Below are 71773 nucleotides of genomic sequence, written 5' to 3'. Positions count from 1 at the left end.
AAAGCTCAGCGGTTAGAGAGAAGAGGTTCATGACAGAACTAGGCAGCCTTTGCATTTGTTCTGCACATGCTTCTCTCGTTTCTCCTCCTCCAGCTGTGCACTTTGTTTTTCATGAAGCTCAGCCATATAGCTGCTTGTCGCGGGCATGAGCAGGAAGGTGAAAGCTGGGGGAGGACACCAATGAAAGGGGGTCACAAGACCAAAGTGAAAGCTGTAGGATGGTGACCAGTAGCCAATCTAAGACTCGAGTCCCACAGCAAAGCGACACAGAGGGCAAGAAAAGAGAGAGACAGAGAGCTGGAGCTCTGCTTACATGTGTCCAGTCACAGGCAGTGCATTGTGGGGAGGAGACAGGGGCACAATTGATTGAAGGTGGTGGACCATAAATGAAGGTATTGATTTCAGGGTCAGAGCCACAGGATGAGGTCTTGAAATAAATTGAAATAAACATATCAATACATCAAGTATATTACACTATGAGTGCACACATACACTCTCACAGATATATTATGAACCTTGTTTAGCCTAATAGACGGTTGATTCATGCACATGTAATGGTTTTGATCCAAAACTGGATAATACATTCAAAATAAGATGCCATGATTATTTTGTGAGGGATAGTATACTTTTAGTTAAGCTAGAAATTGTTGACAATAATATAATCTTTGAGCAATCTGGAAAAATGAATTTGAATGTATTTCTTTACACTCAAGTGAATACCTGCTAATGGATTTACATATATTTTTTGCTATGAGTGCAGTCTTTAAAACGTGATTTCACAATAAAATGTTAAAAAATAAAAAATAAAAATAATAGACAACAGGTGTGGCTGACATAAGTGGGAATTTCAAATCTCAGGGGGAAAAAAATCATCTCATCTGCATAATAAAAGAATAAAGCGAGCACTATAAAGTGAACACTCAGGAAAGGTTAAAGTACTTCCAATTTATAGGTCATAAGGAGACGCTTTAGCTGAGGAAAAAAAGAGAAAAAAAATTGGCTAGGAGACCAACAGAATCTTAGCGTAAAGACATGGCAGCCAATTAAGAGAAAGGTCAAACCATAAAAGAGGAAGAAGCACAGGAAAGGTTCTGCACACAACATGTCCTTTTCAGCTATCTCTGGATCCACAGTCTACCTGCTGCTCGCAAAATGTCTTTATGTCTTTCATAATAACAATTTGTTTTATGAACCATGTTTCAGACAGAAAAAAAGTTTATCACCAGCTGCAGGGTATTCAAATGATCCGTCATGTTTAAGCATTACTGTATGTAATGAAAAGCTTAAATCAACACGCTTTACACAAAAGATGTGAAACCCTGAGGATGTTCTAAGATGCTAAACCAAACTAACATTACTGATGATAATCTCCTCTCTTTAAATGTCTGCAGTCTTACAGACATAAGAAATATAAAGCCAATATAACCTTTCAGTTTCTGACAAATTACTTATAGATTTCTCTCTTTTGTTTGAATAAAATCATAATTTTACAGATACTAAGAATCCTTCCTAAGGTGAGAATCTTTACCATAGTCACATGACTTATTGATATGCACAAAAATGAAAAAGACAAAATATAAGTTAACGGTTCTCATCATGCATTATGATGATTTCAGACTGGCTTGTTTTAAACTGAATGTTAACTCTTTGGTATTTTTTGGTAAATAAACCACTGTTATAGAACTTACATGGTAAATTATAATGATAAAAATGGAAAAAGACGTGCAGTAACTGACAATAATCATTTTTTTCACAAGATGAAAAATAAGTAGACTTTTTGGCACCTTGAAAGCAACTTAAACAACACAGTTTATGGAAAATTGGAATGGGCGATATAGCCTTCAAATGATATTGCAATATTTTAAGAGAATTTGCAATAAAAATATTTGTGACAAAAAAGAAAAATTGAATGTTTTATTGATGCTTGCAGGCGGAAGAATCCGTAGCTCTGAGTAAATAAAGGGCATTTTCCATCCGTCTTTTCAAATGAGCTGCAGTCACTGATGACACACTTCCTAATCTGAAGTGTGAATCTACTGATCCAAGGTGCCAGCAGCAGCAGCATTATAGTGCAATAGTAGTGACACAGCATATGTCAAATGTAAGGACAAAAGTAGCCTACGTAGTGTTTCTCTGAAGTAAAAGTATTAATTTAACAATAACTAAAGTAACTTAACTAAAGAAGTCCTGTTGCTTTTGCTTCCAAGCGCCTTAGATTACTATAACCTGGATGACTGAGAACCTATACAATCAAGCATAACATTCAACCACTAAAACTGATTTTTCTGATCAAGAATACAAGTAAATAACTGTCATTTCAAATTACAATAGTACAGGTGTGCTTTACTATTTTTTCGTTCATTTTTTGCAAAACAGTAAATTTGAAAATTCATCTTTAATACAGTAAATACAAGGTTGTTAAAATCGTAGCATAGCAACAACAGTGGCTGCAGTGACTCAAGACATGCTTGAAAAACTATGGGACAAGTGTAGACATATGCCACGTGTCCAGAGGGGGACACACTGAGCACTCGTGAACATTGTAAGTTTTTATTGTAAAACATTGTATTCATTTCAGTTTTATTTTTTTATATGGCCAAATCAGCCATTTATTTTTAAATGTGATGCAAACTCCAATGCCCATTTTTTTTAAAATAGTATAGTAATTTTAAATCTGATGATTCTTTTTGACAAACCCTGTGTTTTTTAGCATCAGTAATATAACTCTGATTAAACAGTTTGTGCATGCAGGTGGATTAACCATTACAGAAACAAGGATTGTGGTAATTATTACTTATTTAGGTTTATTTAGCTCAGCTGTGGCATAAACCTTACATTGGGTGATGGTCCAGTACATTTGTTTTTAAGTGTGAGCTAAAGAGCTTTACCTTTGATGTAAACTATAGCTGCAGATTTCTGGAACTGTGATTGGAGGACTTGTTACTGTTAAGTCATTTCATGTAAACACATTGTGAATACGTGTAGCATTTTTCTGTTACGCTTAGTAGCTAGGTGCCAACTTCACCCATCTGCTATTTGATGCTAAGTATTGCAGTTTGCACTTTAAGGAACTGCCTTCTGCAGCTAAAGCAGTGCTCATGAAAGCAGTAAGAACAAATCACATAACTTTTCCAAAAGCCAAATTAAAGAGCTGGATTTCTGAAATAATCATTAGCAGCTGTTTAACATAAGTTCAGAAATTTTTAAAAACAAGAAAATCTGCAAGATAAAATGATCAGTTTGCTCCCATCCAATTTAAGATTTTATCCCCCTGAAAAAAGCCAGTAAACTCCTACTGTTCATTATTTTCTAATGTTTGTCAGTTATTACTGAACGAGCTTGAATTAAACAGGCGCTGTTATAATTGTAACTGTCGCTGTTAACTGCTCTTTTTTTTCATTAAACTGTCTCACTAGTTTCGAAGCTGCTAGAAAACAATTGTTGCATTAAACCAAAGCAGAAGCACGCACGCACAAATACACATTGTGAAAATGATTTAGGATGCTGACTTGTTGGTCAGGTTAAATGCCCCCCTCCCCACTGTATGTTTCCCATGAAGGATATTGAAAATGGCTCGTGGAAATAAAAAGGTTTGAGGAATTCTATTATTTCTCACTCTCCCTTTCCTTCTCACGGTGATTAATGTGTGTCATGTGTGCCTGCATGAATTTCTGCCCCCACATTTCAGTGCACAGCCCTCCTCCTACAGTGGCTTCAGGCCAGCCTCTCAGCAACACCATCACAGGTCGCTCCACAAGACCTGCCATGCAGGAAGTGAGATCATCACTACTGTGAAACTGTCTCATTTGCTTCAAATGCTTCAGGTTCCTCCTCCCTACTCCCCTGGACAAAGCCTTCACCTTAGGACCAGTCAACCATGTGGCCTCAGCTCCCTGACTCAGTCGCTAAATATAGTTTCTGCTTTTGTTCAAATGGTGGCAGGTTGGGGTGGAGGAGTTGTCAGGTGCAACAGCTCTAAAAAAGGAAAGAGTGTACCTGGGAAATACTATGTGATGTGCTCAGAAGAATATTTTTCTCAGTCCTAGATTACATTTGCCAAGGTAATGAGACAGAACAAAAGCTGTGTAATATCAAGCTGTTCTAATGCATTCCTCGTGTACTTAACACTGCTTTTTCCAGATGTTCCTGCCCAGAGGCTGCATGAAAACTCACAGTGATTATAGTTTTCTTCTCTGAGTAACGTTGGCAATTTTGCTGTTTGTGAAGTTGCATTAAAATGACAACACCCTCCTTTATAAAATATAAGGACACTTATACTAACATGGCTAGAATACCGCAAACTGTAACTTAAAAATAACATTTTTAATGCATCTGGACAGACAAATACTTGCTTTACTAAACAGAGAGTGGATAGAGTGATAAAATTATTATCATTAAAATGATTATTTACAATGTTTGCTCGTTTCTCCAGAGATTTTCTTTATGTTTTTAGTCTGGTGAGGAAGAATAGTTCATCAAATTATTTTTATTTTATTTTTTTAATGGCTAAAGTTTGAATGACACCAATATAAACACTTGCCCTTGTTTCACGTTCCCTTCCTTGTGTGCAGCACATGGGCATGGGAGCATGGCATGAGGAATGACATGTGTAATGGGAAGTGGCGTGACAATTAGGAAGCTTATGTGGTACTGAAGGTGGGCTGGGTGTGGAAATGCAGTCTGCTGTACTACAGACTGCTATGACAGGTAACTAACAACATTTGGAACAAATTGCTTAAAATAGCAAATGAATAAACTCCATCACTAACGGCTCAGTCTAAAGTAGAAAATCTCAAAAAGGTTGTTTATCTAGATTAAAATGTTACATAAAAGTTGCTTCTGTTTAAAAAAATCTGAACTTCAGTCAAATGTAAACTTACAACTTGCTAGCTTTGCCCTGGCTTCATTTTAATTTGTAGTTTTACTAAATTTCTCCTATGCAGGTAGTTCTTGGCACTTGCATGGTTTTCATGTTTGCATGGAGACATCTGAACTTTACCACTCTACATTTTAGCAGCCCAGTGCCCGGTTATTATTAAAACCTTTTTCTAATTTTGTTTTTCAATACTGGTTGGCAAACAGTCTGTAGGTGTATTACCACCACCGTCCTATCAGACGATGGCAGACAAGTAAGAATATGTATTTATTTCAAGGCAAAAAAAATAGCTGAATAAGAATGTAAGTAGTTTCTTCTTTGTCTGAACAGACAATAGAGTTAAACTGTTACTGAGATTAAGACTCTTCTAATAAAGGTATGTGAGTCTACACCTTTAGGCTTTACACCTTTAGTTTTATTTACTGTGACTGATGGGTTTCTTGGTATTTGTTTCCAAACAGTTCTGTTTCAGCTCATCCAAACTCGAACAGGGTCAGAAGCATTACCAATGTTTCTGTTTTAGGGGACTAGGAGATTCATGGATAATGTTGATCAAGGTTAACAATTTTCCCCCTCTATTCCTTGCAGAAATTATTTGTGCGATAAACTTAAGAATGTGTCAACATGGAGTTTTTGTCAAAGCCAGATTATTCACATCTGCTGTGGAAAAATCACTGGTTCCAACAGGATCACTTGAGCAACGCTTCCAAGGAATCATCCCTTAAAATTAAGCCTTTTTTTTTTACAAAGGGAATAAGATGTACATGAGATAGTATATGAGAAGGTCAGGAAGTCAGATGGAGGACTGGCACAGAATCCAGTCAATTTTTAGAGTAAAAGATCTGTCTGCAGACCAAACTTATGAAACACACTACAGCAGATGAGGTTTTTGCTTTGGTAATGTTACTGGTTCTGTGATTTATTTTTACATAATCTCTTCATGATTCCATTAAAATTCAAATTCTGCGGTACAAATTTGGTCTCGTAGGTTCAACATCTAGAGCTCTTGAGAAAACAACCAACGTGTCTGTTCTGGTATTACTGCTTTGAACAGATTAGATGGTTATTTAAAAATGAGTGTTGACTCATTTAATTAATTTCATTTATTCAGTTTGATTAATTCTGCTTCGGATCTAATATTTCCATGCTATTCCAATTGTGAAGAACCAAATTATTCACTGAAATAAGTGATTATTCAGAGAAAAAACTTCATTTTACAACAAACATTCTACCAGAATGGCCCAAGACTCACCTCCAAGTGAAACCAAGTGAAAAACTGGACATTAGCCATTCATCAGGAAAATCTGTCCTTTTGCTCAGAGAGATGCCTACAATAAATCTGAATGACTACAAAATTTGCAGCCTTGCAAAAGTTGGAATTAGTTTTAACACAGTTTCTCTCTTCTTGATTGTTCACTGGAACATTTCATATGTGTTAATCTTTATTTGCCTTTCTATGTTAAAAGATTGAAAAATAAATTCCAGATTTCCTTTGTAATGAAGCAAACTGTGGGAACAATTATGAGCTTCTGACCTGTGGAGCGCAGGCATCACCTTCATTTATTAGCCATGACTAAATCTATAATGTAGGTATAAGCAAATCTATTAAGGCTTTAGAATTAATGAATAAAAGTTGAAAATCAATTCTGATTCGATTTGACAAATAGCCAGTGCAGTGTAGTGAGGCTGGGGGTGATGTGGTTTTGCTTGCTATAGTAGCTGAGTTTTGAATGAGTTGGAGGCATGAGATAGACTTGTGACTGGGACCCAATTACAATAGTTCAAACATGATCAGATGAAAGCAAATAACATTTACCAAACTCCAGGCAATGTCTCAGTAAATCCTGAATAAAATAAAGAATGATGACGAGATCCTCTCTAGCGTCACATCCTTTTACAGTATCTTTTAGTGCCTTTACAGATACTAATTTAATTTATTAAAGGAGATAGATGTACTTTTGCATTAAGTACTCTCCAAGTTTATTTTATCAAGTAAACTTTTGGTTCACTTAATGTGCAAATATCTGTTTTTGAACAAGGTAAACTACTTGACATCACGTACAGCGGCTTGGACAGATAACATCTGCTTCCTTGCAAATCTGTTTGCCTTAGAAACCAATACCACACAGCTGTGGCCCATCTAAACCTGCTCCTTTCTTTCAAAAAGTTCTGCTGCATCCACAGATAATCCTTCCTTTGGGAACATGGTGTGATAAAGATGTACAAAATAGACTTAATTTTAGTATTTGTCATGACCAAAACCAGCGATTAAGCCCATAAACTCAGCAGAAAAGTGGTTACAGAGGTCCCAAAAGGTTGATTCTGTTCATCTAGATGTAGCGTTTTAAGTGGGAGAAACGCTTCGTCACTCATCCAAGTGACTTCTTCAGTCTCAGCTGGCAGGCAGGTTTCCCCAACCTTATAAAAGGTTCATTCGCACAGTAACTGAACCTAGCCCACTGAATGAACAATGGGCTGTGAGGTCAGTTCTTTGATCATTAATATGGAAACTGGTTACAGAAGTCAGGACAGAAAACTGTTTTTCAGTATATTTCTATAGGACCAGAAGTCTTTCTACAACCTTAACAATCACCAAACAAAGTGCTATTCTTTTTCTGCTTCAATAAGTAAGGATCGATTGCATGTGTACCTCCTTCAGTCTCAGTTAAGTTTCACTTGACTTTGCTATTTAGTCATCGATAACTTAGACCCACATCTTACCATCTATAATTACTTAAACAGTCACAGTACTACTCTAAACCATCATCTGCATACAACGTATTTTTTGCTACATGCTGTCCTGCATCATTTCACTGAATTTCTGTCCACAGTCAGCTCCACTAAAATGGTCTGAAAGTATAGTCATATGCATATATCTACATTATAAGTATAACTGAAGTATATCTGTCAACACCGAGATTAGAAAATATGAGAAAATTTCTAGTGCCTTACCCTGTGGCCATCCCACCACTCTACCAGTGGTACACTCAATAAATCTGAAAATCAGCACCAGGCAGCCAGTTTCTTTTAAAAAGAGATTGAATTAACTAGTTCCAGAGCTGGTCCTGACCCTCCTGGGGGCCTAAGCAATATTCTGCTAAGGGGCCCTCCTACCTGACCTGTGAGCCATGTAAACCATTTGCCGCTGCCTCACAGTTACACATGATAGCCCAGTCGTCTCACTGTAATCCTCACTCCTGTAAAACCGTCTCCTCTATGGGTGAGTCTCAGAATAATACAGCCATAATATCAATCCGTGTTTTGAATCTGTGGGAATCAGAAGAAACTGAAAAGTAAAGAAAGAAAAAAATATTAAAAATAAAATGAATCATGCATAATTTAGTCGAAAGAAACAGCAGATTACAGTTAATAAAGTCTCTGGACTGGTCTCCATATAGCTGCTGGGGAGCTAGCTGGAGAGCATGAACAAGTTTTCTAGCTTCAGTTTGAAAATACTTCTAATAATTGTATTAATTCCTAATAATTTGTGATTAATTCATAACTAAAGTCTCTAAACAATAAATACCTGGAAGTGGCTGCAAGCAAAATGACACACTGAGTGTTGCACGCCGCTTACCCACTAAGTAAGCTAGGCAAAGAGTGCAAGAATAGCACATTAAGCTAACATTTGATGACATCAAACTAGAAGGAAATACGTTTACCAGACTGCTGTTCCTGTGAGCCAACCTCGTTGTATTTTACCTGTTTTGTGACCAGAAGGGTAATTCTTCTTCCTCCTTACACCAAAGTTCATCTCACAGTGGCTCCCCTGAGTAGAAACTGTAACTAATGAGTAGCCACCATTTTAGCTACTAGCAAAAACCTGATTTACTTATGTATGGCACAGACGTGTATGAATCATTCATGTTATATTATTATTCTTAATATCAGAAAAAAAAGAAATATTATTAAAGTTATATTAGAATTAATCAAAAAGAACTAATAACCCAATTATTGCTGTGCTGTTTCTTCCCATTGTTGTTGTTTTGTTTTTTTAAAAAGAGGTGCTTTAAATATCTTAGTTTATTTCATTTAAATTAATAACTTTATGGAAATCTGGTGAAATGAAACAGTAAAGTCTTTTTACAGCCTCTGTGGAGCACAAACCCATTATGAAGAGAAAAGTAGTAGTAGTGGAGTTGGTAACAAGCAAGCATACTAGACCAGTTTAGCCTCCCCTACTCGTCGCTGCTTGAGGCAAGTGGCTTGAGGCTACATTGGCTGCTACTCGCATAAAGTCATGTTGCAGGAAGTCTAGAAGGAATCCGGTGCTGCAGTTCAGCGATGGCCTGCTCTTTTAACATAAACTGTGATTGCAGTGGAAATCTAGCACATGAAAGATGTCTCAGATGTTATACATTTCAAAAGCCTCCACTGACTTTGCTGCAGCCATATTTCAACAAGCAACAAAGAAAATGAATATGTGGATAAAACATGGAAAATAAATGATTAAAACATTACCTGATAGGTGAGCTTGCTGTTAATGGTCAAAGGTTAAAAAATGGCATTTTTTAAAAGTAATATTCTACTGCCACTTAAAGCAGTTTTAATCTATCCATGTTAAAACTGTACAATATGGGGTCCATGCTGTTCTTTAGACAGCAGAGCAGAATGGGAGGTTACGGTACAAAGGCCTCACTCTAGGGGTCTAGGGTTTTGGCAGCAGTATGTGTTTACATTGTAATTAGGACTTAATTGTCCTAATTAGAATCCCCAAACCCTGATTACTCAGAGCCTTGCAACCTGCTGGGCCAAACGACCTGACTCCGCTTCAGTCGTCAACCTAGACACCCTGCATAATGCCTGCTCCTAGTGTAATATTCATATAATTTTGCAAAAAGGCTCTGATGACTGTGAAGGGACTACTCAAGACTGCCCGGGGAGTTTTGAGAAAAATAGATTTCCTGGAAGTGTGTTTCTTGCCTCAGGGTGGGAATATGTTAGCATAGGAAACCGTATGCACAGGCATATACACAAAAGGAAAGCCTCTGTCACAAACTGCATCCTACAGGACTCTCCTATCGATTTTTATTGAGCAGATTTTATTAAACTAGTTTTCATTCCATCACATCATCATGGCCCTTTATTGCCCTCCAAGCCATACCCTCCGTGGTTTGTTTTTCTTTCCCCTTTTCTGATTTTCTCCAGTTTTCTGCAGAAATCAATGCCAGGGCATGTGTGTGTGCAGAGCCGGGTGAGGAGGTGGGGGCAACAAGTGGAACATAAAAACACCTGTCTCCCTCACCCTTTCTACCTGCCCTCGTGGGGCTGATGGGCAGAAGGCACCATCAGCAGTCCATCTGAGTCCTGTAACTAGGACTGCCAAGCCCAGCTCCCACAGAGCACACCGGGCTGACACGCCAAAAGGTGTGCGGGGAAGCTGGGCAGCCTGGCTGGCTGCTGCTGCTGTGCTGGAAGAAAGCATGGAGCATGTCAAACCACAGCCAGTCTCTCCGGGGGTTCTGCACGGCTGGACAGGCCTGACGTTTTCAGACACAGGGGGATGCATCGATCCACAGCCAAGTCATGAGAGGCTATCCAGCGTCAATGATAGGGAGAAAGAAAGGAGCATAGCCCAGTGTGCTTGCTGCCTTTAAAGGTGTCAGTTTTTAAATTCCATACATGCTTCATACTTTTATTTTCTAAAGAACTCAGAGGTTGAAGATGCTGGTTGTATCTTTAAAGTTCAGCTAAATTATAAATGTATTTTGGCTAAAAATCAATATCCTGTGTTTGGTCCAACCTTGCAACAGAGAAGAAATTCCACCTTTTTTTGTATTACATGCATAAAACCGAATGTTTAGTCCCACTTATGGCAATGCAAAACATACATCCACATGGTGACTCGCTAAAATACCCTTCATTGCATACCTGCAAATATATTTTTTACTCAGGTGTGAAAAATGAACCCAGTTTGCAATGTCATATTCCATGCCGAGGTGTGTGAGACCAGCATTTGGGCCGCTTCTCAGTGTGTGAGCTGCGCTTAGCCCATGCCACTCACTCACATCATTTAATGAACCCAGTCCTCTCACTAATGAGGCTAGTAAAGGACTCAAGGGTCAAGTTTTCTGTCTCTCTCTCTCTCTCTCACACACACACACACACATGCATACACACACACACACAGACACGCACACAGTTCCCATTTACACTCTCTTTTGAAGCTTTATTAAAAATGTGGGGATACAAAATTTAAAGGCTCTTAGTTAATTAGTAAGGACAGGTCAGAGTGTGTTCATTTGACTCAAGTTCATTAACCTTCAATGACACCTGAATGATGAGGAGCCACTTTTATGATATTGTTGAAGGAAATCATAGACGACTCCATCTGCTTTTTTTATAATCCCATCAAGTATAAAAATGGATTGTTACATGTTTTGATGTTCGAGGCTGCTATAAAAAATATCCCCGTCATTTTAACAAACCTCTGTTGTTATTATCAATTACTCTTGTTGCTATTATGCTTCGTGATCTGCCTGGAAACATGAAAAAATTTGGCTCGTTGTTAGCGTTTTTGTCCAAATATCTAATGCTGTGCAGCCTCAAAGCAATAAGTATGAAAGTGGATTTAGACAGCCAATCAGCGTTACAAGAACTTTGTCTTGGCAGAAGTCTTGTAACTTTGAAGAAGATTATTTTGAATATAATGCAAATAAACATAGCTGTTCTGCAGTCTGAGGCAGACACTGGTGATGAATCTCGTATCTGTACATCTAAAGGCATCCTTCACTGAGAGGCGCACACAATCACAAGAAAATAATGCCTACATGCCCGCACGCACACACACACATAAGCACATGCACATGCACGTACACACACACACACACAAAATCAGATTCTCCATCTCTGCAGGTGCTGTCATGGGCCCACTCTTCAGCCTCCCATCTTTCCTCCCAGCTCGCCTCTCCTTCCTTTGTTCCCAGACTGCACACCGTCATGTCCAGGTCTTGCCTCTGGGGAGTTCAGCCTGGCAGGAGGCTTGTTTTTAGAGCTTTGCTCTTTTTTTTTTTTTTTACTTCTCTCCTTTCTCCTTCTTGGGTTTTTCGTTTGTACTGGTGCTGGCTATTACCGGCGCATTCTCCTCCTGCCAGCAGCGTGCTGCTGTCTGTCGAAACACCCCCCCCCCCTCCCCCACACACACACCCCACCATCACTTCTACCACCACCTCCACCCCCACTCCTCTGTTTCTCTCTTCCTCCTCTTTAGGAGTGAGCGGAGGAAGGAGGCGGAGGGGAGGGCCAGGTTACAGATGTGTATTAATGAAGCAGTGAAGGGCAGGGGGTGACTCATAGAGAGGGAGAGAGCGAGGGAGTGAAAGAGGAGCAAGAGGCGATTTGCATGCAGAGACGAGATTCACTGCTTCTACAATGCCTCTCTCTCTCTCTCTCTCTCTCTCTCTCCTCTGTCTCTGTCTGCTTCTCTCTCCCTCCAAATCCTCCTCCCATCATCCTGCATTCTCTTACTGTTTTAGCTCTCTCACCCTCTCTCTCCACTACTTCCTTGCCTCTCCTTTGCTCTCCGGCTTGCTGCCACTGCTGATTTGAATAATTCAGCACAAGCCGGTATTCTCCAGGGCCCCATTGTCTGCGCGCGGCAGGAGAATGAGAAGGAGAGAGATAGGAGAAGAGGGAGAGAAGAGATAGGTGGGATTGCAGGGCAGTGTGTGTGTGTGTGTGTGTGTGTGTGTGTGTGTGTGTGTGTGTGTGTGTGTGTGTGTAAATGGAGAGGGTGGAGGGAAGGGTGGGGGGAGGGAGGTCCACGCTGCCTTCTTTCACCTAGCTGTGGCGTAAATCAGCACTAATGAGGTAGAGGAGGAATACCGAGGCCTCGTAACACACTACAGAAGCTTCTATTTTTTTCCATGCAAACGCACTAACGCACACAGGTAGACACACATTTAGCAGTCTACATGCATACAATCCCCCCATAACCTTCATTGCTCTGCTGTGTTGTGGTTATTGACTTGTTGCTAACCCTCACTCCAGCGCTATCGAAAGGAGGAGGAACACAAGCAGAGAGACAGAAATGTTGTCATAAGAACACACAGGAGAAAAAATGGCATTCGTTCTTTGCGTTTGTGAGTTGGCTTCAAATATAAAACACTTAAAAGTGAAACAGACCTTTTTAGTAATTGTTGTCATAAGAAAGAAACTTTCTGCCCTTTTGTTTTCAGCTGGAATGCAAAGTGTGAACAACTTGGTCCAAAGCAAATCCTGCATGTGCACAGCAGCTCTGTAGTGCAGATCTGCTCTCCCTCTCTGGAGGTTTTCTGATGTAACATATTTGTCGTGATGCTGTGACCATTTTAGTTTTTACAGCTGCTTGAGCGAGGGCAATTTAGCTTCGTTTAGTGCAAAGAGGAGGTCTGTCTGCTTATCACATACCATAATTTGACTTTTCCACCCTTCTCAGAAATAGATAATCAGCTTCTGATTGAATCCTGAAAAAGTGGAGGCTGAAACCAAATGAGCACACCAGGCACAACAGATGCTCTCACATTCTGTCTCTTTTAGCTCCCTTTAACTTTGCTTTTAAAACCTTGATCTCCACTGCACATCTCATCTCCTGCCAGCCCTCCGTCTTACCATCCACCCACAGATTCTGATATTGGGGAGTGGGCCCAGAAACTGTCCCATCCATGAGAACTTTCCCAGACAACAGGCACCACACACTGGACTGAGATCAGCTGAATGCGACAAAGCTCCGGAGATTGTAGTCTACGCTGCTGCATCTTTACACCCAACTGGTGATTTGTTCCCATAAGAAAATATGTCAGTAATAGCTCCACCTTCATGAATATGGACCAATGTGGAAGCTTTGTACTGTCTACACAGTGACTTCAGTCAAGTACCTCTCTCTTAGGAGATGACATACTAGTCCGTCAGATGTAGGGTTTTTAGTTTCTCAGAAAAGAAGAAGAAGAAGAAGAAGAAAAGAAAAACATATAATGTCTAGACATCAAAGGAATGACGCAAATGTTATGAAAGGGCTTTCTTTTGTAAGTCTTGTGAACTCGCTGTCAGGCATGGGTAAAATGTGCATTTTAAAATGTTTGGAAGGGTAGACTCAAACCGAGTATTGCACATTATTTCTATCACATCTTCAGCTCTATATTTGGCTCCTGTGGGTGAGGAACTCAATAAAAAACAATGAGCATGGGGGAGGAACTGATTCCCTGGGTACATTTTATAACTGTAATAATATAATCTGGGGAACATTTATTGGGTTATTTATCTGAAATAACAAGCTAAAAACATGTCAGATAGGCTCAATTAGGCAGCGAATCACGAAAGCAACGTAATGCTGGTGCACTCTTTTTCTCTTATCTCAGTTTCTGCTTATTCGCTGCCCCCACCCCCACCCCCCCCCAGCTCAGCTATTAAAAAGGCTCAACCAATAGCTGTTTGTTAGCCATCAGGAAAAGAGGAAGATTTTTACCTCACACCGTCACGGTTGAATGAATTTAGCCACATGAGTGCAATGGTCAAATAATCAGCTTCGGGAGGATGCTTAACCAGTCCAACTTTATCCCTGGAATAGTTTTAGTCAATGAAGGGAGGAAGGGGAGACTTTCACAGTTTGCACCCGCTCACTTTCGCTGCGGCCCCCCATCACTAGTCTCGCCAAAAGCAATGGCTGGAGGAGGGTGGAATTCCTCAAGACTTACTGCCAATTGGGAAGGTTTGAAGACAGAAAAAATATTTAAAAAAACAGCTGTATCAAATGTAAATTATGTTGCCTTACCTGTTGTGAGGATTATGTGTGGCTATTATTACTACGTGAAGAGAATTACAAATGTAGTCATCATCAAGAAAGAAAGCAAAAAAGAAACAAGGAAAGTAGGAACGTATTCAACATCTGTTTTGCAGCTGGGAGTATTTCTAAGGGACACCGGGAGAAAAAGGAATTAAACACAAGAAAGGGGGAGGTGGGGGGATCTCTGGGAAAGCTGGAAGAGAAGACAAACACGGGATCCAACATGGCTGGACTGGATTAAAATGGCTGGAGTAAAGAACACCTTTCTATTTACCCAGTTTGAACTTGCATGTCATACAGCTCTGATGTCTCTGCCATGATTAACTGGAATCTAGTGGAGAATTAGACTTCACATGCTGACCTTCTCTGGAAAAATGAGGTCATTTGCACCTTGAGCAAAGTTTAACATAATAAGTACCACGTTTACGGCAAATCGGGGGGTTCGTGTCATATGCAGCTGGTGACAAATGCCAAACTACCCGCTTGATAGCCGCTTCCTAACAGCTATAAAATGGCAAAGAGCACAGACCACAAACGCCAACAGAGTGTAGCAAAGCCCCAAGCCCGGCCGAGCTGCATCACCCCTCTACAGGGCCTGACAGTAATCAGGAGAAGAAGTGAGTGCTGAGGAAGTGTCAACAGAAACAAACCCTGTGCTTCGTTTGAGCCAGACTGAGCTGATAGCTCATTGCCAGTGGCATAATTTAGATGAATGGTGGGTGCAATCCATCAGAATCAGAGTATAGCTAGAGTTAGTATGAGCGCGAGGAGGAAGAGGAGGGGTGCGACCCTTTCCTGCGCTCGCCTGCCAGTAACGGTATCCCATTACCCTACACCTGTTAACAACACCAATCCCCTTGTATAAACAGTAAAGTGATCCACTCATTGAAGGCAGAGGGACAGAAAGAGACAGACGGTGGGATTGAGGTAGGAAGAGAATGCGGAGAATGGGACAGGAAAAAGAGGAAAGAGCAGATGAAGCAGTGGGGATAAAGAAATGTTTTCTTGTTTGATTTTAAAGAGGCTAGCACCTCTGGACATGATGGATGAACCCAGGGTCTGGAGAGACAAGTCATGGACAGATGGCTCAGATGCAAACTCCAACAGCACTGCAGCAGCCTTTACAGTAAAGCAACAGGGACATCTAGTGGCACAGAGCGTAACTTCCCCAACGCTCTCAACATCCATTTGGAACGTGCACTGATTTTATCAAAGCAGCTTTAGCTTGAAACATCTTTGAAAAGCATCTGTCTGTTTTCATTGATATGTGAGAGGTGCAATTAAAAAGTTAGAGGCAACAAATCAAAATTAAAATCTTCATTTATAAACATAACCCTTGAAATTGTTTAAAATGTGTACACAACATTAAGTAGGCTGCATATCTGAGTATTTTGTCTACATTTTATTGTTGATTAAAGGAGTAGATGTCAGTTTTGTCATAGCAAAGGACGATATATTAAAAAAACAGGTTTATTTATGAATGAAAACAGCTGCTGTGTTCATTTCTTTCTTAAGTTTTTACATTCGGTTACGGCACAAGTCAACCACATTCCTCATCTACCTTTGCCACAGAGACGATCCCTCAGCAAAGAGACATTTAATGAGATACAGAGAAGAATTGTTAAAGCCACCAAGTTGCCACAGTCTTCCTCTGAAAGGCAACTTTTATGTGCGTTTATTTTATTGTTCCTGAATGGATGGCTCATGTGAAAAAAACCCTGAAAAAGTAACTTTTAGGTAAAAGCTATTGACTCAAGCGGTCGGCTAATTGCCCATTTTCAGGCAATGAAAATAATGGGCAAAAAAATAAAGAGCCATCCAAATTTTGACTAAATTACCCTCCTATAGCTTGGGAAGGTATTTATAGTCAGAATAATAATAATAGTCAGAAAAACACAGCGCTGTGACCTGGCAGATTAGAAGGTAACCATTAGCGGTTTGATAGCTTCAGGGCAGTCGAGTATCGACCCGCGTGTAGCTGCATGCTTTTGTCATTCTTGTTCACTGTCAGCTCTCTCTCTTTTCTTTTCTTTTTTTCCTTTTCTGGAGAAGGAAATAGAGCTCTTTTCATGGCAGATGGCTGTTTTTCAGCTAGTTCTTCTCGGCTACAGTTTTACACCACTGACACAGATGAGGCGAGCTGCAAACAGCACATCAGGGCTTCAGGACTGAGGTGTGGACAGGCTCGCTTTCAGTGTTTTGGGAAATGTAGGTGTCTGTGGCATTGTCTGTCACACTCCTCCTTTTATGCAAAATCTATTCCCTGTTTGGCTTGTGATACTTTTATTTTGGAATACTTATCAGCAGCCTTATTCAGATTCCTTCACAGGGCAAATGTCCAGTTCAAAATAATAATGCAGCAGCTGCACTGACATGCCCAAACATGCCAAAATTTATAAAAATGCATTTCAAGGAATCTGTTGAAGAGTCGATTATATCTTTGGGTCTTTGGGGAGTTTTATAAAGAAATGGCCAAAGTGGGCTAAGACTAAGTCATTATTCGGCCTGTGAACTTCTACATCATCATGTGTCGTAAAACTTTCAGCAGAGTGTGTGCTTGGACAAAAGCTTAAATTTGAATTGTGTGCATCTTTGGGGTAACTTCTTAACAACAAACCCAGCGCAATTGTCTGGAGTCAAACTGTGACTTGTTCTTTAAATAGAAGCTCCAAAAAATCAGAGACAGGGAGAATTAAGGAGTGGGAAACCAGCGGGAGAGCAGGCGTTCAATCACTCCCCACGCAGAAGATATAAAAAAGTCTTCAGTAAGAATTCGAATAAGTATAAATGTAACACACATTTCCAAAATGACCATCAGCTCTTTGCAGAGGGCCCAAATTTTGCATCTAAGACAAAAATGAAAAGCTGAAGAAAGTTGATAGAGAAGATGAAATGTGAGTGTAGAGCTCGCCGCCGTGTGCAACATTGTGCTTAAAGGTGATTCCTCTTTGGCTTCAGCGTCGAGTCCTGCTGCCTACTGCCTTCACACCTGGCTTTTTTGTATGCACAAACAGGATATAATGCGTAAATAAGGGTCTCGTGAGCTTTAGAGGCCAGCCAAGATTTTTTTTTCCTCAGGCTTACCAGCTGCTGTTTTTAGGTTTATATTTAGCGTAAAGATAAAAGAGTGGTGTTAGTCTTCACTATTTCGTCACCATCAGATACCTGATAGTGGTTTCTTCCTGGTAAAAATGAGTTTGTGCTTACTCATTGGGGTTGTCGGATGGTTGGGGTTTTCTTTAAAATACTGAAGCGTGTTCACAGTACAAAGCACCTTGGACTATTTTTTTCTTGTAGTTTGAATTGAAAACTTGAATTGATTTAAGTCCAATTTTATCTATTTTGCAAACAAACAAAAAACAGTCAAATTGTGCTTTTCAACATGTCAAATTACAAAACTGGTGGACTAAAAGCTTAACAGTTTGCACAGGTAGTGAAAGTGGGGTGCTTTTAAGCTAAATATCACATTCATTTATAAAGCTATTAGAATTATTGTTATTATTTTTTATTTTATGGTGCAGTGAATGTGTAATAGCCTATTAGAGTTGATTACAAAGCAGCGGATACTGTGGGAACCTGTAACCTGCAAGGAAAATCATTCAGGAATATTTTAGCTTTAAAATGAAATATTTCCTATTCCAGCGCTAATGACAGTCCAGCTACCCCACCATCACCCCCTCCCCACTATCAATTCATCTTATCAGTCCACAGTATCACTTATCAGTGAGTTTGTGTAAATGGCAGCGTGTGGGAGAACAAGTGCTGCAGCTCAACTAACAGCATTCCTCCTCAAAAGAGTTTCTCCTGTCCTTCCTTCCTTCCTTCGTCCCCTCCCTCTCTCCTTTCACTCTCATATTGTGTCTCTAACGAGTCACGTCCTTCTAGCAATTATTATGAAATTAAAGCTATTTTCCACGGCCGATGTTTGCCCCGGTAATAACCACACCGAGATAGGCTTCATTCATTTAGCGTTTTAGTTCAGCTCAATTCCTGTCGCATTAGCAAGAGGAGCAAAATCAGAGTGTCACTCAGATATTCTGCTTAATGGTTTGGCGATGGCCTGGCCCCTTTTCTTTTTTTTTCCCTCCTTTTTCTTTCACGATCCCCCTAACCCTATCTCTCTGCCAATTACGCTGTTTAATCTATATGTAGATAATGGTGTCCAGGACCTCCCTGTTGAAATGTCAGGTGTGAAGAGGTTATTAGCTAACTTTTAATTACTGTCCATCATTCACCAGGCAGCAGGACAGATTGGTCTTCTCCAGCTGTCCGCTTATCTGGTCTCCGAGTTGGGTGGAGGTGTGGAAAAGAAAGACGTTTAGGAAGCACCAGGTCTTCCACTTAATATCACCATTTTTTTTTTTTACATTATTAACTAGACTTAGTGTTTGGAAGGAAGACACAGAAGCGAGGAGACCAAGTAGATCATGTGTCATAGGGTTTAATAGAAGCTGTCCATGAGGTGAGTTGCTCAATGGAAGGTGACTGTGATGCTGTGATGGCACTGTATAATGTGCAAACATTTTGCAGAAAATGTGCAATCATTTTAGCATCAAAACAAAACAATCTCTGCTTTCCAAAAATCTGAAAATAGTTGGCGCTGGTTATCAGAAATGCCAGTCTACCGACACTTTGAACAACCTGCATTCTAGTTTAAAGTGAAGCTTAATAAACGTTCCAGCACAAAAATATTTTATGAACTCCCCCCAGTTCACGTGTCAAAACCTATGTTGTGCGCTGAAAGACCAACAACCCCAGAGCCACAATTTAGTACCCCTGTCTTCAGCACTTGTACTTGCTCTGCTGTATTGCTCCAGCAGGGAAGCAACAGGATGACTAGTACAGACAGATGCCAAGGAGAGTGGCCTTGGAATTGTCTGTGGAACTGTTGCCGGATATGGTGGAAGAATTGGACTCAGCGTTTCCCAGCAAGACACAACCGCTGAAAAGACTGATTTCTGATGGTTGGTGCAAGACCATTTGATTCAAGACTGTTGCACCTGTACATATAATGTATAAGTTGGACTTCTAGCCTGGTTTCAGTTTTAGTTCTCGTTGTTTCTTTAATGCCCTGGGTTTGCTTTACTGCTACGAGCACTCCTTTTTTTTAGCTGCTCTCTACCCGATGGAAAAGGAACTCCCTCTTCCTTCTGCTTGTTCCTCTTCTTTACATGTGTAACTTGTCTGCTTCTTATCCAGACTGAACTGAATAGGAAGTCTCCATTAACTTCCACATACATTTTTGCAAATGTATGTGGAAACAGGACACAGGTTGTAAAGGTTCTACAACACGACAACAGCGCACATACAGCAGGCCTGGAAATCACTTTTCCCCTTAAAAAATAGAAAACCTGAAGAATATTGTAACTAGATTCACGTCTTCATTCAGGAAGCAGCGACACGTAAAAATACACACTTGCAGCGAGAGCGTTCTCTTTTCAGTCCTTCAACTGTCTTTCAGTGGTTTTACTATTTTAAGCTCTACAGGGCAGAGCACTGCTGATTACAGTGCCACAAAGAGAAATACTTCCCGGGCTTAGGTTTTCTTCTTCTTCTTCCTCGCCATCTTTTACAGCCTACACACACATTCCGCTGGAAGTAGCGGAGCTGTTATTTTAGCAGGCATCCTCCATATGATGGAGGCTCTGGTTACAGAGGGCTGCTTCTGGATCGCACACATAATTACGCACGCACACATGAGCAGTGTGCTAAGACATTCCTTATTTTATTCAAACAAAGAAGAAAACGGAAATGGATAATTGGTAAAAACTTGCAGAAATTCTGACACAATTAGATAATTGTGGAAATTACTGATTGCTTACATCAACACACAAGCTCTCGGTCTCTGCCTCTCTCTGTCTTTGGGACATAAATGTCTCTGTGGTATCCAAGCCTGTATAAACTTGAGCATTAGTGTGTTTTCAAAACTAACCATGCGCTAGAGGACATCATTAAGCCGATTAAGGCTTTTCATGCAAACATACCTGGCTTTGAACTGAGGTTTGTGTGATATTTAAAACTTTAAGTGGAGCCTCACTTTTCTGCGCGGGGTTTTGTGTGTGTTAAGACTCTGCTTTCAGAGCTCTGCGGTGAATTACCGCTGACCCATGAAGACCCCGGGCCCCCCAACTTCTTGCCTGTGGAAACCCCCCTGTCATCTGGATCACATTGGGCTCAAATGGGGGGCAGAGCAGAACCCAGTGTGTCTGACCCATGCAGATCAGGAGGATGCTGGAATGAAGGTCCACTGCGGTGTGTGTTTCGCTCTTTCTGTCTCTGGCGCAGACACACAAACCTGTATGGATCTAATGCACACATTACAAGAGAGTTTTAAAGCAATACACTCATATCCTACTAACATTACTAACCACTTTTGTTTCACCTTTGAGTTGTAACACACTTTGTGTATTTGTAAAATCAACATTGCTGAAAATGTGGTTTAAAAGGAATCATAAATGCAGTGTTTGAAGCAGGCCTGATGTAAATGTGAAGGAGTATCAACAGAATAATTTGAAACATTGCGCCATCACAAATATGTGTCCGCTTGACTTAAATATAAGAAGAAACCTGTGCTAGAATTTACATCGTTTTTATCTCCCAACATGATGAGTTGCTGCCCCCTGCTGGAAGTTTGCATCCATGAAAACAATGCAGTTATTTTAGACAGTTTGTATGTATGAATTCACAGGAGGAACATGGTGATCTGACTGATCAGCCAGACACATGCATAATATTTAAGTTAGTTTAGTAATACAACCACTTCCCACTTTGATGCCAGCTCTTCTCTGCCATTAATGATGATTTAAAGATCCATGACATTTCTTTGAGAGATAAAGTACTACAGGTATGTAAGCATTTCAAGATAACCAGAGCTTCATCATTTGACCTTAACCAGATCCTTTTTTTTATACCTGAGCAGCTGTCAGAAACAAATACAAAAGATAAATGTTGAATGATGTCATCCCTGTTATCAGGTTAAAAAAAGGTTCTTGAATTCTTTAAGGTTGTTGGAGGCACTGACACAATGAGTGTGTTGCAGTGTTTATGGGTCGTAAACACATATCGTTACACTAACACTCCTTCAGCTCCCAACAAAATGAACTAGTAGCTATTTACTTTATGCAAAATATGAAGCAATCTGGTCATTTTTTCTATACTCATTGCTAATATTATTTATGTACGTATTTACAGAATATACATGCACATATACATATATTATGGATATATATTTATTGCTGATTGTGAATTAATAATAAATAATGTTACAAATCACTAGCAATATTATTTTCATTATTTTTGATGCAATATTGTCTACTTTATGGTTTATACATAGTATTTTATATTGAATTGGAGCTTATAAGATGCAATACCAATTGTGTTCTGATGGCCATTGTCTTCACATTTTAAAGCAATGTGTAACCTTGAGTGTCATTGCTGATCTGCGCTTAAAACTAACTCCACGCCGTCTGTGACCGAAACAGGACAGGAAACACGGGCCCACAGACTTATGACGAAACGCTATGTTGCAAAACATTTTATTAACTGGATACAAAGTTTTAGAAACAAAAGTTACAACTTTACAAAAATATTCAGAAATTGTTCATGAAACAGTAAACGATACAATCACTATCAAATTATTGTTTTTAAACTTTATTAACACATTTTCTTAGACCTCCTGCTGTTCTTATGGACATTTTGCTTGTATTGCTTTTTTGTTCTTTTCAAAACATGATTTATGTCAGTGTAAACATTAATTAACACATAATACACATAATACATAAACTGAGAGGTTCAAGGATTAGATTTAGGCTGCAAGAGTATTTGGAGGTTTTCGCAGTGCTCACTGCCAGTTTGCAACTTGTTTGCATTTCCACACAAATACACCTCTTGTACACACTCGCTCTTCTCTCTCCCTCTCACACACATTCAAGCACGTTGTTGAATTTCATTCTGTTAGTAAGTGACGCATCCCCTCGATGCTGGGGCGCTTCAACAATTCTGAGCAGAGAGTTATTGATTCTAGTTAATTTTTGTTAGGTTATGTGTTCATTAGTAGGTTAGTTTGTTAGTTTGTGGAGAGCTGTTCAACACTCTTCTTTTGGGTTAGTGAATTGTTTTGATGACTGTTGATGACTGTTGTTCATAGTAGGTCTGTCCAGTGGTATTGCTGGGCATGCTTTGATTTACTCAAAGTTTAGCAAAGAACAGCAAACAAAGACATTAGTAAGATGGACATTTACAGGATCAGGACTGTTAGTATCAGCACCAATCAGGAGTTAGCACTGAGGTGTGCTCAGCTTCTGTCTGACATCACCGCCCGAGCTGACAACAAGCCAGGCACTCACCTGCAGGTTGACCAGACAGAGCACGTAAAAATGTAAAGGCTGACCTCTCTGAATCTGATCACAATCGTTTTTGCGATGATTGCTCGTAAGTGTGTGGTCAACCCAGTTTGATGTCAGCAGCTGTTCCCGCTTGTCTTTTCACCTTGAGCTTAATCGCTTTCTTTCCCTTTCCAAGTCCCGAAACCCTTCTTGACATGCTCAGTGCAACATTTTTCCCGACTTTAACGATTTATTTAAACTTCTAAAAGAAGGGATGCAAAATCATGCAAAGGAAGTATATGCGCTGCAGAAAGCAGAGGGTTAGTCAAGTTAGGGTTAGAAATGCCAGCCAACAGCATTCTCAATACAGGTTAGTAATCCTCCAACTGTTAGCACATATATTAGTACTGTTAGAGATTAGTGAGATACTGTTAGTACAACCCAGATGTGGGTAAAAATCTATTTACGCATAATTATTAGCATTTGCTGAAATTGGCTTCAGTGTGAAATGATAGGACTGCAGGCATCGGGACAACTTAATTAATGCCAGCGGGCATCGTTTAGAAAACTACAGACCATTAATTTCCAATGACATCCTTGTGATCTAAATCAGCATAATAACTGCTACTTCAGTGAGGTTGTAACAAATGCTAAGAACCATTTGTAAATGTTGTTTTATCCCTTATCTGGTACATCCAGTGGCTAAAAGAATATAGGCCTGTTATTGAGTGTGCAGCTGTGAAAACAAAAACCACAGTAAAGCAGCTTTTAGCTTCAGGCCCGTTACAAATACATTTCATCTGACTGATAAGAGACACATGCAGACATACGTATAGGGTACATGCAAAGAAACACGTGCACTCATGTAGACACCCCCGTAACACGCACACACACACACACACACAAGTGTGATCAACTTTAGAGGTTTCCACACAAACAAAAACATACTGTGTGAATGGCACATTGGGAACTTGTCATTTTCACACAATTTAGCAGCTTTTTTTTTTTTTTTTTTCCAAATATCAGAGCTTTGCACAAATCTGTCAGAGTAAACTCCAGCTATGAAAAGACACAAAATAGAGTCTTGGTGAAACACTGCTCGCTTTGACTGAAGTATCTTATATAGGAAGAAACCATCAGAGGGTTAGAAAGAGTAGAGGTCACCGCACGCGTCACTGTTTTTGAACAGCAAAATAAAGTCAGAGAACGGGCCAGGACGCGCTTATTACTTACAAAAGAAAAAAAAACTGTATCAAATTATTCTGTACAACACCCATGAAATATCTCCCTGCTAAATCTGAGCACACTGATGTTGACCACGAAGCAACAAGTGAACTACTGTTTTCACTGATTTGCAAAAGCAGAAGTCATCTCTCAGTAGGGAAACACTGGAACACGGACTCGCTCTTCTGAAGGTGCAGGGCAGGGAAAATGGCACCATGTGGTCATCGCTGCAAGACAAGTCACAATAAAGGGAATTAGGATGGTATAGTGTAGTATAAAATAATATAGATATAGCGAATGATGGCATGATTACAAAGATATAGTTTTGTACTGGTTTGAAAAATATTGACAAATATTACCTTTTCTACAAAAATCTTGAATAAAATCACCCGAGGGGCAGATTATGCTAATATGATTTGGTCACATGATCCAATTTGTGGTTTATCTCACCTCTTAACCATAATCATGAGAAAAGTACCATATAGCAAGCATAATAATAATAATAATAATAATAATAAATGTCAGTGATTAAGCACATAACTGATCTCCCACGTTCTATCTGGTCTTCATTTATCTGTCCTCTGTGCCAGCATAGAGGCTTAACACAAACACACAGAGACACACACTCACACAAAAGCATGACTGAGTCCATAAAAAACTGGCTCTGTATTTTATATTCATCGGCACTTATATAAGAAGTCACTGTGTACAACATAAAAGTGAATGTGGAGGAATAAAAGTCAGTGGTATAAATCTGTGGCTAGATCCTGTACCAGTCCATACGCAGCACAGTAGAGGGCAATGGAGCGAAGCCACCGGGAGTACAATGAAGTCCTGTCGAGCCCCCCCAACAATCTGCTTTTTCCATCGATGTAACTGGAGAAGAGCACACAACACAAAGCAGCAGAAAAAAGTGGGACACAATCCAACTGTCCTCACAAGATCCCCCAGGTACTGGTTGTTCTTTCATCTTTTTTTTTTTTGTTTCTTTTTACTGCTTTATATTTAGTCTCAGACACGGTGGACTGAAAAACACCCACTGTAAAAACATATGAGTCACTTAGGATAGGAGTCAGTAATATCAGTTATCTAAATGACTGAGTAATGCTATTAAATTTCCGTGTGACCTCCCTAGAGATGATAATGACGACAATCCAGTCTGTACACATAACCTGTCCTGTTGTTGGTTCCCTTCTGGATTCTCCCAGCATCCTGTGTGTCTCTGTCTGCAGCGCTGTGGATGAATCCACAGGGAGTACCTAAAAGGCAAAATACTGAGTCAAATGGACTTGTCTATATACTATATACTATGTATATACTTCATATTAGATGTGAATCTAATATTAGAAGATCTAAGTTAAGGCTGGGACTATTTGACATTGCTCTTGGCAAATCAGTGCAAAAATAATGACTACAGCTTGTTCTCTGCAGATTAAAGACATATAGGGTAGGTTGCATCCTGCTGTATTGAGAGATGTATTGAGATTAAAAATAACTACAAGATTTTTTTTCATATTCTATGGTAAACGAGTATACACCCTACAACCTACAAGACATATTCTCTATAATCTAGGCCCTCAACTGGAGGGATTAAAGGAGTCAGTGTTTGCCTAAAAACATAGATCTTATTAAAGGATTGGGAGGGATAGAGGGGGGTAAAAGTTGAATGCAACGGAAGAGCAGAATAATTGGAAATAAATTATCTATTTTTTTTTCCTACCAGTGATCTCCGGGATCCACGTCCACCTGTCACCAAACGATAAGAAAAGATCGCTCCTTCTTCGCCTTTTTTCTGCTTTCTTCGTCTTCCTCTACCAGGCTGACCGCAAGCCGATCAGACGGGAAAACAGGCGTCGTGTGTGTGCGCAGTGATTACGCCCGCACTGAAAGGCTGGTTGGATCGAGTGGCAGCACGCTACTAACACGAACCGCGGCTGTGCGTCCTCTCTATATGGCTGCCGAGCGGAGAGAAGCAGATGTGGGAGTGCCAACAACAGCTGCGCACTGACGGGAGTCCAGTCCACGGAAAACAGGACAAAGTGGAGTCGGAAGCCTCGGGACAAAGAACATGAGCGGAGGGTATTAATGAGAACAGTAACTTCTTTCACTCAGCGCGCAGACCTGAATTAATCGCTGGTCTCGGTCTCCAGCTGCTGCCACAGGTTTATGGTCTTTTGTATGCGCCCCCTTCATCCACCATCTGTGTTTCCCGGGCAACGGGAGGACTGCCTGCAGACACCACCAGCAAGGCCTGCATGCAACCACCTCAAATCAAGGCACACTACAGTGCTGTGATTCTGCTTACTGTAACATAACCAGTGGTTGATGTTTCTTCATTGTTAGGTGCTTTCTACACGTACACACGCATAATCTCACACCTCTTCTTTCGCCTGCTTTTCATTCACTCATCCAAACTGGTGTTTGAACAATATTTCTTATCTTCTCGGTGCTGTGATTCAACACATTCAATTTCAAATAACGGGTACTGACTGAAAATGCCAAGTTTACCAGTAAATCTCAGCAAATAATAAAAGCTCTTAAAAAAACTGGACAATTGCCAACTAAATACTTTTTCAGACACCTAGCTATTATCTTGATTTTAGTTCATGAGCAAAAGAGCTCACATTACTCAGATTTAAGTGAGAAATTGCCACAAACGTAGTTTTATTTAGCCTTAATTTTCAGGTATTATTAATTAAAGGGCTTAATTATTTCAGAGCAAATCAACGGGAAAACTGGAAACAAGTTGTAAAAAATCTCAAACTGGAACAACATTAGGCTGTGTGTTATCAATCATGAGCATAAAAGAGAATCCGATACAAGCTGTTAACCTCCGATAATTCTCAGAAAAAGAAATGAAAAGTTTCCATAAAAGAAGAAGAACAAAACCGGTGAAGTGATAAACGGATGAAACAAATAGTGTCTATCAAAGAGAAAAGCTTTAGAAAGAGGAACATATGTGGACGGGGACAAAGATCCTGACCCAAAGAATGTGGTTCTGCCAGGGGTTGGATCTCCTGGGCTGCCGGTGGAAGCGGGACACTGGATTTTACTCTTGATTTTACTGCCAACTAAATAAAATGCTGCTTTTCTGGATCAGGACCTGGAACATTCTTGACTGGCTGAGTTAATCAGCTGATCTCAGTTCAACTGAGCTGCATTCCACTTACTGAGGAGGAAGATTAGTCTGAGAGACCTGACAAGAAGCAAGAATGAGTTGCTTTCAAAACCACAGCAGTCACTTAAACATTTAAATAAACTTAAAATTACATTATCTTTAAATTTAGATTTCATGTTTTGTGTGTGTTTGTGTGTGTGTGTGTGGGGGGGGGGGGGGGTGATGATCCTGTCTTCTGTTCTGTATGTCTCAGTTTTCCAGGTCATGGTAGGCTAAGGAGCTTGGGGGGGAAAAAACTCACTGGACTTCTTTACGTTTCGTGAAAATGTTTCATCTCTCATCCAAGAGGCTTCTTCTAAATACCCGGGACTTCATCATTTACCTGAAGAAGCTCTTGGATGAGAGGAAACATCTTTATGAAACTTAAAGTCCAGTTGTTTTCTGTGCCTTTAGTTCCCTGATTGCTTTAGTTGGTGAAAGGTTTATTAATCTCCATTTTGCATTCCCATTCTCGTTTATCTTCTATCTCTTTGTCAAATTCATGTCTCAGTCCTGGTCTCAGTGCTGGTTATTTCCTGTCTTATTTTGATAGTCTCTCGTCGTGTGCTTTCGCTTTGATTCTACACCCACACACTTATTATCTGTTATTAGTTTGAGCTGTCCTCTTACCTGTTGCTTGCACCCTTGTTATCCTTTGTGAGTATATGTTGTCTCAGTCCTCTCTGAGCTGTGTCCTGGGTGCCTGCTTATCTTTGTGCTTTTGTTGGAGTGTAGCAATAAAGCTGTTTTTTCAGTTTTATGCCTTTTGTTCCCAGTCCTGCACTTTGGGTTCAATTACTGAGGCCACACAGCAAATCTTGATTTTTTTTTAAAAAGTCATTTACATGATAATCATAACGTTGATGATTCATTAAAACTGGGATGTTTAACGTTTGTTTGTTTGTTTTCACAGTGTAGGTTATTTGAATTGTGATCACACTTTAAACCCACTGCATAGCTGTCAGTATAAAGCTGCCTAGTACGTCACTAAGAAAGGGTATTTACATTTCATTAATTCGACCTTGGTATCCACTTGATAAAACCCCCATCCAGCTGGAGGCGCCAGCTTGCGCGCTCACAGATGTTTGGCCTTCCTGAGTCGCCGTACCACTGCATGTACCTCGCTGCCCCAGCCGTGCGCGCGCGCTGGCGCGATTAGTATCATGGAAAGGAACAAACTGTGAAGCATCGCTGAATGTGACGTTATCCATGCATCAGCCAGCTCCGTCGGCTCTCTCGGGTCTGTGCCGAGTCACCGACTGTCTTTACCTGAGTAATGCCCGAGCGGCCGGTGATCCCCGCCAGGTGACTGGCTGCGGGATAACCTGCATCATCAACGTCACTGAGAAAAAGGGCAGCGTCTCGCCCCCTCCAGGGGTGGAGTACTTCCACATCCCGGTCTCTGATACCCCGGTCTCTCGACTCAGCGATCACTTTGACGAGGTGGCGGATAAAATCCAGGTTACAGCGGAGAGCAGCGGCCGCACGCTGGTGCACTGCAACGCCGGGGTGAGCCGCTCCGCAGCCCTGTGCATGGTTTACCTAATGAAGCACCGCGGCGTGAGCCTCCTAGAGGCCCACGGCTGGGTCAGGACCTGTCGCCCTGTCGTGAGACCCAATAACGGGTTCTGGAAACAGCTCATCCAGTATGAGGGCGAGCTTCGTGGTTGCAACTCTGTCCGCATGGTGTCCTCATCCATGGGAGAGATACCTGACATTTATGAAGAGGAGGCCAGGAATATGATGCCACTGTGAGGGAAGCACGCTTCTTTGTGTGTGGTGGGAAAGTGGGACAGAATTTCACAATGATCTGCAGTGTGCTGGCCTTAACTGTAAAATCCTGTGCAGCCTTGAAAGGAAGCATAAACAGTGAATGCGTTCCCTCCAGGCCCTCATAATAATGGGCAGTTTTGCAGAGTAACAGTGAGCTACTGTATAATTTATGCCTGCCGTGGTTTTCCCATGGTGCATTTGGCCACCTCTTGCTTGATTATGTGAGATTTTTGGTGAGCTCAGGAACCGCTTGCAGATATAAACCCTCCATCATCCTGCAAAATGCTCAAACATCCAGTGAGAGTGAGATTCACCACAACACGTTTGTCATGAATGGGAGCTCTAAAGATAGGCTTGTAGTAGGCTTCTACTCAATGTGACTAAATGCTGCTCCACTGTTTCAGATCGATGTGTACTTTTTATACCACAACATTTATCTGAAAAATTACAGGATGTCATATTAAAGGATTCAAAGCTTATAAAATACAACAGAATAAATGAGTGATTGCTATTCTCATTGAGTTATTCCACATAAAATGAACCAAATCTCTCAATTAAGGCAAATAGTATCATCTGAACTATTAACACTGATCGAAGAAAAATGGCAGCCATGAAATTCTCTTGAGTCATAAGGAATCATTGCTGGAAGATGATCCTAGTATCAAAATCGTGGCTCAAAGAGTTGGCAGTTCGTCTTGTAACCGGAAGGTTGCCGGTTCCAGTCCCGGCTCGGACAGTCTCGGTCGTTGTGTCCTTGGGCAAGACACTTTACCTACTGGTGTTGGCCAGAGGGGCCGATGGCGCGATATGGCAGCCTCGCTTCTGTCAGTCTGCCCCAGGGCAGCTGTGGCTACAACTGTAGCTGCCTCCACCAGTGAGTGAATGAATAGTGGAATTGTACAGCGCTTTGAGGGCCCCGAAAAGTGCTATATAAATCCATTATTATTATAATGTAAAGTTTACACATTGTACTTTTGGGGGGGGGGGGGGGGCGTGATGAGTCATCAGAAAAACATCCAGGTTATCGGTTTTTGTTCCTGTTATTCTGCGTCACTGATTTGAAAATAGTTAGATCTGAGCTTAAATACGTTTTTCAACCCTGAAAGTTTAATGTGGCCATCTCATGTATGTAAAGGTTATGAGGGCTCAAAAGTGCTGGGAGACTCATGTCAGATATCAGATTATGTACTTTGAGATCCTGTAACTCCGAATGTTCACAATAACAATAATAATAATAATAATCTAGAAAGTTTATGCATGAAAAACAAAGTCAGCTGACTCTGAGGGCTCAGGTGGAAGCTCTGATTCAACACTCACTTTGCTTTTAAAAATGTTCAGAAACTCCAATAAACTCTTTGTATACTTTTTATGTGGATCAATTGTACATTTAGATAAAAGTTAAAGTCCTGCATTCACAGCGTTGCTAACTGAACTATTTAACATTAATGCTTTGATACTTTTTACTCTCAAAGTCAAAACAAGAGCTGTGACACTGAAGGCTGTTAACAAGTCCGACTCAACTGAGACAAGACAGTAGAAAAAGCATTTCTTTTCCAATAAGCATACAACTGAGCTGGCTCACCTCTCACCCTAATGAGCAAGAAAGCTTCTTTTTATTGTTCTTTGTGTTTTTATTTTTTAAATGGACAGTCACTCCTTACAACAGAGAAATAAAGTCTACATGGCCATGATGTTTTCTAGCCAATTACGGTGCTTCATTAAACAAACAAAAAAAAAAAGATAATTTCACTTAATTTTTTAATAAAAATATACTTTTTCATACCATAATATGGGATTCCTTAAGTCAAAAGAAAACAGCTCTATTTCTTACACAATTAGCTTTACGTGCCCGCCACCTGCAACGAACAGCGAGGAAACTGAGGAAAACGGGTACAATATCTGAGCGACGCCACGGATCACAGTAAAACTCATTCACAACTTGGCACAAGTCTGTCATTTCTTTTAAACATAAACACACATCTGTTACAGAGTAAATGTGAAATCTTTATATTTAAGTGGTCATCCCCGAGACACACATGTAGTGGTACAACGTAAAAATATTCTTCTAAACCACAGACATGATGGATAGATTTCAGATCTTTAAACACCACTTTGAAAAAGACTGGTCGTCTCGACATACTGTCTGAAATAAGAGATTAGCATGCGCACCCAGTAAACCTAAGACAAGTCTCAATTTTTAAAAAGGAGTAGTCGGCCATCATACGGTTGCTCCCTTTATGCCACGAGTTTGCATCACAGCATTGACAGTACGTTCATCTCTGCATCCAACACAAACCTACAGCCAGCTTAGTGTTAATAAATATAGATTCCAGCCTTAAGCAGCGCATCGCTAATCGTGCACTTATGTAGTCTTGAACAAATGGAAAAAAGTTCACGCGAACGCCCGCTTAGAAAGTCTTACAAACAAAAACGAAAAAAAAGATGGTTTTAATTTTTTTTTTTTTTTTTTTTTTTTTTTTTAATTAACCATCAAAGTGTCTTTTTTAACTTTCAAATGTCAGATTCTGTTCTGCAATCAGTTTATCGTAAACATTGTAATATTGTACCGGTGCATCAATGAGCTGCTGCCCACATAGGGTGATTTAGCGTAGGTAGAACAGTTTAATAAGGAGCAACCTCTAATAACAAGTCTGGTAATGAAGTTATATTTGGGAAACTGCTATAAAACACTGTTTACACAATCACCACACACTAACTTTGTAGTCCTCATTGATTCTACATTCCACCTTAAAAGCAAAGATGTGCTTTCCGATATTTGTGCCAGGCTGTGGCTGTATTTAGCATGCAGATACAGTATGAGAGGAGTGACTTTTCCTTCTTCCATGGGTATATTTAAGCCATTACCTCCTTCTGGATTACGGTTGTTACAACATTCACATGGCCTACACTGCAGAGTCTGACCTCCAATATGACACTTTTACATCTTAATGAAATCTTGATGTATTTTTTAAACAACCGCAAATAAAAAGCACATTACAGTATTTTACAACGATTCAGATGGCTTATTTAGGAGTAAGGCTGGAATTTGCTACTTCAACATCCTGAGCAAGGACCTTTGTCAGGCCAAACTACAAGTGAAATAATGACACAAGTGCAAAAACGGCATGCCTATTTTACCTTCATTGCACTTCCCCCATTCCCTCAATAAGGCAAATCGTGTCACCTGCATAGTCATGCAATAAACATCTAAAAAGGTCCAAAATAGAAGAATGTTCATTTAACCCAAGGTGTAACCCAGAGTACTTCAGTAGTATCTGCACTCCTTCATTTCAAACAGCCAACAGCTGGCTTGAGATCAAATCTGAAAGAAAAGAAAGAATCGAAAAGTTACAACATTTCTTGAAAAGAGCCGCAGAGAAATGTATTTCTTTATACAAGCCACTCACCTGCTGTTGCAACTTTTGGTATTCTGTGGACTTAGGTCGACGTGCGGCTCTGGATTGCTTTCCTTCCAAAACAAAGGCGATTATCTGGTGGTGAAAAAAAAGATCAGGCAAGACTGGTTTGGACTGCTGTAAGAAGTCTGATTTTCAAAATAAGGATAGTTAAGCTAGCCAATGTTAGAACTGAGTGTGCTACACATTAATGGACAACTAGGTTAAAAAAAAAAAAAAAAAAAAAAAAAGCTTTAGCTAATGTAAAAGTGGTTTTCAGCATTAAACCAGAACAGCTGGGAAATGTGTTTCTTTCCTTAAGCTCAGTGGAGAAATTTACACAACTCTCAACATAATTGTTGTGTGTGTTCTACACAGGAAATGACCTGCGCCTCAAAAGGCAACCACAGGTGCCAAATATATTTTAGGCTCAAAGTTCAAGGTTCAAGGTGCAGTTTATGTTAGTTTAAACACCAGAGTCAAACTTTAAAGTTAAATTAAAAAAAAAAAAATCTTTTTCTATGTGTGTATTTGGGTACAAGACTTGGGACATCAAGCCGGTCTAACAGCAAAAGTACCTTGCGCTTGTTGTGGTAAGTGATGTAGAGCACTGCCACCAGCACAGCTGCAGAAACGAGGTAGGCAAAGAAATGGCTGCTTTCCCCGTTTTCCATCATTTTGGATGGGTCGTATGGAACTTTCACCTCTTTTCTTTTAGTCTGCTCCACACCATCCTTTCCTTGCTCTTCGCCATTAGCATGGTTTGGTGTTCCCTCATTGTCATCTATCCCATCTTCACCAAGCCCTTCATCATCATCCTCGTCTACATCACCTCCTTGGAATTTCTCCATGGTTCTCAATTCATCTTTAAGTTTCTCTGTGGATGTGCTTTCGATTGGCTTTTTTTTAGAATCGTTTTCTGTAGGAGCTTGGGCTTGTGGATTTACTTCTTCTTTGTCTTTGGTTTCAGGCTCCGCTTGGTTGGCTTGCCCATCTGTCTTATTGGGCAGCGTGTTTTTCCCTGGGGTTTCCTGACCAGAATCCTGTTTTCCATCGTGCTTATCATTTCCATCCTCCTGTTGTTTTTCAGTTTGAATCTGTGTATCTGTTTCAATTCCTGCGCTTTCCGGATTTTTCTCGACTGCCTTGGCCTGTTCAGCTGATGCACTCACACCCTTCGTAGGTGAGCTTAGTGACTCTTCAGGTTTTGATACGTTAGCCGCCTTTCCGGTGTGGTTACCAGACACGCTTGACTGAGATTGATCTGTTCCATTTGTATCTTTTACTGGTGGGCTTTTTGCATCTGGGGAGACTTCACCCTGTGCTGAATACAAAAACAAGAGCCTCAGTATTAATGGAATGTTAAATGTGGGATTTTGAATTAACTATTTATTACATCACATGCACATCTGCTTGTTTATCCTCACTACTTATTTCTTCCAGTGCAAACCTCTGAAATATTATTTAATCTATTTTTCTCTTCTCTCCCGATATCTTCGTAACATTTTTCTTGTCAGCTTCCTCCAAGTGATTACATTAAATGGGATTACTCAATTACATAATTGAATCATGTCTGCCATGAAAAAGATTGGCAGCAAAACATTCCAGAAATCAAAGGACAATATAGCAGACGTGGATAATACTAGACTGTGACAGTGACCACTGACACTTTGAGTACATTTGCTTACATATGTGACATACTGCGTAGACCTACTACTATAGGACTAATACACCAGTTATCAAGGCTGGATTACCCACTATGCAAAGCAAAAGGTCAGTGGGCTACAATATGTCAGCTGACCTCATTAATTTGTTAGGTTGACTACAAAATCATACAAAAACACAAAGATATAAGCAACACGCACTAGGAATCCAGTATTTTTTATCATCCTGATTTTCAACTGGGCCAATAATCAGCAGAGTGAACACTATATGCCATTAGTATTTGGTCACATGACTTGTGTGGATCAGTGGTGCAGACCATGATTAACAGATAAATAATGCTGAGATTTTTTTTTTTTTACTAAAAGAATGTAGATCTGTACAATAAATTATAATTCATGAGTAATTTTCTTAACATTATGCTACGGAAAAAATGATCCAACAGTGTCCACAGTTTTATCCAGCAGGTTTGGAAATGTGTGTAGTAGAGACCAACTGATTTATTGGTGGGTCAATATTATCAGCCGATACTGGCACTCCACCTATCCTGTTATAAAGGTTGATTAAAGAAAGTAAAGAAGAAAAAGGTAGAAACACCCTTTAATCGTGTTAGGAGTCTTAATGTTGCATTGTTTGCCAACTAAAGGGCAGTCTACAACTTCCCTGTTGGCAACAGGTACCACAAAATCAACAAGCAATGTCAGGCAGAGCTTAGGCGAGTAAACAAATAAGTGCATAACAAATGTCAGGGAAATCTCTTTAAGTTTCATGTGTCTGAAAAATAAACTATATATAGGCCAATATATCCGAATATTGTCGGGGTTTTTAAATCATAACCAAATATTGGTATGGATATATCGCCTGTGTCAGTTGGCCTCCAGTTGGGAGGAATTACGCCAGATTACGGTGAAAACCTTGTATGTGAATCCATATTTTGCTATATTCACTGTAAAGACAGGGAATATTATGCACAGATGTGTATAGTAGAGTACAGCACAAGTACACATTCCCCTGCAAGAGATCACAATAAGTTAATTATATCGCAAAAGTGAAGCGGTGAAGGAAAAGGAGACTGGATGAGCGCAATCCCTCCCAAGGTCTTAAGAAGCAGAAGGATATCCTATTCACGTAACACCTGTGAGCCAACCTGTTAAACCGGACCGACTACTCAAGGAGGATGAGAAAAAAGTCAAGATTATTAAAATAACAGAAAAAGCTCAAATAAAAAACTAAACAGAATAAATAGCACCTATTATGCAATTAAAAATAAAAATAAAACATTAAAATTTACAGTTTTAAAAAATGTCAACACATTAACGTGGCAATATATACGAGTTTTTATTACTCATTTTATTGTTTTATTATTCTTTTTATTTATTTATTTCTACAGTGGTGTAAATCAGTCTATTCTCCTTTCTCCATTTAAAAAAAAAGGACTGTTTTGACATATATCGCCTATCATCTTTATCAGGGATTGTGGGGAATTCCATAAGTGCTCAACCAACGCAGGCCTAAACCCAAATAAAAACGCAAAAACAAAACTCGACTCACCTCCGATGGAGCTGAAACACAGGAATATTGCAGATATAGTGAGCAGCAGCAGGGCCGTCCTCATCGTGTCGGCTGTGTCCACACGCCAAAGAAACGCGACCCGAATCCGTCTAATTTCAGCTGCGTCTTCTCAGAGCTCACGACGCAATCCGAGCTGACAAACGCAGGCCGACAGGTTCAAGAGGTTTGACAGATCCGGCCTGCTTCCGTGTACGAGCTGGCATTTCTCTTCTTCTGCGATTGTAAACACGTGAGTGAAGTTTAGTGCCACCTAGAGGCTACATGCTTTTATAACAAGAACGTGCTGACGGAGAAAGCGTGGCGATTGTGGTTTCATTACTTTCACGTCCTTCTTATTGTGCAGTTTTATCATTTCAGCTGCCCAGCTCAGCCTGTGACACCGCTGAATCTCTAGAGCCCATCTATGGTAGTATACGGCACGAAATCATTATACTTTTGTATTTTTTGATTCAATATTATGATTTTATTTCGTCTCAGCTCACTACCAAAGTGGATCTGCTTGTTTAAGTTGGGTTTGCTTTTGTTTTGTTTTTTGTTTGTTTGTTTTTGCGGGGGTGGGGTAGTTGTGGGGCGAGATTTGACACGTTCAAATGAGGTGTTACAATAGAAAAACCTTTCAGTGTCATCAAACATGTGCACCTCGCCTTGCTTCTTTTGTTGGAAAGCCATATTAACAGACACTAACACTAATCTGTATTTCTCTCTTTTTTTAAGTCAATCCGTCTATTTTCTTCCACTTATCGAGTTCAGGGTCGCAGGGTGGGCGGGGCCAATCTTTTGTATGGCTAACACAGGCACAGAAAAGCATTCACATTCACACCTATGGGCAATTTTAAATGACCAATTGACCTAATCCCATGCATGTTTTTAGACTGTTAGGGGAAGCCAGAGTACCGGGATGTAGATAACGTGCAAACTCTGTAAAGAAAGGCTTCACAGGACCTGTGGCTAACAGTGGTGACCATACAAGATACAGTTATTTTATATTTATTATTTTTATTTACTTATAGCTTTTTTTTCATCTTACTTATAATCAATTATAATATCTCTGGTGCTTAAATTATGATAAAGACGTGTCACTATAGGTTAAGGGACAGTTTTTCATGTCCTGCTCCCAGTCATAGTGTCTCATCATTGTTGTAACAGAGAAAAGGAAAATCCCCCCGTTTCCTCCAAATATGCCTGCAGGTATTACTGTATTTAATTCCATATATGAGTAAAGACAGGGATGTTCGAGGCAGCTCTGTCTTTACTCGACTTAGTTTAATTTAAAAGCTATGTGGAAACCACTAAAATTTTATCCACCATAAAAGAAGAGATGGGGGTCTCATTTGTGTTATACTGCCACACACGGGTTAAGTGTAGACATTGTTGATATTTTTCCTTCACGCGTGTCATTTCACCTTATCAGCAGATGGCAGTATTGGCATGTAGTGCAATTAAAAAAAACACTTTACTTGTGCCTTTATCTATGTAGGTTAACTTTGCTTTGTTACATTAAACCAAACTTAAAGGGTATGGAAAAGCATTTCTTCTAGTAAGCGATGGCCAAAATAAAACACCACAAAACAAAGCCATGACAATACCAATATCACTGGCCTTGGAGCTGAACATGTTCAGCAGTTTCTGAGATAATGATATAAATGTTAATTAGAGGTGTTTTACATCTCAGTTGGGTGCAGGAGACCTTCAGGCTCTTGTAATGAATTTGTCTTAATTGTGGCAGGCTATTTGACATTTGAAAAGTCCGATGATCCCTCTCATTCTTGACACCCATTTGCATTTCCATCTTTAAGGTCAAATGGGTATGAATAATACATTACGGAGGTTCTTAAGCTCACAGCCAGCCATACCTGTCTTCACAAACGAGCCAGCTGAGGCTTGCTCAGCTCAGTGAATGCTACAGAAACAATCAATTAATATCACTTTGGGAAACCGCATGTGAAGCATCCTGTAATTAGTAGGAATATAAGGTCACAGAGTCAATGGCAGATATAGGTTCAGCTTTTTTTTTCCTGATTATGCTCATGCATAAACACTGGCCTTGCCTTAAATGTGCTGCAGCTCACAGTTTAAGTGACTTCTCAGATAAGAGATCTAGAGGCAGCATTACGCAAGTAAAGTATCAAACGGTTAACCTGGAATAAATTTAAGATCAAAGGAAGGCCCAAAAAAGGAACCTTGGCAAGAGATTGGAGGAATTTAATGAGCAAAAATTAACATGAATTAAATCTGACCTCGTGCTTTACATGGCAGATGTTGAGCAGAGCAGCATCCAGACACGTTACTCGAGATAAACAGCCGTGTGTTACATGCTGACTGCAAGATAGCCTCTGTTTGGTTTCAAGTGGATGGTGTGATTAAATAAAAATATTTCTTTCAATATAGCAAGACCAATTTAACATTTAAAAAATAACAATAATAAGCAGGCACGGGTATGGAAATGTATTTACCTGCACATATGAACTTATTCACTTAGAGACTGGGCTTCATAATAGGGGTACTGTCTTTGGAGAATTGAATGCCGGGCTGCATGCATGGCCTCGAGGAGACAGATTTGCTGACTGTTTTGACAACTCATTACCTGTAATTTCACTGATGGATTGGTGAGGTGGCTCAGAGCAGGCAGCCGTGGCATCAGAGCACGAGCGGTTTGTGTCTGGAATGATGTAAGATAGAATGGCAAACAAGCAAATGCTTATTGTGCCTAATGATTGCTTAAAACAGAGCAGGGCACACTTGACAGTTTGGTGCCTCTACTATATAAGGCCCCAAACAGAAACGCATCTTCAGTCCCGCCGCTCTGCAGTTTTACAACAATGTTTAAAGTGAATTTTAAAAATATATATGACACAGGCCACCTTTTTTTTGCTGGCGGCAAATGGATGATGCCTCTGTGAGAATGTCATTGATTATTTATGTTTCATCTGAATGTAGAAAATCAGCTAAGACAGACAGATCGTTCTCTATGTTATCGTTAAGTCTTCTTTATATGTAAATGCATGTGAAAAAGTAACATTTCCCAGCTCCCTGCAGCAGGTAACATCTTGCTTAAGTTAAATTGGTAGATAGAGGGGTTGCAAGTTATCTCCTCCTGGCCGGCCTCCCCCCCTCTGCTCCCACATAATTGGTCCATCCCTGGCACTACTACTCATCTCCAAAGCCACCAAAAACTGTAACCTACCTTGTGTATTTTTTCACTAATTGAAATGCCTAATGAGGTCCCAAGGGCTCCATCCCATTACCTCTGAGTTAATTAAAGCCTAAGCAGTGTGCCAAACGGTGAATAAAGATGCAGCAAAAGTGCAAAAGGAAAGAAAGGGGAGCCCGAGTAGGGTACGGTGCACTGGGATGGAGGGTTGACCTGCTTTTTTTTTTTTTTTAGTCATTGTTGAGGGATGCCACATTCCAAGAATGAGCAGATGTCTATTATTTTTTTATTTGCGTCTATACCGGGCTTGAAATTTCCATTACCCTGGCTCAGGCACTCATTTTCCAGTGTGGTTAGCCTAATTCTGCTTTATTAAACATTAAAGTCTTTGCCACCGTCAGGAGGGTTTTGCTGAAGACGTTCTCACGTTAGCGCTGAAGGATAATGCAGGCATAAAAAAATGACAGCTGTGTTTGTTTTTTGTTTGGCTGCCCCCTCCAGTTTAAATGCAGCCCTGATAAAATCATACTTGTCTTTAAATGTGATTTTCTACACCTACAGTGTCATGCCCTGTGGTCACTTTTTATAGGAACGCTAATCCAAACCACATCACCTCGTTAAAGCAATTTCTCCTCGTTAAACGACCAGAAGCAGAATTGAAAAGACAGACTTGAGATATTTCTTTTAAGAAACAATTTCAAATGTTTATTTAACATGTCAGAGAAGGGGCACACACTCGTGAATTTAAAAAAAAAAAAAAGAGGGGTTGGGGGGGAGAAGGGGGTTGCAATTATTGGCCAGTACTAAGACTTAAACTTCATACTAACATTAATCAGGTTTTGGCTAAAGTAAAAGTGTGTTTTTTGTTTCTTTTTTGCTTTTATAAAAGAAACTATGTACATAGGTTCATTTATACAAGAGGTTCATTGGATAAATGCATCAAAAACAAAAACAAAAAAACAAACCAAAACAAAAAAAAAAAAGAAACCAGTTCTGCAGTAAACTTTACAAAAAATACATTTTTGTTTTCATTGAGAGATGTAGAAAAGGAGACGGTCAAATATTGACCAATAATATTTCATCCTTTTCATTATTTAGAAAAAAAAGTTGTTCTAATAACTATTTTTTTTAAAAGAAAAGCAATCAATATACAGCACAATAAATGGGGAGGAAAGAAAAATTGCCTTTGTGAATTCATTCAGTTGGTTTGGTAACCAAGGAGAGGGGCTGCGACTGGAACAGGGCATGATGGGAATGAAGGGCCTGGTGGAAGGGCGAAGGGGGAGACAGCATGGAGGGGTGCAGAGAGGTGAAGGGGATTGGCCGGGTGAGGATGGGTGTGTTTGACTGGCTACCTGAAGTACCAACGGGGATGGACATGGTGGGATGGGAGGAGGAAGAGGAAGGGGTGGAGGAAGAGGAGGATGAGGAAGAGGAGGATGTGGACCCGGAAGCTTTCCCAGGTATCGAGAAGTGGTGTTGCATGCGCCCCTCCGGTTTGGTGGTGAGCGATAGCGGCTGGGCCTGTTCAGAGTGAGTGGCAGCGGGGGCGGCGGGGGAGGCCAAGGCTGCGGAGGGAGTCGCCGGTGAGTCCAGCATGCTTCCGTGTGACGACGCGGGGCTGTCGCACATCTTCTCCGAGGTCAGGTACTGCACGCACTGCTTCTTGCTTCTTATCGAGAAGTCTGCGGGGAAACGAGGAAAAGTGAGCAAACTGAATTATGGATCCGCCGCTGACTTCAAATCTGGTGCAAGTCCCTTTATGCCACGTCCGACAGAAGTGAATGAGTGATTATTTAAGCAATGAAGCACGATGTTAAAGTTAGAAACAAGACCTTTTTTTAAACTGACAACAAGAAGACTGAAACAGGATGTTCACAGCATAATACGAATGGTATGTGTGCATGGATCAAAAGAGGAACAACACAAAATGTGCACTAAAGAGTGAAAAGCTCCCTTTTTTGGCCAATTTGCCGTGGTAACTTGATTGCACAATAGCAGACATACCTACCACTATTAGCAATGAACCTCATAAGCTGCTTGTCAAAGTATAAAAGCAGGGAAAGGAGTTAGTTAGAGCCAGCGAAGGACAAAATTCACGCAGAAACAAAAAAAGGGGGAAAGAAAATAACAGAAGAAATGTGCAGTGTCAGGTTGGGCTTGAGCTCTGCAAGAAAAATAAAGCCCTCGCTGTTAGTTCCTACAATTTTTCTTTCTTCTCTAATGTGAGAGGGGAAAAAAACCCAAATAAAGCCAGTCAGGAAGAAAATGGCCCCTTACCCTCTGGTTTTGAGTCTGGTTTATTCTCTCTCTTCCTCTTTTTCCGCTTTCCCTGCACACATGAAACAATGCTGTTAAAAACAGTTTTTTTCATAGTGAAAGCAAACAAAATTCACCGACTTCACTTCAAAGATTAAAAGGGCAGTTTCTATAGTCATAGCTGGACTGAACTTTAAAGGGAAATGAATTTAAACATCATCCAGTCACGATATGAAACCTGAGAACAGAAATGTGCCACTCACATAGTTATCTCGTGCTGACCATCCCGGATAGAGCTGGGAATGAAGTTGCCTCTCTTTCCTGGCCAGCTCATAGTATTTGGCTTGCTCCTCTCTTGACAGGGAATGCCACTGTGGACAGAGTATATCAAAGGACATTTAAACACTCTCACACACACATATATGTATGTGTAAACTCCAACGCCTTTGTCTGCACTGCTTACCCGTCTTCCAAGGATCTGGTTGATGGCCGCGCTCTCTTTCAGAGTGCACTCTGCCACCACTTTGGCTCTCATCTCCTTCATATACAGCATAAAAGCATTCAGAGGCTTCTTGATATGAGGCTTCTTGTCCTCTTCTTTCTTGGCAGGAACGGGGGACTTTCTGCTAATCCAAAACAAGAATGAAAGTAGCCGTGTGAATGACCGAGTAAGCACGAGTAGATTTTAGCATAACGAGGAGCAGCAATGAAGGCAGGTTTTGCTGAATCGTCTTACGCGTGCATCGAGGGGCTGATGTCACCGCTGGGCTCCTGCTTGATGGCTGGGGAAACTATGGCCGGATGAGGAATGCCGGTCTGGTGGAGGCTGTGCGGAGGTGGGGTGACCATGTGAGGGGAGAAACGGCTGGACACCAAGCTGGGAGGGCAAAAAGGGGGCAACGTTTTAACAGCGGGATGTAACAGCGTACCTCTGTCAGCTTGACATGGCATAAAAAAAAAAGTTCAGCTAACCTGGCACATAACCGCCCTGCCTCACCCTCGGGGTGAAATTCACTGTGCCTACTGCCTCCGTCTAGACTAAATTCATACACACAATGAGTAACATGCTTTCTTTTTTGTTCAAATAAAGACGTTTTCAAAAGGCCTTTTATTCACCAAAGGCTGAAGAAAAGTGGAGTGTGTTGTTACCATGGCAACGGCAGGGCTGTGACACCTGAAACCTCTTTCCTTACCACGTCCCAGACCGCGGAGAGCGCTCTGACAGCCGTCCACACAGAACACCTTTACAAAGTGTCTCTCTCAATTTCCAGTAGTTAATACAAAGGAGCATTGTAACAGACAAGAGGGGGAATTAAGCTCCACAGGCCAGGATCAGTCACTCTAGTTAATGTTAAGACTGGAACATTCACCTCTTTTAAGTGTTTTAGCATGTTACACAGGCTGTCGTTAGTGACACCACACATATGCCTTATTAACCTACATATGTGATGATTTCTAACCGTCACACTCAGCGACATGTGTTCAAACCAAACTTCTTGTCTTATAAAAAGTCTAAAAACAACTCAGTAAACAGGAGCTAATTCTCAGTTCATGTTTTATTTTCCTTTTTTTCCCCCCTCGTCTTTGATATTCTTAATAATTTATACTGCATAAACAAACAGGACCCTTATGACTCCCCTGGTAATAAACCTTTACCAGCTATCCTTGTAAACATCCTACTTATTCCCCAGTGAATAACTCAAGCTGCTCCGAGTGATGGCATGCAGTCAAGCTCCGTATTTTGAAGATATTGCTTCCATTAGTGTTCATCATTGTTGCCATAAATTTTTATTCACGCTTTACACTTACGCTTTAAACTTATATCTTACTGATACTGTCGAAAGTGTTTCGTGTAACGTCTTCGTTTCAGCGGGTTTCTTCCTGGGTCAGAGAGCCTCACCGCGAGTTTATTTCAAATCTCCATGATAGCAGAAATTTTGGCACAATATTTGGCACACAGTGCGTCTGGTGCATTAAATAACCTTGTGTGAGGCGTGCTTTGATTGTTGCGAGTTCATTTCAGGATGGAGTTACACATGCTATTGATCACAGAGAACCCTCTGAATATTTCATCTCATACTAACACCGGAAGGCTCCCTACAAATCTTTCCAATTTTGACAGAGGGTCAGAGAGTTTAGTCTGAAGGGACGTGTTGGCTCAGATGAGCTTTGATTTGTCCTAATCGATTCTCAGCCCTTTCATCTCTTCGGTGTGTGTGTGTGTGTGTGTGTGTGTGTGTGTGTGTGTGTGTGTGTGTGTGTGTGTGTGTGTGTGTGTGTGTGCGCACACATGTGGAGTGGCTCAGAACACTGGCCTGACCACAGAAGTTTAGCTCTCAAAGAAAAGACAGGAGAGAAGCCCTGAATGCCAATAATGCATTTGCTCTATTTAAGAAGCTGAACCTGTCTCCAATAGACTTAGACCTTACATCCCTTTGTAGTCCTGACACCACTGCCTGTCCACCGTCTCACAGTGTTTTCTCCAAGCGGATATACTGCATTTTTTCTTTACATTCCTATAAATAAAGCAACATCCACTCCAAATAACATTTACAGTATTAACCACTGAAGTTAATACTGCAGGAAAAATGTGAACGGAGCATGCCACAGAGGCAACAGATATTAGATGTCTCCCTTCGGGAGGGCTGGGGTGTTACTGAACGTGATCCACTCACCTGGACATGGATGGATTCATTGCTAGCGCTGGATAGGGGTGACGGAATCCCCCCGGAGGGATGGAGTACATGTGCTGGCCCTGCCTGGGAGACAGAGGTACACGGAGTGAGCGAAGACTGCAAAGTGAGGTGGATCAAACACAGCTGACAGCTAACCCATCAGCACTAATCCTCCCCTCATCAACTCAAATCCCCTGCTTGTGAAACAGCACCGCTGCAATTGATTACAGGACCCATGGCAAAACCAATAAATGCTCATAAATTCCTCTTGTCGTGATACTGTCATGATATAGTTCTATGCTGCCTTAAAACCTGGGTGTAGCAATCAAAAACTTTCTGGACAAGAAATACAATTTTTTTTCCTTGCTTGACTTGAATTTTATAAATCATTTATTGCGCTTTTTTAAATTTTAGATCAGGGAGAAGCGGTCGAAAGTTGGCCACTAAGCCAGCGCAGCTAATTAGCTAACATCTCTGGTGGTCTGTTAATATGCATCATCACAGCAGGTGGACGCGCCCACAAAGCGAACTCATTCCAAGAACGTGACGCAAGATGGTCGTCAAAAAAATCTATTTTTTAGGCGAGCACATGTAACTGCAGCCAGTTAAAAGAGATATGATATGTATAAATAACTAAGTAATACATCTGGCTATGCAAACAGATCACAATGAAAGGAACGTACTGTGGCATGAGCCAGCTGAGAGGGTGTGCAATGGAACCGACTGCACCAGGAGACAGGGGGTAGTATGGAGACAGTTCTGATGGGTGAGGTGTCCGAGGAATACCTGCGGAGGCCACAGAAAGATCAGTTTAATAGAAAAAAAAAAGTCTATCAAACTTCCACAATATATGCCAAATTGTTTTTAAGGCGCGAAACTTTCAAGCCAATAAGATGTGCACTTATCCGTGCACATTTCAGTGCTTAATTTCATATTATTATAACACAACAACTGTAGTTTTATCGCCACTTTTCCTTGCAAAAAGATTCCATGTGAAGGTTAGTCCATCCATCAGATGCTTTACCTGTCTTTGGGTCAAGGATCTCTGGGGAGAGGTGCGATGGCGGCGTGCCAGGGGAGAAGTGTTCATTGCTGTAGGTGATGAGGGGCGTCAGCGGGTGGACATGGTGAGCATGCTGTACCACTGGGACTTTATTGGACTGAAGGAGACACAGAGAGCTGAAGGTGAGCAACAAGTGCCTGACATCATGATTGCAGAGAGTGACACTAATGTGTTTTTCTGTACTAGTGTTTTATTTACACATCAAAGAATTATTTATATTTGTATCTGAAGCAAACATTTTGTCTCCCATAAGTGCATGATTCACGCTGGCTATTGTACAACAGAAATGCACGCCATAAATAGGCCATAATTTGTGAATGCCCTCCATGGTAAACATCACAGTTTATGCGTGTGACTGGCTCTGTGATGCAATCTGGACCGGCACCAAGAAGCAGTAAAAAGGCCTCGCGGACACATGCCAAGATCATTACGGCCATTTAGCTGAGGAGAGAACTGTTTGTTCAGTCCAAGAAGAAAAAACAACGGTGCCACCGCGTCCAAAAGTCGCACCAGCAAGCTGCAAATAAACACAATGGGGCTAAGGTAAACGAAACGACCATAAACATGTGGAGCCATCATCTCCCACTCCGTCTGACAGCAACCACCACGGGCGGATTACAAATGCTGCTAATGTTGGAAAACCACTTAAAATTCTGTATAACTTCAGATAAGTGGTGACGAGCAGAAAGGCCAGCAACACGCAGAGTATGTCTTTCCCTTATTTCCACAATGCTTCACACACTGTGAAAAAACAAGAAAGCACACATCCTCTGTGAGATCTGACCAGCATTAAGAAAGGATGATGAAGACAATAATAATAACCAGCGTCTCTACTTTCATTAGGCAGCACTCAGCCTAGCAGTCATTTCCCCTGGCTGCAGGGCTGAATAGAGCACTTGTTGGCTCAACTTGTCACAAGGGAGGGTCAAGGGGTGGGAGGGGAGAAAGAAGTCTTGTTCCTCCAGGCTAACCTTTCTTCAATATCCCTCCCCACCCCCTTCCCAACCTCTGTCTCTCTCTCTAACGTGGTCTGCCAGGGAACAAGGTTTGCATTGAGAGTCCTGTATGCTCTCTTGCTTCACGCTGCTAAGAATTGTTCCAAATGTTAGCTTTTTCTCTGCAGCTTTTTTTTTAAGAAAAAGGAAGGTCCAACCTTTTCCTCTTTAAAAAAAAAAGTCTTTAGCAAAGTGGTTTCTCCTGTTTAAAGCAGGCTTTGATTCAGGTAATGCCAGATGGAGTGGGGAAAATATTTACTGGTGTTAAACATGGCTATATTAAGATCACTTTCCACAAGAGTTCTCTTTTTTTAAAATGTCTCCAGACTTGGAGGACGCGAGGTAAATGCATACGGAGAACGGAGGGCTCTGGATCGTGGTAGAGATGGTGTTGACTTAGTAGGTTAAAATCCTCGGTCCCACATGTCATGTATATTTGAGTTGTGCTTTGTTGTTCCACTTCATGTACAATATGCCGACTTATGAATTTCCCTATATTGTGAGAGCTGTTTGAGACCTCTAGACCTGGGTGCCAACACATTTTGGGAAGCAGTTCAGTGAGAATTTGAAATGATACACATTAATAATTCATATCTTGGAATACATGAATCGGGCGCTCCAAACATATTTCTAAGTTTGAAGGCACTAGTTTCAAATCCAGGCTGCTTCCAGCCTGACAAAATGCAGAGAGAAATGCCGTGTGCAGCTTCTATGGACGCAAAACTATTCTGACCTACATGCTACCTGTTAGAGCTTCTCTGTTAGAGATGAAAATGGATACTTGAGCTAGCAAATTCCTTTTTTATTTCGACATATATTTTTAATTAAATGAATAGAAATCAGCATAATTATGAGCTAGTTTAAATTAATTAAATTCCCCAGAACTCAGACATCATAACTCAAAACCAAACAACTTGTTTATCAGTGCCTTTTTTGGCTCGCTTTATGTCCGGGGTAATATTCCTCAAGCCCGTGAAAACCATCATAGGCGTAGTATTATTATCCACAAGCCAAGTGTAAGAGGAAAACCGCAGGAGTCGTGAGCCTCGTTTTAAATACAAACAACACGTACAGACGCTGTCTACGCCAGAAAGATACAAATCTTTACATCGATGTGCTTGTTCCAAACATGTCTGCAATGGTGCATAACCCTCATCTATCCAAGTAAAACCACTCGGAGCTGCTCATCTGAAATAGCAACAGGAAGGTTTAAGAGAGAGAGAGATGGGGGGAAAACAAAAAACAAAAAAGCCAGAGCAGAAAGTTTCGGAGCCGGTGCAGAGAAAAGATGTCTGTCTCTGAAGAGGGCTTAAAGCTAAAAAGGCCGAGGTGGCAGCACCTAGCCTGGCTGTCCAACTTGGAACGGTGCTAAGAAAAGCACAGTCCTTGGTCAGTGTGGGTGGAGGAGTGGATTTCATTCAAGCAAACATGTTTTTGGATCCTGCACATCTGAATTGAATTACTAGGCAAACAGCCGATGGGGAAGAGAGCTTAGAACAAACTGAATAACCCCGCAGCTTTGTGTGTCTTTATGCTCGGCGATTCTGGGTGGGAGGCTCAGAGGCCTTTCAAAACTCGAGGAAAGACGGCGTGAAAAGAATGCCTGGCATGCTGAGAAATCCGAGCCTTGTTTGTCAACGCCAACAGGAAGCGGACGTGAAAGGGGACTGACCGTGTCGTACGGTTGTGTGTCTTTAAAATCAGCCACTCCAAAAAGTATGCCATTCATCACAGGCAGTGCGCGCCTTTGCGACTGGTCATCGCCTCTGACAAGGTCAACGGCATTATAATTCTAGGTTAGAATAATACAGCATCAGATTACTGGAGTGAACATCCTCAGCAGTCATTAAATAAATGAAGAGAGCTAGCAAAGTCAGCACCATAAATATGGCTGTAAACACGGACAGATCTCTCTGGAGCCTAACCAGCGATAAATATTTGTAAATTATCAGACAGTAACATTACTTTCTGGTGAATCGGCCACTAATAAACAGTATCTTTTCACTCAGTCTGCAGCACTCGATCTGAGTACGCTCCTCTAAAGAGTTCGACTGGAATCAAAGCACTGGTTCCTCATCACATTTCTGAAGAGGATCCTGTCTCTGCAGTGGCCCAGCAGGACTGCAGACCTTAGATCAGTATTCAGTACAGTCCTCCCAAATCCTTTGATTTCATGGATCTCGGTTGTTCGCTGCCTAATGCAAAACGAGAAAATCTCACCGGACTCCCAGTGAAAGGTCTGTTAAAGGAATATAGGTCGAAGGCAAATATGTGTATCGCTTTGGGGAGGGAAAAAAGTGTATCGTTTTTATTTAATATTTCTTCTTAAAATGTTTTAAGAGCCCATAGATGTAGAAATTACACCAGACGCATGTGGGAAGACAAAAAGGCATCTCTGGAATCTTGCTCTCTACCTTGCCACTTTGATTCATTTAAACAATTCGGTGACTAAGTAGCTTGTGATACGCTGACAGGATCAGGCCCCTTGGTGCCGTGATTACTCCATACCATGTTGAAACAAAGAGGGCGATTCTGTCAAGCGCAGATCGGCCCATATTTGACGACTGAGTGTGCTGTAATCCAGTAAGCATCTGAGGGACAGACAGCCAGTTCTGTCTGATTAACGACTCACAGCTTCTCTGTAAAACAGATTAACAAAACTATTCAGTAATGAGACAGACAACAGGTCTAATGAATGAATTACTGCAAGTAAGTACGGCAAGGCTTGTGATCACTATTAGCAAAGTGGGAATCGATATATTATAGAAGATTCCTCTCCTCTCCTCCAGCTGGGACACTACTGATGGGCTGACAAGTTCTCCATACTGCATCACCTGGCCCTGCAGCGCCTTTGATGCATTATTCATGAGGCAAGCCTCTGAGCACAGGAGCTGAAATGGGGGTTTTTGGGGTTCACTCGAGTGCGCATGTGTGTGTGTGCGCGCGCGAAAGACACGCTGTGGTATGTTCATGAAAAAAAAGCTTGTTCCCTTCTTCCCAGTCCTCCAACCCCACCATACTACCAAAAGCAATACCAACTGAATGCTAAACAAACCTGTCTGTTGAATAATTGAGGATCTCGGGCAAGAGCAGGCTTCCGATTAGCATACAGGCCTTATGGACCCAATCTGTGGCAAGATGGTCTTTCCCCGGACCCACCGAACACAATTTCTATTCACCAACATCTTTTCTTGTTTCACGCCAACAGAATCGTCAGAAATGTCCAAAGCCCAATGTCCCTCTCAACCCAACCAAAAGGGGGAAATCACAACCCAAAAAAAAAAAAGTTTCACATATCAACATGTGGCAACTCGCTAAAAGTTATTAATGTGCAGAAGAGCCTGACTGAGCAGGCCTCTCCATAACAGACTGCAAAAACCTTATCAGTGAACCCAGTTGTCGACATGCTTTTAAAATGCATGAATACGCATATCCCTATAAGCAGGCCCCAGCAGATAATCCAAACTGTGGCGGTCCATCTTCACATAAAAAAAGAAGCAACAATGTCAAATCTAACACACGCAGGGAACAGGTCCGCTTCAGGAGTCCCTGCTGGGGTCTCCTCAGCGTCTCCTTGGGTCTCTCTCTCTGGCTCCTCTTGGCCCTGGGCAGTAATCCCTGGCCCCCCGTGTGTGCCCATCCGCTCCCCCTGCTCTCATTAGTGCAGTGTTGGGGCCTAGGGAGCCTGCAGGCCTGGGGAGCCAGCCTGCTGCTCCCCTCCCACTCTCCTTCTCTCTCCTCGGCTGGAGTAATGAGCACATAATCAGCCTGGCTCCCTGTCAGCAGCAGCACACCAGAGGAGTATGTGGGCACCTGGCCCAGCAGGGGGGGTGGGGACGGGGGAACGCAGGGGGTGGTAAGGGCACAGCGGGGTGTTTCACTTTTTATCCTCAGTGCCCACAGTGCGCCGTACCCAGCGTTCGATCTACCCACCCCACATCAAATAACCCTGTGGTCCCAGGTCACAAGATAGAGCGTAGCGACTTGCTCATCTAGATGACAAAATGAAAGCAGTTACACTTTCAGTGAACTTCCCCATCACTGACACTGATTTAGCGCAAAAAAAAAGCATAATTATTTTTTCCGCAAGTGTTTCATACGTGACATTTGACAGCGCACCGCCCGTGCATTACAGCCGTCTTAACAGTATTAGCATTAACAACGCCAACACCAGTACAGAGCTTGTACAGATGTTGAATTTAAAGGCAATTTCCAAGTTCTGCTGTGCATATACAAAAACATTTTTTAAACATTTAAATGCATAAGAAAAGAGAACACATGTTCCAAACTTCCAAAGAGAAATACACAGAAACAAATTATACTTTGTATTCAGACAGTTTTTGCCAGAAAACGATCCCTCGCATTCTCAGACTTCTACATTGTTTCTTTCTGTACTAGCTTTTCTGGTTTAATGACATTCAAAGACATGAAGGCCGCAAGACACAATAGAGTCACATAAAAAGTAGCAACAGCTACTGAAGGACAGAACAGAAACAATCCAACCGCAGAACTAAACCTCAGTCAACGTTCTTTAATTTCCTTTAATCCAACTGCCGTCATCGCATTCATTTCTGTGAATTATTGCTCGCTACAATGGGGATTCAGACAATTTTATAGTGTTCAGTACTGGCTAAACAGCAAAACTTCACCAAGCAGCTGCTTAGAGTCTAAAAGAAAACCAAAAAGGGTCACTGATAGGTCAGCATTTTTTCTAATAGAATATCTTTAATTGAGACATAAAGTCAGGACTGCAGTCCCATGAGCAAACTCTGTTTTCTTCACAATTTCCCATTAATTGCTCTCAATGAGGACTTTGTCAAATGCATCAGTGCAATTACAGGATTCAGAGGATCAACCGCAAACACAGCAAGCATGTCTAGTCAGGATTTAAGGTCAAGGGGGCTGAGTCACGGCGACTGTTTTCGACTACAGAGCAGTGACAATGGCTTCCTACTCTCCGCACTGTTTAAAAATTGGCTTCCTGAACCAGAAAACGCCCCGATACAATCATGCAGGTGAGATGCTAGATAGTAAACTTCAGGCTCCACGTTATCTTGTGTTTTCCATCTGAAAAAACACACACATCCCTCAGTGAAGCCACAAACCAAACAGGTCTGCTGAGACCCCGCATTGTCTAACCCGAGTGAGACACCATCATGATTAGCTCACACCTGTGTGGGAAAGTTGAGGAATGGCAGGGAGGATCAAACTTGAGAGATTTATGCTGCAGACTGAGTTATTGTGGTAAAGACAGACAGGCTGCTGAGCAGCTGGACTGCGGGTGTTGCAGGCTGTGGTGGGAAGCTGCACATGGATGGGTGGGAACCGGCAGATTTGAATGCACACGATAACTTCATTATCGTGAATAATCGCATTACGCTCATGGTCTGATTAAAGCATTTATACGGTTCGCAGTAAATTGATTCCCTCAATACATTTATATGATTTGTCTGATAATTGGGTTAATGTCTTGTAGGATGCAGCCGGGAGGAAGCATCTTATTAGCGCCACAAAAATAAGGGAGGGTAAATAGTGGGACTCTGCTGGTGTGCACATTAATGGATTTGCTGAGCTGAGTTGTGCAGTGTGCGAAATTCTACTCCGTGTTTATTTCTTCCCTCATGCAAGCTGTTCTGCTGCTTGTCAAGCAAGCACTTAACTTATTCCACAATCTTTCTGACGCACGCACTGAAGCAAACCTGCGGAAGACGTCCGACACTTGCAGCGTGCACGTGCAGCAATCCAAAGTGTTTGTCAGTGATCGGTAATGCCAAGAATTCGGAGTCGAACCCCGCTTGCACATCTTATCGTTGTCTGGCTTGAATTTTGTTCTGTTTTGAGATTTACTTACTAAATGGCCAGGTGTCGGAGAGCGAGAATCCTTTAGTCCTGCGGATCCGGGGACATCTAGAAGTGGCCATTTCATCTGCAAGTACTGCAAGTGAGAGAAAAAAAAGAAGCAGCGTTGAACCACAGCAAGTACACACTACAGGGAAAGGGGGTTACAAAAAACAACCGAAAAACTGAAAATAAAATATATGGATTTAACAAAACGCATTCAAAAATAGAGTCTCGTGTGCAAAAGTCACTCTCTAATGTGAGTGTAGGCAGACCAATCTTTTTTTCTGCACAGTGCAAAAGTGGCATAAAATGGTGTCAAACCCACAGAGATCTCCAGCAGACACCTGTACGAGACCCGCAGTGCTGCTGGAGTCTGACAGTGAGTTCTGGCACAGCGGAGAGTAGGAAGAGCGATGTGAACACAACGGACTGGTGGAGGACTGTGAAATTGCCGTTTGTCAGGGAAAAACAAGAGGCCAGCTGTGGGCGCCCATCGCTGAGCGGGTGGGAAGAGACAGCTGGAAGGAAGAGGAAGAACCATCTAAAGATCAGCAAAAGACTCCTGACTACCCACCTCAATCCGTATGGCCCTTTGACCTGATCGCAGCCCCTGCTCGTTTCTTTCTTCTCCACACTTTTTTCAAATATGAAAGTAATCATACTCTTTTTTTCTGGCATTTGCTAGACAGAAATCTGCAACTGCTTGTCAGATTATTACTGTTCTTCTCTCCCTTTGTGAGAAATGCGGTCAAGAAGAGGTTTTACTGCTCGATGCAACAAACTGAGCATTTTGTTTTTGTCCCACAGCAATAAAGATAGCATGAAGCCCGAGAGCTCCAACCATCTGGTTTATGAATCAGCTTAAATACCGGATACAGCAGCTTGTCATGCATGTGGATTTTCTCCCTGGTACAATTTAAAAATAATCAAGAGTTTTATTTTATAGGTAGTGTTGTTTGTTTTTCATTCATGCCCATGTCGAGTTGACACATAAAGCCTTCGCAAGTCATTGTTTCGGTAGCGTTATAAATTCTGTCACATGTTGTTGCGCAATTTCCCCATGCATCCACTGTTATCAGTCTGCAGTGAACTAGCATTGTTTTATAAATAAAACTCCATGTATGACTTCCAGTGCAAAAAAAAGTCCGCCCACTGGAAACATCTTGCTAATAAAGAAGGTCATTAATAGTACCCGTCGCTTAGAAACATTTAAAAAATAAATTTTTTAAAGCTGGAAAAAATCAGCTAAAGACTATATGCAAAGCTTTGTCCATTTTCTGAAAGTCGGTGCAGGATAAATGATGACAAAGAGGCAAACTAGAGGAGTCATGCATTCAGGTTTTGATTTTTAAAACTCCATTCATCACTCCGGGTTTGTAAGGAGGAAGGAAGCTTGGATGGCTGTGGGTTAAAAATGGAAAAGACATTATGGCAGGAGAGGGAAAAGGGAGAGGAGGGAAGAAAAAAAAAACATTTTCAGGAATTAGTTTGTCGGAGCAGGCAGAGGGTATTGTTTCCTGACAGCTGGGGTCCAACAGAGCACTAAGGTAGGGGGAGGGGACCTTTTTTTTCCCCTTCGAAAAGGGGGGAAATTCTTGGAGTTGACATCAGCCCTCTTCATTTTCACTATACTGCTCAGGGCTGAATCGTAGGTTCCAACTAATGGGCCCAAGTCCATACAACTGTCAGGAGGCAGTTGCTTTTAAAGGCTGCTAGCTCCCTATTGAAACTTTACTCTGCTGTGTGCATAGTGCCTAATGAATGCTACTCTCCGGAGAGAAAATCCAAAACAATGCAGTTTTCTCTGTCTAATCTATGTCAATCATGAGTCCTTCCACAAATGAAACGAGCGCTATTGTGAGCGTTTGGTCTGGCCCGGCCGTGCCCACCCCAGCTCTCCCACCCAATCCATCCCTTATTTGACAGCTTCTGCCAGGACTGAGGAACATGCCCCCGGGCACTTTTTTCTGAGCACCTACTTTTCTTTTAATTGCCAGTGTGCCCTATGTAGCAACTGTTCACACACTCCCCGAAACATCCAGCCAGGTAATGCCAGCCGCACACTGTCACATTAGCTCCAGTCCACACTTTGAGCTACACACCGCTCACTCATACATGAGAGGGAGAGAGGGAGGGTGCTCGAGTCTGTGAGTTGCTTCTGGAAACAAAAGGTGAGGAATTGGGGGCCATGCTGCTTAGCAAAAACTTTCTCTGTGTTGCAGTGCAGAAGGAAAGAGAAAAAAAAAAAACAGGTAAAGTGTCAGAAGAAAGTTTGCACTGCAGAATAGGAGCCAGCATTTTTTTAAGTGGCTGATTCAAATGCCGTGGCTTAAGCGGTACTAGATGTTTGTAAAAGAGTGAAACAGGAGATAACCTAATATAAATTAAACTGCAAGACATTTGGAAATGCTTTACACGTGCCCTTATTTTATTAGAAACAAACGCAGCCATATGGTTGAGGTCTCATAGCAATGCCTGTTTCAGCATGGGGGCTGGAAGCTCTGGTAAGCACACTCGGACAGAGTACTGAAAGAAGTGTGTAACTAAAGTGAAGTTTAGCTGATCCATTTTCGTAACTCTCTAATTGTCTTCCAGCCTTCCCTGCTGCCTCCAACACTCAGAATAGACATCAGTAGAATGTGCTACTTTTACAGGACCCAGATGCAACAAAGGTGGCAGTGATGCCACTGAAATTTTCCAAAAAAGCTGCACTGGAGGCGTTTGGGTTTTTGAACACAGAGAATACAACATATGCTTGGGGGCATGTGGCCTGCCAGAGCTGGGTTCTAATTGTTACATTGCTCTCACAGAGCAGAGGAAAACACAGCCAAGAGTCTTTGTCATCTCTGAAGTGTGCGCTGCCATACTCCAGGCCAACAGCGGAGCACGGAGAAGAGACAGATGTCTGGACATTTGCTGTCAAACTAAGTCAGAGAGTCTGCCAAAGGGACAGAAAAAAAAATCCAAACTTTTGCTAACAACTATCTGTTAACTTAAAGGTCGCACTGAGGAGTCGTGTTAAGCGTAAATCTAGGTAATGTTAATTTTGCTATATTATCTAAAACGGATTGCAGGATTTTGCATATGTATTGGTGGCGGTGGATCAGGAAGTGGCTCAATACATGGACCCCCGCCCCTACCAAATGTTACTTAGTTATAAAGGGCATAAAATGAAGCGCTGTTTGAATGTGCGCGAATGGGCAAATGTGGCTTGTGGCAAAAAGCGCTTTGAGTGGTCAGCTGGAGTAGGAAAGAATTATATGAGCACAATTCCATTTACCATTTAGCATGATATGCTCAATTGGATTAACTCACTCAAATCAACAGAAAAACAGTCAGACAGGCAACAAATAAAGGAGCGAATATGCATAAAGTGGCAGCTCAGACGCGGCCTGGTGCTTGTAAAAGCGGCTTCGCCCAACTTGCGGTGAATAGCCGAGCAGCAGGAATGCCTCCATGGATCACCCCGGCAGATAATGTCAATCACCTACTGTGTGGAGAACTCCTCCCCATTGTTTTCTTTTAACCCTCCTCCCCAACAGAAAACAAATGGGCCACACAGCTTGCTGTTTGGCTGAGGTGTTAATTACCGTCCCCCCGGCCCATATGAACAGCAACTTCAGACAATAACCCTGTCAGGCTCCCGGCAGGAACAGTCCCTCCCAGGTTTTCTCTGCTGATATCACCTGCTCCACGCGGGGCTATTGACACCTAAACCTGATCTATGCATGAAACACAATTAAAGACTTTAAGGCACAAAGGAAAGTGTGATAGGTAGCACCCGCCTTTGTCTCAGAGTTTGCATTAAGCGCCATTGTTTGTCGACATTAAGGACAATTACGCAGACAATTGTTAAGCAAACCTTGGAAGTCATTGTGCTAATTAGCGTGTAATTGATGGGGAAATGACAAGCGGCTCAGCTGGTAATACCCGCAATACCGTCTGCGAATGAGGCTACTACCTGCACTGAATGTGGACTTTTCAACTGGTCCACTATGAGGTAAGTATGCATTAGTAGCGGTGGTAGGGAGGTTGTTAATTAGAGGAAGATTAAAAAAACCTAGTTTGGTGAGAGTGTAAGTTATGGTGATATTTTTATTGCAGAATACATGGAGTATATAAAACTTTTGGGGTTGAAGCCTGTCGTCTTGGTTTATACTACATTAACCGTGAGAAGCCCGTGTTGCTGCACTGGAAATAGCATGCTGCTAATGGCTACCACATTTGAAGTGTCCATTAGCCCACAGAGGAATGAAGTTAAGTGACTATGACAGGGGCACTCCCTCAGTTTGCCAGGCTTCTATTGTGACCCGGTTGGTCGTCCTGCACTCTTATTCACAGCCAGTAGAAAAACTGGGTCAAAGGTCAGACATCCAGAGTGCTGTGGTTTCTATGACGACGTGGCCTATTAAGGCCAGGCTCATTGGCCTCTTAACATGCTCTTGTACACAAAAGAACTATTAGTGCAAAAAAAGGGGAGCGAGGAGAAGCAGCGCCGGGGAGGTCCTGAAAGCGCAGCGTCAAGCTTCTTCCGACATTTCCAAGACGGTTCGTGCAGCACTGTATGTCAGACGTACGCAGCGATGACGTGCTCTTCCGAAAACAGGCAAGATACGTGGGTTTGCGCTTTTCTCAAAAGGTCTCAGCTTTAAATTACTCAATGAGCGATGCCGTCATATGACTACCTCATGTGTATTCTGCACAAGGCCAAACTCACCAGCAAACCGGGTTTATTTGAAAAGTCCTTGGAGTGAATTTACTGCTGTTTCAGTAATAAAACAGCATTAACAGAATACAAGGCCAAGACAAACCCCCATAAAAAGCTTCTTTAACATTCTGTCTCAGTGAGTGAGCTGCAACTTAAGCAGGCGTTTGCATTTTTGCAACTCAAGCAATTATTTGTTTCATGAGGCTACTCTTTTTTTTTTTTTTTGTCTTCCTTGAGCATGACATGGTCCTGAGTTATTACTTCCTGCATCTAGAGTGTAACCAACGTTAACTGCAATGTGTGTGTTAGAATGAAGCCGCCATTGTTCTCCTCCTTGGATTTCAGCTAATTTTAATCAGCCGTTTAAAGCTAAAGTGAGGGTACAGTCAGGAATAAGTGAGTAATTTTGTTACAGAGCACAACAGCAGGTCACATAAAAACTCACTGTGTAATTAGACGCAGGAGAAAATAATTATACATCTGGTAAGAGCAAGGCCATCTCATAAAGACAGAGAGTAGGGTGCAAAGCTATTCAAAGTTAATTATGTGAAGTCAGTTATGTGGTTTTCTGCACCTTTGGAGATCTGCTTTCGATTGTCACAAACGGCTCCCTGCTAATGTCACAATGATCCGATGTCAAGACAGGCTAGCCCTCTAATGTCCAAGATATGCTTTCTGCTCAACGACCCGCGGCATTGTTTGTCCAGTCGCGCAGGAACCCAACGTTTTTATTGTTTGGGGAGTAGCCTCGTTTCATTGAAATTCACAGCTGTAAACGTCTGTATAATTAACTCCAGAACACGACGTGGTTACCAGCAGTCGGCTGGTTGTTTACAGTAAAGCTCGACTTAGAAATCAAATCTAGGTGTGTGTGTGTCAACACTACGCCAATGACACACAAGTGAGACCTGAATTTTTCATTTATGACCAAACACAAATTGACCGGAGACAGCGTGGGTTACCAATATAATGCTGCGTTTTCTTGCCAAGGCGTTTAGGAGGCAATAATAAGTTCTGCATGCACCCCCACCCACTCGCGCTGAACGGGGCAAATACCACAGCGTGGTAATCACTCCCAAATACACAGGGAAGACATAAAAATAACCCCTCTCTCTTCTTTTTCCAGAAATTGCAAATAAATATTTACCCCCAGCCTCCGAGAGTAAACACACGTACGTCTAAAAGTGCACCTTTTTTTTCTCACTGACAGAGCACAATTGTTTTTCTCTCTCTTTTTTTTTTAACTTCCCAAGAGTAGCTGACAGGGCTAGAGGAGAGGCAGCAAAGCGTCGTGAAGGGGGGGAGTCAGTTTTGAAAAACTGAGGTGGGCATAAGTGGGTGTAGTGGAGAAGGCAAGCGAGAGAGAGCGAGAGAGAGAAGGAGGAAAAAAAAGAGCCTAAATTAAACACATTTGTTTCTGCTCTCACATACCACAAGTCTTATGAAAACAGAGGGCTGATTGTGTTCACTCTGCAAGTCCTACCCCCCTCCCCTCTGTCTCTTCACCACCACCCAGCTCCACTCCCCCAACCCCTGTCCTGAGCAGCAGCAGCCCCTAACCACCCCCCCAAACACACACACACACACACACACAGCTGCCTGCAGATGCCTCCTGTGTTTGCTCTCTTGAGTGCTAAAGCGCAAATCTCCAGGCCCCGCAGACTTCTGGGCCCTGCCTCATCTCAGTTTTTACTACCTGACATCCCTATCACCCCACTGCAAACTCCACTCCCTCCACTCTCCTCCAGCTCTCTCTCACACACACACACACACACACACACACACACACACACACACACACACACACACACGTTCAAATGCCACAGGTATGTTTCAGCCACAGTCAGTCCTCAAACACAGGGGACCCAGAGAGGGACTGAGGCCATATAATTTAAGGTGGCAAAGCTGTGGAATCAGTCGCTTTGACGTGGAATCAATTCATTTCCATCTATATGTCGCTGTTTTTAAGCTCTAACAGTCATGCAAACTATATTCAAAAATCATTTGGCACAAAAGAAAGAAATTTGCTACATGTGCTACAATGTAGCTTTTGAATCGAACAGTAAAAGCAATCTCAAACCTCCACAATGTGTGACACAGCACAAAATTGCCATGACATTCCCCGGGATTAGTTATGCGTACTGTCAGCAGACTGCAGGGAGGTCTGGAAGACTGCCAGCGGGGTTTTTTTTTTTTGTTTTTTTAATACCTGAAACATTTGTAGAAGTCATTTCCTTACAGTCTGCAGGCTTCATTTTCATCGTGCTGATATTGAGTGCTAAATCACGATTTAGCAATAGGCTTGTCTATAACTTTGTCCCCGTGCAGGGCTCTTCTTACATCTCTGAAACTCTGAAAAGCTTGAAACCCATCAGACAAAACCTACACGTTCACGGTGTAAAGAAAAGCCTATAGAGGAATCACAAGGCGGGATGGGTCATTAGGTCCTTTACCTCTTCAAGGTTCACCAGGTCTCTTGAAAGCAAAACAATGAAGCAGGAACATGAGCAGAGAACCATCAATTGCCTGAGAATATCAGTTTATTTTAATATTGACTAAATCACTTTTTACATATTTTAGGAAAACATGTCCAGTTTTGAGCAACTAATATTAATTCATACAGGCTGTCACAACTTTTTATAGAAAAAAATCTTCATGACATTAACCAGACCACTGAGACCTCGAGGCTGGACATGCTACTTAAAACAATACAGCTGCTGCTATCTTTCACTTTCAATGCAATCTAATGAGAGGGGCAAGGTGATTATGATCAGGGGCTGCTGTAAATATCAGATTCCCTGGGACAGGGTTGAGGAGAGGCCCCCTTACAATTACATAGTATTCAGGAATGCAGGGCATGAACCACGGTAACAGGGAGCTGAAGACAAAAACGCTCACATCCCATTCTGAACGTTTAGCTCACACCATGCGACAGGAAAAAAAGGGGGTTTTACAAACAGCCTTTAAAAAAGTAGGAAAGTTTATCTTTCATGGAGAACTGTTTCTGCGATACTGTGCCACAATGCAACAAGCTTCCACTCAATCCAAGCTGCACACTTCTGCAAACAATTAAATGTTAACCCAAGGACTGTAAGCTGCTCAGAGAGAGAGAAAGAGGGAGAGGATAGGAGGGGGTGACTGGAGAGAGAGAGAGAGGGGGGGGGGGGGGGGGTGCTTGTGCACAATTACAGCAGGGATTTATGGCCTGAGAAACAATTTATAAATCACAGCGCCTGAGCTAATGTGCTCCAGATTGTTCTCCATGCAGCTGCAATTTTGGTCTGCGTGAAACGGCATAATAAACCTGGCTGGAGGACATGTTTGGGTGGTGGCGGTGGTGGGGCAGGGAGAAAAGTTGAGATTGTGGGTGGGGGCTGAAAGTTTTGAGGTGTTTTGAACAAAGAAACTGAGAAGGTTTTTTTTTTTTTATTATTATTATTAATATTATTTGAGGCCGGGTGAGATTGTGCTGAGGTGTGATTCTTAATTGAGAAAGGCTAAGAAGGTCTTAACAGAAATATTCAAATTATGCAAATAACCCCAGTTAAAGATTGGTGGGAGGTTTGGGGGGTAATAATGGACAAAACAGGAAAAGCAGTGAAACCTCACAACAAGCGCAGTAACATTGCAGTGAATGGTTTTCCACTCACTGCAAAAACCGTGAAAGGCACTCTTTTAATTACACTTCTGACATGAGTCGAAAATCATTCGGGTAATGAAAAGGAAAGACAAATGCTGCAAACTGATCCCTTCATTGTGGCTGCTGGGCTGATGTAGAGGAGGGGATCGGATATGCCGAGGGGAAGCCTGAGCTTTCGCGGCCACTCAGCCAACTGGCCCTGAACCTTGACCTCTAACCCTTCACCCAGGGGGGCAAACAAAGCTCTGAGTGACATCTGAAACTAGACACTCTGTGGGGAGAGAGTGTCTGGACAGGACTCAAATAACCCCATTAACTCTGCAGAAAAGATTTATGGCTATTTATTCTCCATCTGCAAATTTCGAAAGCTGAAGAGTCACACAGATCTGTCAAAAATAATCGAGCGATTAAGAGGTGCGCAGCGAGTTTTATCCCGTTTACTTGCCAATATCTCCATCATGCATGAGGATAGGCAAAAATGCGCCATAATTAACAACTCTGAGTGGAGCTGTGATTAGCAGTGGTACACACATATGCCAACAGTTAGTCTGCAGCAAAATAAATTCTGCTTAATATGAACAGCATGAGTCCGTCTTCAGGCAGTTTTAAAGAGAGTCACTGATGCATATTCACCCGCACCTCTGATGGATTTCTGTACAATGGATTACGTAAACAACTCTGGCATTGGTTTACTGTAAACAAAAACAGAGGGAAAAGTTGATGGTAAATGTGCTGCGGTGAATGCGATCGCTCCGTCGCCAGAATGCTGAAAGCCACTGTAGTATTTAAATCAGGCAAGGAGGGAGGAAGACTGGGCCAAGCATTCTGTAGCTCAGCTGTGAGGCTCTAAGCCGTTGCCCTAGGGTCTTTGTCCTGCCTTTCAGGGCAAGTCTGAGGTAGTCAAAGACCCTATTCATGACCGGCGCTCCCCCTGCCAACACACCCATACAGCCCCAGTCAAGTCAGCCGAGAGCTATAGAGCCTTCCCATTTCACACGAGAATCAGACCTGCCCCTAAAGCCTGCTTCAGGGATTTCCAATAGCCAGCTCCTCTAACCCATGTACAAATCAAACAAAAGGGCTCCTTGGCCTATTCCATGTCATATAGGCTTGATTAGATCTTTTTTTTTTCTAATGTAGCTACTCTACATTTGAAGCAAATAAGTCAGTCAAATATGTAGGGAATTGTTCCGATGGAGATCCTGACCCTACCCCACATCCATGATTATCATCTGATACAAGATCAACCTCATGCCAACACTTACTTCTTTAAAGAAGCACCCAAGCTGAGTATATCAAATGATAAACTCTCAACACAAAGCAACCTAATCATGCTGATTATCTGAGGGCAGGCGTTAGGGGAATCCCGCTATCTGTAAAGAGTGTCTTATGTCTGCTGAGCACAAGGCCCTCAATCACATCCCTTACTCATAACTAATCAAGAACATTACCTCATAATTTTAAATTGAGCAGATAAGGTCAGGGAAGAGGGATATCCTGTGGCTGAGAGCGATGCAAACAGCTCAGGCCATCAGACGCTTCTGCTGCTCCTGCTGTTTATTCTAACAGGATCCACAAGTCTGGACCGAGATAAGGAGGCTACACATTTTCGATGACTTGTGCCTTTGCTCGGCTTTAATCTAATTTGCTGCTCCGCAGAACATTGTGACTTCTTAACAAGTACAATTGGTTTATGAGGCTAACGGGGAAAGAGAGGGGCACCCAAAGGTTAAGTTAATACCAATATCAGGACAGGCAGCCTGATCTCATGGGAAAAGTGTCAATGTGTGATATTTAACAAACAAATTCACATTAAATGCATTTCTTTATGGGGTTTCCTGGTTGTTGTTTTTTAGATATCTAAGATCGGCGTGCCCTCATGAACATTTTGTAAACTTCACTTAAAAAACACTGTTGCAATAAAGTGGCAATGCATAAATTCTTTTACAAGTACTTTTGCAGACAGTTTTTAATGATAAAATGCAAACCACTAAAGCTTACACGGACACGTTCCAATAACGGCTTAAACAACAGAGTGAAATAATGCTTCTGTGACATACATTTACCCCAGGCTAATATGCGTGTGTCTAAATAAATGTATTAAACACGTGACACTAGCTCTCCGTCTTTATTTATACAGTTACATATACGATCCATTACTTACGAGCTACCAGAGCTAAATTCAGTTTGCAGATGGCGCGTCAGTCTTATCGGTTACAGCGATGGCTCTATAGTCAAGCGCGTGCAAGTTTTGGTCTATTTCAATACAACAACGTGCAAGAAATCATCATGCGGCAACTTAAAATGCGTGACAAAGTGAGAGATGCATTTGCTTTATGGGTAAAGTGAAAATCTGCACAGGTTAAAGCAACTCTTAAAATGTCAGTGCGGAACAGGTCACGGGTTGTGTACGGGTGCAACGTGCGGATGTGTGACATGTATCTGTCAGTGGGCTACGAGCTCCAACAGCACTCCCAAACCTGCTCCACCATTTAACTCGGTGGGAAGCGGCATTGCTGATTTATAACCTCAACCAGAAGAACAGCTGCTCTGCTTGCAGTCAACTAACCTCATTCTGGAAGGATGTCCATCCACTTCTTAATTTAGTATGACACTACAGCCTCACTGGTACAACGCATACGCATGCCTTTATTGGGCCGCACAGAGCACTTCCGTGCCCAGCATATGAACCGAAGCGAGGCCTGGTGTAAATCTCAGTAGTACTGATGCTACATGCACATGATCTGATATCCTCCTGCTGTTGTTGACTGGGTTGTGACTGTAAGGTAATGGTAAGGCATTGTGGTCTACGAAGAAGAAGCTGTGCTCTGTGGGAGACAGAATCCCTCAGATAAGTGAGTGCCTCAAGGTCTGGAAGGCAGCCCACCACAGGATAACAGGCAAAGGAATAGCAGCACCCGTATCTGCCCCAGTTTATGCTTCTACCACCACATCTCATCAACAATCTCTCCTCATGCCTGCTCCTTCTCCCTCTGCTGCTGCCTGCAGTGCTTAAACTGAAAACAGCTGCTTGGAATACCAGACTGATGAAACCCTGTTTAGAGCTTTTTTTTTTTGTCTTCCTGCTGTACAATCACATTTTACTAGCGAGGAGTTTAAGGTACAATTATAGAGGGAAAACATTTCTTTATGCGACCTAAACAGTAGTGGTTATGGGTATGCATGGGCATACAAACACTTATATAAGGAAACAGTCACTCTACCCTAATCTACCAGTTAGACTGCTGTGGTAGGGATCATTATGATTTTATCTGCAGTTTTCACTGAGAAGCAGTGTACTGGAGGTGAAAAGACTAGTTAACCGATAAGACTAATTTAACCAATCCAGACAAAAAAATCACAAGTTCATCTCCTTTCTTTGTCGTATTACACAAGCGATTACACAGTTAATCCACCTTCATTCAACTGGCTGGATCATAAACATAATTATGGTTAGATGCAGGCATAATTAAGGCCCGACCGATATATCATCCGACATTTGTCTAGCACAGGTAATTTAGTCATTTAAAAAATGGTATCCGACAGAGTTGCTCCGACTCCAACTCTGACAAACTGTATTAAGAATAAAACTCCTTCTCCGTTTCTATGAGGACAGAGACACGCACACGATTCATGCGAGCTTTAATTTGCACTAAGAACAGCTTTTTTTAATATGTAACAGTTTAACCAAAAAAATGAGTGACAAAGAACGCGAGCTTTGGTTTTCCATTGCTTCTAACTAAACTATATTTGAGTCTCACAATAGATTCACGATGCAGAGATTATCCGCTAAGCATTGCAATTGTTTGAGCGCAAAGTAAGGACATGTGTAGACATGACTCTCTATTTGTTCACCGGAACGCCTATCGCCTATATTTAACTCTTCAACAAGAGTTTTGTGTTCCGAGACTAGAACAGCGGAGACATCGGCGTGCGCTCCGAAGCGCTAGACGTGTTCACCTGTTTGGCCAAATGTATCTCGACTTAAACACAAGTTCTCCCATTTTTTGTTTGGTTTTTTTAAAGGAGAAAAAGCAGTGTACCAAACTGAGCAGCAGTTCTGGCCAAACGCAGCAAACGAGAAAAACACATAAATTGATTTAAAAAAAAAAAAAAAAAAAACACTCGCACACATATTCATCTTGGCACATCAAAGGGATTCATTGATGTCACTGAACATGGGGAGTCTGCGGCTGGAGAGGGGAGATGTTGGTTATCCTTTCCTCAAAGGGTGCTGAGATGCTCCTGATGGGCCCCGCGCTCGAGAAGCCAGAGAACGCTATAAACAGAATTTCTAATGTCAGGCGGGCGAGTGGGTGGGTTAGGTAGTGAACCAGCAGGCTATGGGGTAGCGGGAGGAATTGACGCCAGCTCATGCTTTCCACAGAGATTAGAGAGAGAAGGATAGAGACCAGGACTGACACCATTTCACACAGTTGTGTGTGAGGGATGGTAGGAAGAAAGCATCCGTGGGCTGAAAATCAAATGCCAGATGCATGCATCCCCCCCCCCCAAAAAAAAGATTTGCATGTGACACTGCTGGAGATGATATAAAGTTATAACATCTACTGATTTGTTGGTTAGTTTCTGTGTAAATTGGAACATTTGCAACATATTATTAGCTGCACTGGTTTGTGTTGCACTAATTAGAACTGACCTTGATTACCCATGTGCAATATAAAAGCTAATTGCTGAGAAATACAGCCGTGAAATATGTACCAATTCACACATTATGTGGAAACTGAGAATGTAAACATCTCTCCCCTTCTTCTGCAACTAAATCACGATTGTTTTTCAATTCCTTTAAGTCCGAGCAGAGGGTTCATTATCAAAATGACTCCAGGCGAGAGCTCCCAGCCAGTGATGGCATTTCTGCGGGCGATCGAGATCTCCTTCTAATTGGATAGTGTCACCAAATTGATGTAGATGTGTTTGCCTTTGAAGGGAAAAAATCCTTTAAAAACTATAAACCTAGTCAAAAATGTTAGCTGTGTTGACACAGCGCTTGGGTATAAAAATATTTGCACGCCAACATTCAGGAATACAACACTGAGCGTTGTGAGAATGTGAGCGCCCCGTACACTGTTCCCTCTGTTGCAAAATATCCACACAGCATCACCTGAACGCCCCCACTCCCCCAACCCTCCTGACGCTCACAGGCTCTGCACAGACAAACGTGCAGCACGCATGGTTGCATGTTTGCTCATTCACACACACACACATGCAGCAAGGTGAGTGAAATGCCAAGTGAGCCACCTGATGAAAAGACATCTCCACACAAACAGGCTTTGCTTATGCAGGGAGAGGCCCTTTTATTCAGCGGGACAATGTCTGTGTTGACTTTTCTTTGTCTGCACATTTTAAGCACCAAAAGCACCAGAAAGAATTGAGGGGGGGTGGCGGTGGTGGTGAGAGCCAATGCGGCATGCAATCGTAGCCACTGACATGTCCAGACTTATACAAGCTCTCCATTCATATCTCGATCTCAAACCATTTTCTATTCAACAATCATGCTCGGGAGTTCGAGTGTCCCACCGTGTATTTGATGAAGATATGTTTGAGCGGCTAACCTCGCTCACACTCTCTCGCCACCTCTCACACACAAGAGGCATTTCGCTCGTCGGCGAGGATGATGGTGATGTAGTGGCCGAGTTATCTAAAAGTGCTGATGAAGGCAACAAGGGGCGGTGGCGTGGAGCGGAGTGCGTGTTTCGCCAAGTTAAATCTGACAGTCTTCGATCACAATGCAAATCAGTGAATTGGCAAACATTTAGCTGGATTTGTGCTGATAACTTTGATAAAGAGGGGAAGAAAACAAAACAAAAATTTAAAAAAACAAATGCTCCGGTCCTGCGCCCCACAGCAGGCAGAGGTCTGGTGGAACATCTCTGCAAACATAAAACCTCCTCCTCAGCTCTCAGTGGATTACAGCGGAATGTCAGCTCAGAGCAGGCTTTAAATCAGTTATGCTTGGCCCTCAGGGGAACTCTGTGCTGATCCCATGTAGGCCTGTCTCTCATTGCTCATGATAGGGTTGCCACATCCCAATTTTTTTTTTTTTAAGTTAGGGGCTCAAAACCTTCAAGACTGCAGAGTAAAATTACTGCATGACAACTCTTGAGCAACACCTCACGTCTATTATATGCACTGAATGCACATGCAGCATTACTACACAAAAGCAGCTGGTTGGGAGAGCACAAGTAGGAGTTATAAATAGTTTCATGCAAATGTGAAAATGAATGTCTTGCATACATACAAAACTAAAAAAAACAAAACATTTACATTACGCTCAAAGGTATCAAGCTGCCTAGTCTGCACCAGGAAATGGAAACGGTGGATTTTGTTGCCTGGCACTAATCACACGATCTGTGTGAGAGACGCAACTTTAATGCGTCTCATGCAGCACAAGTACAACCGCGTACTGCTGGGCGCTTGTAAAACAAATGTGGCAGTTCCAGCAGCAGGGCGTTCCAAGCTGCACAACATCATAAAAGTATTTGCGGGCACCAGGATGGTTTTTATGTCAAGACGGGAGAGGTGACAAAACAAATTCATTTGCCCTGTAGGAAGAAATTTCATCTCACTAGCCTATCTGCATATTCCACAGAATGATTATTCGTGATAAGCTTTACTGCAGAGCTCATCATGTGTGTAAAATGTGTGATAAATATTATTCTGTAAACCTATCTGCACTAAACTTGATCCACAGGTGTAAATAAACCAGACTCTCGCGATGAGAGGTGAAAAAAAAAGAAAAATGTTGAGCCTTTCCCCAATCACATTCACGACATTTAAGCCACGAAGCCAGTCCAAAGCCCAGTACAATATGGAGACCTTAAGACGACCGCTAAGTATGCCAGCTATTGTCTGCCTGCTTGTTTTCTGCCACAGTGATGATTGACACAGTCAGCCCACTTTGTCCTATTGACCCCATTCTTTTTTTTTCTTCAAATATAGAGGATTATACCTCAGAATTTAAAATCCCCTGTAATTATTTGTTACTTTGCCACAAGCAATAAGCTGTATTAATTTTCCGCTCTTGTTTTCCTAGAGAAAATACCAGGAAGAGAGAGGCATTCATACCAGACACACATGACAAAACAAAGCAAGGGACGAGATAACAGAGTTAAAGCCGTTAGGTTTGTTTCTTAATTACACCAAATACATCTACCACAGTTTCCTTTGGGGGGAATAAACGTATTCTAATGCACTTCTATTCGAGCACGTTTATCTCTTGGGTTGTGACGTCACTCCTCGGAAAGTCTGGTGGCCAAAACCAACAACATAGACAAACTACAAGATAGCGTGCATCACATGGAGTGAGGAGAGTAGCCATTTAGTTAATGAGCCCCAATGGAGACCTCCAATGAAGCCATCAAGACTGCTCAGAATAACAATGGTCAACTAACGCCTTTCTAATTGAATGGAAGGTACAGGGAGGCAAGGGGAGTGGGCAAGGAACAGTGAAAAGGATAAAGGGGGAGGGAAGGGGGGCTGGGTCTTTTCAGTCAGATGCCTGCCAGGCCTTAACGAAAGTACTTATTTTGTTTTTTTTTTCCTTTTTTTAGGGTGGGGGGTGACATGGCTTGGGGGATGGACAATCTCAAGAAAAACAGAGCTCACAAGCAGAGATTATTTCAAGGAAGTTTGTGCAGCACCAATTACATTGCATTTAACAGTCTCCCGATTCCAAATATTAAACTACCTAAAATGTGTGTCTGTTTGACCTTAAGTGTCCACAGCATTACTAACTGGCTACCCACTGCTGTGTGAAAATGTCATGTTTGAAGCTAAGCACTGCAAAAAAAGCAAAATTGCAACAACAACAACAAAAAAGCAGCAACCAAACCAATAATCAGTATTAAACACTATAAAATGTTTACAACTTCACAAGCTGGGAATGCCTCAATGCAACAGGTTAAATGACACACTCCAAACTCTGCATCAGCAACACTTGCTTAAGACTGTCAACCTTATCTGGACATTTAAAGTCTCTGGACAGCGTCTGTCGGGGGACACAGTGCAGTGAAATGCCTCCCGTGTGTGTCAGAGTGAGGTATTACATTGTTGTTACTGTAGGATATGACCTGACCAACAGCCTTTTCCCCCCTTTTGCGGAGTAGCTTTTAATATGCAGGCCAACAGAAGAAGTTAGCCTGCCTATCAAAAGAAATGCCACTGAAGCTAAAAACATTAGAAAGAAATGTGGTGCAAGTAAAAACAACACGAGAATATCTTGCGATTCTAAAATGGCATTTTAGAAGGAACAGCAGCCTCTGCACTGCAAAATACAAGTCCCTGGAATAACAGCACTTTAGATAACATCAGCTTTAGTAAGGCGAGGCCACTATTAAGTATATAATGAAGACCCAGTGTGAAGCTGCAGCACAGTTTTTGTAAGGGACTGTCAAAGTTGCTCCTTATTTTCAAAAAGACTGAGCAACGTGTCTGAGGTTTCCATCTGAATAAGAAGTTCTCATATGCGAGCCTTTGCGAGGGGTGGGTGGCAGGGAGAATTTTATATCCCCAAAAAGAACAAAGAAGTAGTTAGTACTCCTTGAGAGGCCACTCGGAGGGAATATGGCGGTCTGAGTTGTGCACAAGGAACTTTTACGCACGGCCAAAGTTTTTTGCAGAGTAAGAGGGAACAAAGAAAAGAGAGCAAGGGGAGGGAAACACATCCGCAGAGACACTTACTGTTCTTGCACTGGGAGACAGCGAACCATTAGAAAGGTATGGATTGGTGAGGTCTGGGATCATGAGAAACGGGTAGCCAGGATAGTGTGGACTCTTAAAAAAGCCACCATCTTGCTGTCTTCTCAGTGCTGCAGGGATAAAGAAAATGGTTAAGCAAGACACAACAATTACCAGTTGCACTATGCAAAAGACCCAGAGTTCCTTTTTATTATTATTATTATCATTATTATTATTATTACTGTTATCATTACCTTCGCTGAAGTAGTCTCTTGTTTTCTCATAACTTTCTGAGTCGGGTCTGGTTTGGGGGCGCCTCTCTGCTTGCTACAACGGACATTAGACACAGACGGAGGAGGAGGGGGGAAACTAGTGAAACTTTCAGCGCTATTAAATCCCATTTCTTTTAATGCTGAGCCCCGCGGAGAGCACTTAAAATGTGCTCTGCACTTACCTCCGAGTCTGATGAGCTGCTATTGTTTTCCGACTCGTTCACTAAGGAGGATTTCACATCATCCAAATCCCTTTCCGCTGACACATTTTCGGAGATCTTTTCCTCCTGCTCCCCTTCGTCTTTAAACGATATCATTTCATCGTTGGCCCCCAAATCGTCCCCACCACCTCCGTTTAACTGTGGCATTTTCGCAGACGAGTGGAGAGTATCAAGGAGGACGAAAAACAAACGCAACAATTGACCTTTTCTTCTTTTTTTTTCTTTCTTTATCTGATCAGCGTAGTCCAAGCGAACCACTGGAGCAGTAAACTACAAGAAAATGTTCATATTTTAAAACTCCTTTTTCATCCTCTGAACTTGATCCCGTGCTCCATGTCGAGCCTTGAGTTAATAATCCACAATTAAAAGTTTGCAACGGCGACAGAAAAAATCGATGAAAGCTTGGCGTCGGTGGCCGGATGCGCCGCAAACTTGGCAAAGTTTCGTCTCCTTCGCAGGTTGTGGACAACTTACGGTCCCTGTGTGTCTCTACTTTTTGTGCCGCTGAGGAATGGGACTTTCTTTCCTCCTACAAGAGTCCGGAGACCACATAAACTACAGCACGCGCGACAGCGAGGTTATTCAAGAACGAGCAACACGTCCGATTTCATCTCCTAATATCCATGCGTAAGAGAACAACTGCTCAAGTTTTTTTAAAAAAAGAAGAAAAAAATGAGGAAAGAAAAAGGGAAAAAAACAACAACGACACGGGCTGCAGTTTTCTCCACTTCGGACTCGCTTGCTTTCCCCGAGAACCGACAATTTGTTATGTGGGCCCCCAACGTAAACAAAGTTCATAACTAGAAAAAGAGAAATAACAAAAGACGTGCAAAAGTATAAAAAAACAAAAGGTTCAGCTGGACGTGCTCGCCCTTTCCCTCCACATTGCTGCCGGGGAATGCGCTCTGAAAACTACTTGGTTGTTCAAGTGGAAGAAAAGCGCAAGCCCGTCCGTAGAGGAGGAGTTTGCGCTGAAAACCGACACTTCATTCACCGCCGTGTAGGCTACATCAGCTATTCTTAACCCTAAAGCCACCAATGCGCAGTCTCCATACAGACCATGAAGTGATGAGGGGGGGGGGGCATTTTAACTGGAGGGCTGCGTGACCACAAATAAATCACCACCCCAATATATTATTATTATTATTATTATTATTATTATTATTATTATTATTATTATTATAGACAAATTACGAGGTGGACTCGCTTTGTTTTAAACATGCGAATAAAGCACAAACAGCGCGTCATCCTAATCGCCTTTTAATAGTTTAAGTAAACACCAGCAGCAGTCTATCGTGTGACGCGACCAGATGATATTCCAAGTATTGTTCAGGTAAGCAGCAGAGACCACGCCGCCTCCATCAGGGAAGGAGGAAATAACAGGCCAGCTTTTAGTGACAAACTCGTAATTACACGCTTCTATTTAAATTGCACGTCTGCGCTGCCCTGAAACAATAAAGCGCAATAACACCCGGGATAAAGCACGGCCTATTACGGCACAGCTACCAGGCATGACAGTGAGGCAACAAGGCTCTGAACATCCAGGCCTCCTGTGACATGCCTGGCTCACTTCTCTCTCTCTCTCTCTCTCTCAAGCACATTGCCCCATTGTTGATTTGAGGAACAGGACTGGAGCCTGGTTTTGCAAGCTTTGGAAGAACAAGGGAAGTGGTTACATTTTTTTAAAAGATATGAAGTAACCTCCTCACAAATCTTAAACACGGGGATGAATTTTAAATCCACGACAAATGAAATGAGCTGAGTTTTTTTTTGTTTTTCTCGCAAAGTATGGAGAGTTGCTAAAGTTATCCAGAGGTGCAACACACTTAGGAAAGTGGTTTCATTCTTCAGGAGCTTTTTCTTTCTTTATGCCTCACGTTATCTTCGCATTTCTTATTCCAAGTCCAGCGGACCTCAGACTTTTCCTGACTTCTGATGCAATTCGACATTCTTCGCTTGCTTGTGAAAAGCAGTCACTGATGTTGTTGACTGTGTGTCAGCAAGCTGAAGGCTGACTGACAATTCAGCAGTGTTGTCTCCACGGGCCTCATTAGATCCCCAGATTCCTACTGAGTGTTTGTGTATGTGCTTGTCAGTGTGTGTGTGTGTGTGTGGGTGTGTGTGTGTGTGTGTGTGTATTTGTATTCGGTTAAAAGCAACATATACTGTAGTTGCATACTGCACCTAGTGCACTTGCACACACACACACACAGGTGAGTATTTGCCCTCAGGGCTACAGATCCTTGCTTTTTTTAAAGGGGTGGAAAATGTAGGAGGCTACAGTATGCAGAAAAAAGTATGAGTGAATTTTCCAAATTGTGCTTCGGTTAGTTGATGATTTTGTTTATCCGAAGTCTGTTTCGCAGCCTTTTAGTCACACCCTTTGTTTCTGGTGTGCATATTTCTATACCCCTTCTCAAAAAAAAAAAACCTAAAGTGGAGGAAAAATACAGATTTCTCCCCCTTAAAGATATTACGTGTCAAAGATGCAATAGACTATGCATGTCCCAG

At 41.8% G+C, this 71773-nt stretch overlaps 3 protein-coding genes and 1 long non-coding RNA gene across 5 annotated transcripts; 1 reads left to right on the top strand and 3 right to left on the bottom strand.

Annotated features, from left to right (window-relative positions):
* Window positions 1–22270: 22270 nt before the first annotated feature.
* Window positions 22271–26442, bottom strand: LOC102314234. Its single transcript, XR_315838.3, has 3 exons — window positions 25905–26442; window positions 24958–25443; window positions 22271–24411 (listed from the first exon to the last, which is right to left on the bottom strand). It is a non-coding gene; the product is annotated as an uncharacterized LOC102314234 (long non-coding RNA).
* A 1966-nt stretch (window positions 26443–28408) lies between these two features.
* Window positions 28409–29768, top strand: zgc:153044 (uncharacterized protein LOC751678 homolog). The gene has a single exon (XM_005922722.3). The coding sequence runs from the start codon at window positions 28551–28553 to the stop codon at window positions 29094–29096; it is 546 nt and encodes a 181-aa protein (XP_005922784.1). The 5' UTR covers window positions 28409–28550; the 3' UTR covers window positions 29097–29768.
* Window positions 29769–30855: 1087 nt separating this feature from the next.
* tgoln2 (trans-golgi network protein 2) lies at window positions 30856–35962 on the bottom strand. Its single transcript, XM_005922721.3, has 4 exons — window positions 35723–35962; window positions 33088–33833; window positions 32522–32605; window positions 30856–32436 (listed from the first exon to the last, which is right to left on the bottom strand). Exons 1-4 carry the CDS (start codon window positions 35784–35786, stop codon window positions 32431–32433), a joined length of 900 nt encoding a protein of 299 aa, XP_005922783.1. The 5' UTR covers window positions 35787–35962; the 3' UTR covers window positions 30856–32430.
* A 1098-nt stretch (window positions 35963–37060) lies between these two features.
* tcf7l1b (transcription factor 7 like 1b) lies at window positions 37061–70232 on the bottom strand. 2 transcript variants are annotated; one of them, XM_005922719.3, is made up of 12 exons: window positions 69224–70232; window positions 69024–69096; window positions 68773–68900; window positions 51738–51821; window positions 44853–44988; window positions 44512–44614; window positions 43829–43912; window positions 41890–42030; window positions 41617–41779; window positions 41417–41524; window positions 41175–41226; window positions 37061–40579 (listed from the first exon to the last, which is right to left on the bottom strand). In XM_005922719.3, exons 1-12 carry the CDS (start codon window positions 69407–69409, stop codon window positions 40089–40091), a joined length of 1749 nt encoding a protein of 582 aa, XP_005922781.1. In that variant the 5' UTR covers window positions 69410–70232; the 3' UTR covers window positions 37061–40088. The 2 variants fall into 2 exon arrangements, with proteins under 2 accessions (XP_005922781.1, XP_005922782.1); XM_005922720.3 differs by having other exon boundaries at window positions 37062–40579; window positions 41617–41776.
* Between the last annotated feature and the right edge of the window lie 1541 nt (window positions 70233–71773).

Source organism: Haplochromis burtoni, unplaced genomic scaffold (genome assembly GCF_018398535.1).
Source record: "Haplochromis burtoni strain Fernald_Lab_line unplaced genomic scaffold, NCSU_Asbu1 Contig_62, whole genome shotgun sequence".
NCBI lineage: Eukaryota > Metazoa > Chordata > Actinopteri > Cichliformes > Cichlidae > Haplochromis > Haplochromis burtoni.
Note: the sequence above shows the minus strand (reverse complement) of the source record. Positions and strands in the feature narration are given on the sequence as shown.

Coding starts and splice junctions, on each gene's coding strand:
- tgoln2 (XM_005922721.3), bottom strand. CDS start 35,786: ATGAGGACGGCCCTGCTGCTGCTCACTATATCTGCAATATTCCTGTGT. Junction 33,834..35,722: donor GTGTTTCAGCTCCATCGGAG/GTGAGTCGAGTT, acceptor TTTTGTATTCAG/CACAGGGTGAAGTCTCCCCA. Junction 32,606..33,087: donor CTTACCACAACAAGCGCAAG/GTACTTTTGCTG, acceptor TTTCACCACCAG/ATAATCGCCTTTGTTTTGGA.
- zgc:153044 (XM_005922722.3), top strand. CDS start 28,551: ATGCATCAGCCAGCTCCGTCGGCTCTCTCGGGTCTGTGCCGAGTCACC.
- tcf7l1b (XM_005922719.3), bottom strand. CDS start 69,409: ATGCCACAGTTAAACGGAGGTGGTGGGGACGATTTGGGGGCCAACGAT. Junction 44,989..51,737: donor CTCCGACACCTGGCCATTTA/GTAAGTAAATCT, acceptor TGTCTCCTTCAG/TCCAATAAAGTCCCAGTGGT. Junction 40,580..41,174: donor ACCAGACTCAAAACCAGAGG/GTAAGGGGCCAT, acceptor GTTTCCCCGCAG/ACTTCTCGATAAGAAGCAAG.